This window comes from Panthera tigris, chromosome B1 (assembly GCF_018350195.1).
Source record: "Panthera tigris isolate Pti1 chromosome B1, P.tigris_Pti1_mat1.1, whole genome shotgun sequence".
Taxonomy (NCBI): Eukaryota; Metazoa; Chordata; class Mammalia; order Carnivora; family Felidae; genus Panthera; species Panthera tigris.
The window spans coordinates 120,934,454-121,006,542 of record NC_056663.1 but is presented as its reverse complement, the minus strand read 5'-3'; the positions used below and the strand labels follow the sequence as shown (position 1 = coordinate 121,006,542).

At 39.7% G+C, this 72,089-nt stretch overlaps 1 protein-coding gene and 1 long non-coding RNA gene across 3 annotated transcripts; one reads left to right on the top strand and one right to left on the bottom strand.

The window, feature by feature from the left end:
* Positions 1 to 22,685: 22,685 nt before the first annotated feature.
* DDIT4L (DNA damage inducible transcript 4 like) lies at positions 22,686 to 27,622 on the bottom strand. 2 transcript variants are annotated; one of them, XM_042982699.1, is made up of 3 exons: positions 27,539 to 27,622; positions 26,748 to 26,887; positions 22,686 to 24,911 (listed from the first exon to the last, which is right to left on the bottom strand). In XM_042982699.1, the coding sequence occupies exons 2-3, from the start codon at positions 26,836 to 26,838 to the stop codon at positions 24,421 to 24,423; spliced, it is 582 nt and encodes a 193-aa protein (XP_042838633.1). In that variant the 5' UTR covers positions 26,839 to 26,887; positions 27,539 to 27,622; the 3' UTR covers positions 22,686 to 24,420. The 2 variants fall into 2 exon arrangements, with proteins under 2 accessions (XP_042838633.1, XP_007081019.2); XM_007080957.3 differs by lacking the exon at positions 27,539 to 27,622 and adding an exon at positions 27,193 to 27,401.
* Positions 27,623 to 33,217: 5,595 nt separating this feature from the next.
* LOC122237703 lies at positions 33,218 to 68,213 on the top strand. The gene is made up of 3 exons (XR_006216313.1): positions 33,218 to 33,334; positions 34,367 to 34,483; positions 67,874 to 68,213. It is a non-coding gene; the product is annotated as an uncharacterized LOC122237703 (long non-coding RNA).
* The last annotated feature ends 3,876 nt before the right edge of the window (positions 68,214 to 72,089 follow it).

The following is a 72,089-nucleotide window of genomic DNA, read 5'->3' as shown; positions in this document are numbered from 1 at the left end:
GGGCTTTTGTTCTGAATGGCATTTTGCTTCTGCTAAGGGGAAGGAGAGAATATGCATAACCTAAAAAGCACTGGTCTCAGAATCAGAACACAAGTTCAAAGCCAGTTCTCTTGGCTCTTTGACCACTAGCAAGTTGCTTAACTGCGTTAAACCTCAGTTCCCTTTGAAGGGAGGTAGCAATTTCTACCCCATAAGACTGCTGGGTGATTGAATGAAGCAGCCAAAGGCAAAACCTCCAAAACAGCACTTGCTCCTGTAAGGCACTCTGCTTGCCTTATGTATTTCTTTTCTTTTCTTTCTTTCTTCCTTTCTTTCTTTATTTTCATATATATATATATATATATATATATATATTCTATATAAATTCTCTTATGGTTTGTCTCCCTCTCTGTTTTTTTATATTATTTTTGCTCCCCTTCCCCTATGTTTGTCTGTTTTCTTTCTTTCTTTCTTTTTCTTTCTTTCTTTCTTTCTTTCTTTCTTTCTTTCTTTCTTTCTTTTTATGTTTATTTTTGAGACAGAGAGAAACAAAGCATGAACAGCAAGAGGGGCAGAGAGCGAGGGAGACACAGAATCTGAAGCAGGCTCCAGGCTCTGAGCTGTCAGCAAGGAGCCCATTGTGGGGCTTGAACTCATGGACCGTGACATCATGACCTAAGCTGAAGTCGGACGCTCAACCGACTGAGCCACCCAGGCGCTCCAATCTGTTTTATTTCTTAAATTCCACATATGAGTGAAATCATATGATACTTGTCTTTCTCTGACTGACTTTTTTGCTTAGTATAATACACTCTAGTTCCATCCACGTTGTTGCAAATGGCAAGATTTCATTCTTTTTGATTACTGAGGAATATTCCATTGTATATCTATACCACATCTTCTTTATCCATTCGTCGGCTGATGGACATTTGGGCTCTTTCCCTACTTTGGCTATTGTCAATAGTGATGCTATAAACATTGGGGTGCATGTGCTCCTTCGAATCAGCACTTCTGTATCCTTTGGATAAATACCTAGTAGTGCAATTGCTGGGTTGTAGGGTAGTTCTATTTTTAATTTTTTGAGGAAACTCCATACCGTTTTCCAGAGTGGCTGCACCAGTTTGCATTCCCACCAGCAGTGCAAAAGAGTTCCCCTTTCTCTGCACCCTCGCCAATGTCTGTTGTTGCCTGAATCATTAACATGAGCCATTCTGACAAGTGTGAAGTGGTATCTCATTGTGGTTTTGATTTGTATTTCCCTGATGATGTGTGATGTTGAGCATTTTTTTCATATGTCTGTTAGCCATGTATATGTCTTTTTTGCAAAAGAGTCTGTTCATGTCTATTGCCCATTTCTTCACTGGATTATATGTTGCCTATCTTCTCCTTTAGGATTTTGATGGCTTCCTGTATTATGTTTAGGTCTTTCATCTATTTTGAGTTTATTTTGTATATTGTGTAAGAAAGCTGTCCAGGTTCATTCTTCTGCATGTCGCTGTCCAGTTTTCCCAACACCATTTGCTGAAGAGATGGTCTTTTCTCCATTGGCTACTTTTTCCTGCTTTGTCAAAGATCAGGTGGTCATATGTTTGTGGGTCCATTTCTGGGTCCTCGATTCTGATCCATTGATCTGAGTGTCTGTTTTTGTGCCAGTACCAAACTGTTTTGATGATTACAGCTTTGTAAAATATTTTGAAGTTTGAGACTGTGATGCCTCCAGTTTTGGTTTTCTTTTTTAGGATTGCTTTGGCCATTTGGGATCTTTTCTGGTTCCACACAAATTTTAGGATTATTTTTTCTAACTCTGTGAAGAACACTGGTGCTATTTTGATAGGGATTTCTTAGAGTTTGAGAGGATCTTAAAAGCCAAAGGGAGTCCAGTGCCTGCTACAGGCATTCCATTCACAGCCTCTATGCTAAGCAGTACCCCAGCCTGTCCTCCTAGAGAGAAAAGGCTCATGTGTTTGAAAAGCATTCTAAGGCAGATCCAGTGGCTACATGGTGCTCTGTTGGTCCAAAGGAGATGTCCTTTCATAAAATCTACCATTCTCAGAAAGATCACATAATTGTTCTTATTTTTTGTATGAAAGTCCTTCAAATATTCAAAGATAGTCCTTTCTTCAAATTAAACAACTTTTCTCCTAATCTCTAGGGGTTGCCAATGTTTCCCTCAGAATGCAGAGCACAGAACAGACATGATTACCAAGTATTTTTTCCGGCAAATTTTTGTTAAGTCAGATCAGTCCCCTACTGCCATGATGAATTTTTTTTTTAACCTAAAAGAAGATTTTATTAATACCTGAATCAGGATTTAAACTGAGACCTGTATGGTTTCAAAGATATGCTTTTCCTAGCACCGTATTATTCAGTTATAACCTACATTCTAGGCACAAAAAACTCTGATTTTCTCCAAATACCCAGTGTTCATCATAATTCTCCACAAACTGTCACTTCTGCCTGCAACACGTTTATTCATTTTTGTCCTGGTAAATTTTAACTCAGTTTCTATATGCAAGACTCTACCTTTTGCTCCCTAGGCCCTACCCTGTCACCCAACAGACAGTTCTTACTTCATGAGCCCATATGACAGACCTCACACACATCTATAGAGGAGAAAGTGGAGGCAATGGTCCAGGTTGTTGTCATTTTTAAGTTTGCTCAATTTTCCTTAAAATAGTTAAAAAGAATTTTTTTAATGTTTATTTATTTTTGACAGAGAGAGAGAGAGACAGAGCATGAGCAGGGGAGGGGCAGAGAGAGAGGGAGGCATAGAATCCGAAGCAGGCTCCAGGCTCTGAGCTGTCAGCATAGAGCCTGACGTGGGGCTCAAACTCACAGAGTGTGAGATCATGACCTGAGCCGAAGTCAGACGCTCAACCTACTGAGCCACCCAGGCGCCCCTCAATTTTACTTAAAATAGTTTAAACTCACAGAGGACTAACCATGTCAACAATGCCTTTGAATCAAAGATAGTTGGACCAAATATTTTTGCAGAATTTATTCATTTGAAATGGAGTTGGATGGGGCACATGGGAGGCTCAGACGGTTATAAGCACCTGACTTTGGCTCAGGTAATGATCTTAGAGTCATGGGTTTGAGCCCTGCTTCTGGCTCTGTGCTGACAGCTCAGAGCCTGGAGCCTGCTTTGGATTCTGTGTCTCCCTCTTTCTCTACCCCTCCCCCACTCATGCTCTGTCTCTCTCTTTCTCTCTCTCAAAAGTAAATAAACATTAAAAAAAAAAAAGAAATGGAGTTGGGGGGCACCTGAGTGGCTCAGTCAATTAAATGTCCAACTCTTGATTTCGGCTCAGGGGATGATCTCACAGTTTGTGAGATCAAGCCTTGTGTCAGGCTCTGCACTGACAGTGTGGAGCCAGTTTGGGATTCTCTCTCTTCCTCTCTCTCTGCCCCTCCCCTGCTCATGTGTGCTCTCTGTGTCTCTCTCAAAAATAAATCAATAAACAAAATAAAGAGAAATTTAAAAAAATGGAGTTGGAAATATTTCAGGAACAGGTAGTCAGAGGTCTTTAAGTATTCTTTTTCCTAATCAGGAAATCCTATAAATCTCCCCAAATATTCCATTTTCTAAAGGTTTTCAGTAGTATTCAAGTTTATTTTTTAAATAATAGAAACAAAAATACGTTACCTTTGGTGTTAGATGCTTCTGGACATTTTTAAGCAAGAAAACATTTTAGAAGTTTTTTTCATTTTTAAAAACATTAGGTACTTGCTTTCCATTAAGGCATATTTTATTATATACATTCTTATTGTATATTAATCACAGAAATGAGTATTTTACTTAATGTTACCAGACACACTAACATTTCTGCTGAGAATTTCCCCGAGGATTTTCTCATTTCTGAGTTTTGAGGACGGTAAGACTGCATGATACCTAATGACCAAGAGGATTAATTTATATTATATTTAGAAACATAACTGCCCACATGTTACTACAACCAAGTGCTAGCCAACAGTTTTAGTTTTTGCAAAACCAGCTTTATTTTCTTTACGTAATGTCCAGAACCACTATTAAGATTGCTTTTTTTTTTTTTTTGGTTATTATCATTATTTTTAAAATCAACATTTTATTTTGAGCAGTGCTACCCGGATTCTATTTTTTTCTCATTTATGATAATAGCAGACTGCCTTAACGCATTAACTGAACTCTGTTCTTTTCATGATTTTTATCTTCTCAGGAATATAAATCAATAAAATTTGCAAAGTACAAGGAACATGTCTTGATGTAGTTTGAATGTCAGAAAACTCAATATATTTACTCAGAGCCTGTACTGAAGTAATGTGACACAGGTCACATAAAAATAGACAGTTGTAACAATTTACCCTTCAGCATGCATTTATCAGTCACAGGAGAGCATCCAAAAGTTCTGTGAAGTACTTGAATTTCCTGTCCTTTTTCTTTAGTTGCTTTGAAATTTGAGAAAGAACAGCCTTGCAGCTGCTGGCCAAAGAGCTACCAAGTAAGACGTATGTTTAAAGCAAAGAATGGTGTTAGATTCTTATTGAAAAGGACACACAGGGCCTGTTAACCTCATAAATAGCTAAGAACAACAAAGCATGGAGATTGTTGAGTGACTTTTAGACTCAGGATATCAGAGAATCAGAGAAATGGGACCTCTTTCTGCATTTATTAAGAACATTTAAGGGGCGCCTGGGTGGCTCAGTCGGTTGAGCGTCCGACTTCGCTCGGGTCACGATCTCACGGTCCGAGAGTTCGAGCCCCGCATCAGGCTCTGTGCTGACAGCTCAGAGCCTGGAGCCTGCTTCCGATTCTGTGTCTCCCTCTCTCTCTGGCCCTCCCCCCGTTCATGCTCTGTCTCTCTCTGTCTCAAAAATAAATAAAAATGTTAAAAAAAAATTAAAAAAAAAAAAAAAAGAACATTTAAGATCTTAACTGAAATGCCCTCCAGGCAGGTGATAGGGTCAGGTGGGGACAGTGGCCCACTGTGATGCATATACTCATCTGCAGGAAGAAGCTTCCTTGCAGCAACGGTGTGTTATTATTACTCTAAGGGAATGCAGCCCTTGCGCACGTTGTGGGATTTCTCGGAAAGACGGAAACCTGGATTTTAATGTGAAAGTTTCGGGGCTATTTTGCACAACTTCACAAATTGTGAAAATACAGCATACACAGCAGCACATAGTATGCCTATATGCGAACCAAACAAAAGATTGCACAAGCGTTAAATTTGACCTGTTGGTGGGCAGTTTGCTGTTTCTGGTTTACACTGTTAGAAAGTGTTTTGTTGTTATTGAAACAAGGTCCGTTTTCCAGTAGCTTTAATTCCTTGGATCTTAGGGTCGTGTCAAACAAATGTAATTTTTACGCACACACATATGCACACACGCGAACAGTGTGTCAAATATTTGAAGTCAGTTATCATATTTATTTATTTAAATTTAGGGTCTGGGGAGTCAGTCATGGAAATACATTGTTAATGTGTTACGACTGAACAGTAATGAATGTAGGCTAGTCCTATAGTGCACGCTTTTTCCCCATCTGAATGATAACTGTTACTTTAATAATGCATTCTACAATCTTGCCTTAAATCAAGGTCAAGACAACTGGTCTGTTGCTTGGAGAATCTGCCAATCTGTGGTCTACTCAGTACAGAGCTCTAAAGGTCTGCCACCTGTGGGCTTCTTCCTGCCAAGTCCTTGAACCCTTGAGAGTATGGCTGGCGGGGTACTTGGTGAGTGGGATCCTAAAATAGTCTGTTGTGTTTGCACCTGGTGGTGAGGGAACTTGGAGGGAATTTAGCCCCTTGGTGACTCTATGAACTTTAGACTCTCTCACGAATTCCCTCTGTATGTGTGGCCCATATCAGACTGCAAGGACACGCTTAAAAACAAGTAGTAAAGACTGCTAAATTTGTGCTGTGCACAGTTCCAAGTTCTCTCTCTCTCTCTCTCTTTCTATTTTAAGTCATTAAATCCTCATGATAACTCTATGAGGTGTTAGTGTTACATTTACTGACAAGGAGACTATTCACAAGGCCACACAGTTGATCAGTGATAAAGCGTGGATTTAGACCCAGGTTCCAGGATGTGTACATCTTCCTTCCCATAGTTCTGCCTATGTCCCTGGGTCTTCAATACCAATTCGAATCCTTTCACAGACTGGAAGTGGACTATAAAAAATACCTACTTTGGGAGAACTGGGATCTACTCGCTGCCCTGTGTCTGGCTCTCAGCCAGCCTGACGTCCCATGTGTCCCACACCACCTCTGGACCAGCCCACACACCGTGGCAAACCTCCAGGGTGTCCATGTATGGCCATGGAAGTCTTGTGGCTTGTTGCTGACCTGCCTTGACGCTTCTGTCTTCATCCAATATTGAACTCCAGGCTCTGCAGTCACTGTGTTCCCTGACTGTAGAACCTGGGGTTTGTCCTTGGTCCCCTTTATATTTGAACCTTGGTCTAACTGGACTTTCTAGTGTTTAATGGCTGTTGCTGTCCTGTTCCTGCTGAACCCCAAACTGACACGGGTTTGCATTTGGGTTCTACAACTTAATGGCTGTGAGACCTTGAACAAGTTAAATATCTTTTCAAGGTTTACCCGTTAGCAAAAGGGAGGAATTATTTTTTGGATTGAGAAGTAACAAGTAACATACATAATATGGTCTCGTACAGCATCTAACACAAAATGTTCAAATGATACTTCTTACTATATGATAAGTTTTACTGGAAGGAGGAACGGAGTAACTCCCAACCAGACCTTGAAAATCTCAGCTTTTACCTTAAGCCTGAGATGGCTGCCCAGGAAAAGACAAAAGCACTTGTAATCTTTGAATAGTCAACAACTCCCAGTTTAAAAAACTGGGCCCTAATAAGCCCTTACCCATGAGAACAATTGATTAGATGTGAGTTTATCAGGAATGATCAATCAGAACGATCATTTACAGTATACATGCAATGAAAGAAACATAAAAATTTTGTTATGTATTAATTTATTTAAGCTACCATTTTATAAAGAAATTCTGACAGGATGGATTATGCTTATGTTTACCTGATTCTTCTTTTTTTTTTAAAAGCTGTGTGTTACAATCCATTCTCTGTTGGCAGGTTCAAATGACCTCGAATTTAGAAAACACACACTTACTGGAATATTTGGAAAACGTAGAAAAATATATAAAAAAAAAGAAAAAATTACCTATAATTGCATAAATCAGAGATAAATGCAGATAACATTTTGGTGTGTATCCTTCTAATCTTTTTTCTTTGTAATTGTAAAGTAAATAAGGATATAATAATAGGAAACACAGATAAGAATTTCCCAAATCATTAAATTGTTTATGAAAAATAAATTTTAAATGATGATATAGGGTAATCATCAAGACAGCATGGTATTGGCACAAAAACAGACACACAGACCAATGGAATAGAGTAGAGACTCCAGAATTGGACCCACAAAAGTATGGCCAACTAATCTTTGACAAAGCAGGAAAGAATATCCAATGGAAAAAAGACAGTCTCTTTAACAAATGGTGCTGGGAAGACTGGACAGCAACATGCAGAAGAATGAAACTAGAACACTTTCTTACACCATTCACAAAACGGATGAAGGACCTGAATGTGAGATAGGAAACCATCAAAACCCTAGAGGAGAAAGAGGGAAAAAACCTCTCTGACCTCAGCCACAGCAATTTCTTACTTGACACATCTCCAAAGACAAGGGAATTAAAAGCAAAAATGAACTATTGGGACCTCATGAAGATAAAAAGCTTCTGCACTGCAAAGGAAACAATCAACAAAACTAAAAAGCAACCAACGAAATGGGAAAATATATTTGCAAATGACATATCAGACAAAAGGCTAGTATCCAAAATCTATAAAGAACTCACCAAACTCCACACCCAAAAAACAAATAATCCAGTGAAGAAATGGGCAGAAGACATGAATAGACAGTTCTCTAAAGAAGACATAGATGGCCAACAGGCACATGAAAAGATGCTCAACATCACTCCTCATCAGGGAAATACAAATGAAAGCCACACCAAGATACCACCTCACGCCAGTCAGAGTGGCTAAAGTGAACAAATCAGGAGACTATAGATGCTGGAGAGGATGTGGAGAAATGGGAACCCTCTTGCACTGTTGGTGGGAATGCAAACTGGTGCAGCCAGTCTGGAAAACAGTGTGGAGGTTCCTCAAAAAAATTAAAAATAGATCTAGTCTATGACCCAGCAATAGCACTGCAAGGAATTTACCCAAGGAATACAGGAGTGCTGATGCATAGGGGTACTTGTACTCCAATGTTTATAGGAGCGCTTTCAACAATAGCCAAATTATGGAAAGAGCCTAAATGTCCATCAACTGATGAATGGATAAAGAAATTGTGGTTTATATACACAATGGAATACTAGGCAATGAGAAAGAATGAAATACAGCCTTTTGTAGCAACGTGGATGGAACTGGAGAGAGTTATGCTAAGTGAAATAAGTCGTAGAGAGAAAGACAGATACCATATGTTTTCACTCTTATGTGGATCCTGAGAAACTTAACAGAAGACTGTGGGGGAGGGGAAGGAAAAAAAAAGAGGTTAGAGTGGAAGAGAGCCAAAGCATAAGAGACTCTTAAAAACTGAGAACAAACTGAGGGTTGATGGGGGGGTGGGAGGGAGGGGAAAGTGGGTGATGGGCATTGAGGAGGGCACCTGTTGCGATGAGCACTGGGTGTTGTATGGAAACCAATTTGACAATAAATTTCATATTAAAAAATAAAGTTCTGAAAAAAACAAAAAAAAATGATGTAGGAATCCCATCCTGTGAGTATATGGCCATATCATATTTAATTAACAAGTTACTTGATAGCATTCCAATTTACTTCTATAAAATGAATATCTTTAAAGATATGGCTTTTCTTTTTTCTTCAGCTCTTTAATCCCTTTTCTGTGGCTAAGGCCACCCCCCCCCCCAACGACACACACACACACACACCACAGAAGCCAAAAGATATGCCAGATATTTGATTTCCCGGCCTCCTTTGCAGCTAGCCTGGGGTCTCTTAGACCTTGAATGGAAGGATAGCACACTGAAGAAGCAGGGCTGTGCAAAATTTATGTGCTGAGAAGGGTGGCAGCTCGTTCCCTTCATGGACAGTGGCAGTGCTGTCCTTGGGGATGGCACTGAGTTAGAAAATGTGAATATTTCAAATCTCTTTATCCTTATTTAAATATGCCTTCGGAAAGGCTAATTTAACTTACATTCCCGTAGCCCTGAGCACACCCAATCTAATCCCTTTACTTGTAAAACATGTGTTTCCATAAGACACGGTGCCTCAAAAGCTATTGTTAAATAGGGGGAAGATGTCAGTACAATGTGGAATTTGTTCCGGGCATGAGCAATTTCACCACAGTGGTCAACAAATAACAAAAACTGAGGGCAAGTTAGTTACATGAACACGCTGAGAGGCAGCAAGCCATAGAAGAATACAGTACTATGTATGGGGCCCATTCACCTCCTGGGCTCCTTCTGGCATCAGTTTGGCCACAATCTCTGTCTTAGAAGTGCATATGAATCGATTTTCCCATGTAGTTTTGTGATTTTTGTCCTGTGACCGAACAGTCTAATCCTTCCTCACACACCCTTGCATTAAGCTAGCTTTCACTTTTTTGAAGGTAGAATCATGTATTTACTGTAGTATTTTTGTTTTAGTTCTTTATGTCTTTTATTTTTTTACTTTTGCAGCTTTTTGTTTATTTGTTTAATTAGAATTGTTACTGGCTTCGTGAGTGCTGTGCTTACATCACATGTGTTTTGCATGCCCTCCTCTAATCCTGTTTTTTTCTATGAACTCTTGTTATTTTTGGAGTACAGTTCAGCAGGAAAGATAGTTTCTGGTAAATGCTACACTGGGCTGCAGCAGAAGCATGGGTAGTGTCCTCACTTGCCCAGTCACATCAAATCCCAGAGAGACTTGTTAACCCCAGATTTCAGAACCTACTCAGATCTGATTAGGAATCTCCGGGGATGGTTCTGGCACTCTGTTAACATGCTACCCAGGTGATTCTTATGTTATACCAGATAGGGAAGCTGCCCTACTATGCCAGGGAATAGTAAGAATGGTTTCTTGTTTTTGTTTTTCACATGAACATGGTATTACCCTCAGTTAAAGACCCTCCTGTTAAAAGCAATTAATTACAACTCTACTACCTTTATGATTAAAGTTGTCCAGGTCCACAGGGTCCTCCAGGCTGTCTGATTTTATTTGCAGTCTTCCTTTTAAGGCAAATCTTCTCAGACTTCATTTCATTCACTCGCACCAATGATGAACCCAAGCAGTCTGCATAAGGGACCTCATATCTTCATTGTGTAATATATTAGTTATCAACTATGACACAATAAAAGCTTTCTCTTTAAATGATACACACAGGAGAAGTGAATTTTAAGCTGCTTTATAAATAGTAAGTGCAAATCTTGTGAAGATGGGGTTCTGAGGTGAAGGGTAGGATAAACAAAGGTCCTGGGGGGGGGGAATGTCTTGTCAATAGAAGCTTTAAATGGGATTAAATAGACATCTTATGTTTAGAGGTCATTTCTGCTCATTTGTGTCTTTAATACTTTTTGTTTGCTTGCTCGGCCTAGTTCTGAATTTTTAAAAGAGGGAACTTGATTTTGTTTATTTTCCCTGCTTGAGCTAAAGTATAGAAAAGACACATTGTAAGGCTGTCATAAAAGGTTTATTATAAACTGTGTAATTTGTTGTAACACTCAGTAAACTCAGCATAATAAATATAAACCGACTCATAATGGCAATCTTTGAATTCCAGAAACGCTTTTCTTCCAAAACGACCTTGTTCATTGCTCTTCTATTTACACCTCTGAGGCTGGAAATCCCTAGTTTATATCAACATTCACCTGGATTTACTGTCACTTTCTCTACTTGTTAAAGGGAAACACGACATATACCAGTCTGGGAGCAATGAGAATTAGTTGTTTTAAACTACAACACACTCTAGTCTTTCCAATGATTCAAATGTTGATAGATGGAAGCATTTGCACGCCCAGCAGTTTGGGTTGATCGTCATGAAGAAGTAAAGCAATACTTCTCAGAGCTCTGAATGAAGAGCAGCCTTGAAATTGAGCTCCTATATTTCACACTAGTATTTCTGTTAACTCCAGCGGCAAAGTACTCTTCGCCCCCTTAGGAACTGGAAGAGGCCATCTGGTTTGGTCCTGTACACAATAATATGTTATTTTGGGCCTTGTCTTCAACTGGGCCCTTTCACATTTGGAGAAAGGATTATAAAAAAAGAGTTTTCTCGTGGTCTGGTTGTTTTTCATCATACCTAGGATCACATGTGAAGAAGTCTAGGGCACGCAAAAGTTTAGAGAGCTGCTCCTGCCATTTGGGGAGTTATTCTTATGCCAATTTCAAGTGAGTCAGGTCAGAATTTTCCAGCTGTGCTCTCCACCTACAGCAAATACATGAGACCCTAGCAAAACCCTTCGCTGGTACACACTTCCTTTGCTTAATTACGGATACATGATATATTAGTTAGACTTGTGGCTGTATGAGAGTTATTCCACATGAGCCTGAGAACACTATATTGCAGGTTATCCTTTGAGACTGAGGCAGAGTTGAGGCCAACAGGAATTCTGGTCATTTAGAATTTAAAACATTCTTAGATTTTTCTCTTTTTCAGCATTTCAATAAAACTTATTTCTCAGTTCTGTCTTCCCATATTCACCTTAAAAGTACTGGTTGTTGTAAAGGATACCGTACCTCGGTGCACCATCCAGGTCCGGGGCGCTCATTCCCCAGCTGCTGGCAGTGTTGGTGTCGACAGCTTTCAACCGACCCCTTCTCCAGGCATTGCTTTCACCCAAGCCCATGGTTCTTGGTGGCAGAACTCCAGTAAAAAGTCACATTCCTCCACTCAATTTTCAGAGCTAAGCCAATGTCTAACCCAGAACCCATTTACTGAAGGAGAGATTGAAACCCCCGGAAATAAAACTCCAGCAATCCCATGACAAACACGTACAAGAAGGATACCCCCAGTTCTTTCCCAAAGTGACTTACAACCATTTACTTGGATGGCTGGACCACAGAAAATGAGAGACACATAATTTCAAGATGTGTCAGACACGGGGTCTGAGTGAACACTGATGATCTGGCACCTGAGTGTCATTGCGACCTCCAAATAATAGACGGAGCCCTGGCCCAGGTCCTCCTCAGAGCACAGCCACTGGGCTCACGTTTGCACCTGCTGGTCACTTCCTCAGTCCCCAAAGGTACAATTCCAATGGACATATCTGGTAGTTGGTACAAGATATCGGTGCTTTTTTTTTTTTATTTTTTTTTATTTTTGAGACAGAGAGAGACAGAGCATGAATGGGGGAGGAGCAGAGAGAGAGAGAGACACAGAATCAGAAGCAGGCTCCGGGCTCTGAGCCATCAGCCCAGAGCCCAACGCGGGGCTCGAACTCACGGACCGCGAGATCGTGACCTGAGCCGAAGTCGGATGCTTAACCGACTGAGCCACCCAGGTGCCCCAAGATATCGGTGCTTTGGCCTATGGAGTAGGAACTACTATTGTGGGAACGGCCGGAAGTGGACAAGTGTGGCAACCATGGCCTAGCGATGTGGTGACCAGGTGCTCAGACCTCTCAGCAGTGAGGGTCTGGGTCACTCCACTAGGAAGTCACCTGACGAGGAGAGGTGATCACAGAGAAAGCGGGGAATCTAGAATGGTAGTAAGGAAGGAGTAATGCTCAGGTGTGGCTTTGACACCACCCACACTAGCATGGTTGGAGTTTGTCCCATCAACTTTCCTCTGTCAGCCTCCCCAGGAAAAGAGATCAATCAGAATCCTGTAAGGGCTGGACCCAGAATCTATGACATGACACAGGGGACCCTAGTGGCACACGCAAGGGGCTGGGGTGGATACTGCGATGTGTTCACTCAGATCCCTCTTCATGTCCGAGGCTTGCATCACTCAAGCTGTTGGAAGTGTTGGTGGCTGACTGCTCACAGCTGAGGCAACACCTCAGGAATCACCTTCAGCTGAAGGGTGCAGCCTTGTCCAGAGTCACACAGCCCTGTCCTAGGCATCCCACCTTGAATGCCTGGTCAGTAGGCGAGAGGATAAAGGTCAAACCCTATTCCTTCAGAGAGCACAATTCTGAAGGACATCCAAACTCTGGAGCTTCCTGAGGGACCAGGTAAGGCCTCTGGTCTTTTGAGAATGTACTTTTGAGAAAGTAGTTTTGAGAATGTACTTGAGAATGAACTTTCTGTTCAAGTTTTTCCTTTGCTCAGTTCTATTTCCTTCTCTCTTCCAGAGGTGTTGATCGAAAAACATTAAGTTCCTGCTGGCAAATCTCTACCTCAGAGTCTACTTTAGGGAACCCCACCTCAGGCAGTTATTAAGACAGAAATGATGCCAAATGTAAGATCTGTGGTAATCTTGTTTTATGGAAGCTTCAGTAAGTTCTCTCATTACCCATTCTGGGTAATGTTATTACCTTCTACATTAAACGAGCAGCAGGAAAACTTGAATACCAGAAGTTCATTGGTGTCCTTTTTTTCTTCCTTATATCCAGCCCCCAAAGCCAGTTCATTTTCTCTTGTAATGGCTCTTGAGCTAATTATCATCATCGTCATTATTATATTTAACATAAATGGTTTCTTCTCTAGTTTCGATTTTTCTCCCTTCTCACTTGGGCTATTTCAATTTGTTCTTCACTGACCTCTTGCCTTCTGTCTATTGCTTCTTTATCATTATATTCAACATTGTCTGATTGACTTCCCCCAAATCTGTATTGTAATAGCACCTCACCAATTACAAACATGAAATAGCTCAACTATGTAGAAACTGTATTTCTTGGGATTGCTTCCCAAAGAAGCATTCTGGGCCCATTCTGGGCCATATTGACCTCTAATAAATAGTTGTTGAATAATGACAAAGACAAAAATCTAAGTCTCTGCCTTCAAGTTTCTCAGAATGATTTCAATTTTTTTTTTCTGCTGCCTCATTCTATGTGAAACACTCTCCCTTGAATAAACCTTCTCACGAATATCAATTCTTTTCAAAAAAATATAAAATATTCAAGCACACAGAAAAATAAAGCAAATCAGAAAATACCTATCTGTGTACTGGATTTTAAGTGTGCAAACGTATTTATCTTTAGTTTTTGATTAATAACTCATTAGAGATTCTCATACTGCATTCTCAGATCTCATCCTATGCTCTCTCTAGGGGTAACTATTATACTGAATTAGTTTTTATTTTTTACCTGTATTTTACATCCTGTTACTACATATGTATGGATCCACAAACAATATGTATTATAGTATACTAATTTTTCTTTTTTTTTTAATGTTTATTTTTGAGAGAGAGAGAGAGAGAGAGAGAGAGAGAGAGAGAGAGAATGAGTGGGGGAGGGGCAGAGAGAGAGGGAGACAGAGAATCCGAAGCAGGCTCCAGGCTCTGAGCTGTCAGCACAGATGCCTATGTGAGGCTCAAACTTACAGACTGTGAGATCATGACCTGAGCCAAAGCCAGAGGCTTAACCAACTGTGCCACCCAGCCGCCCCCTCTTTTTTTTTTTTTTTTTCAGTAAACACAATATTGACATGTAGTTATGCTAAAATATGTTCCTTTATTTTTCTTACATCTGTATTTAGGTTCCAATTTACATGCCTATGACTCCTTATAGGTGCTTTCTGTTTTTCGCTTGTTCATTTCCCCTCGTTTGTCAATGTCTTTTCCAAAAAATCAGATTTTGAGTTTTTCAGCATCCTATTTTTTATGTTTCTTAATTCTTTAATTACTGCTTCTGTATTTGTCATCTCCCCCCTTTTAGTTTTTGGGATTTCAAAACTTCATCTTCTAATGTCTTGGAGATTTCACGCATTGATTTTCAAGTTTTTTTCCCCTCATATAAATATTTAAGGCTATACATTTCTTTTTATAGGTTGCCCTTTTTTTTTTTAAGTTTACTTATTTATTTTGAGAGAGAGGGAGAGTGAGTGAGCTGGGGAAGGACAGAGAGAGAGGGAGAGAAGGAGAATCTCAAGCACGCTCTACACTGTCACTGCGGAACCTGATTTGTGGCTCAAACTCATGAATTGTGAGATCATGACCTGAGCTGAAATCAAGAATCAGAGACTGAACCCACTGAGCCATCCAGGTGCCCCATCTTTCTATGGATTGTCTTAACTGCATCCTAGATGTCTTTGATATGTAACAGTTTCATTATCATTAAACCCTAAGGTTTTTCTTATTATTTGACCTATGAATTATGTAGAAGTATGTGTATTTGTGTTTATATCCCAAAATTTATGGCTGTTTTGTGGTTATTTTTATGTTTTTCCTATTTCGCAGAACAATCTGCATTAATTTCAGGTTTTCTTTGTGTTATATGTAAATTGTGGTAAATTTTTGAGAATATATGAAAGTAATGTGTATTTACTAAGTTGGAGGTTTATAGTTCATTGCATGGTTTACTAAACACAATATGTAGTTGTCATTTGAATCTTCCACTTCTTTAATTCTTATTTATTTGTTTATGTATTTAATTAATTACTTTGATTAATTTATTTATTAAGTAGGCTTCATGCCCAGCACGTAGCCCAACACTGGGCTTGAACTCACGGCCCTGAGATCAAAACCTGAACTGAGATCAAGAGTTGATGCTTAACTGACTGAGCCACTGAAGTGCCCATGAATAATTAATTCTCTTTTATGTTCATCTTTCAATTATTGAGAGAAGTGTATTAATAACATTCACTAGGCTTCTGAATTATTCAATTCGAATTTTATGAATTTGCACTTAACATTGCACTTAACATTTTGAGACTGTTTTGTTGGGTACACATGTATTAATCAGGATAGAAAAGTCACTTGTTTACTGTGCTTGCTTTTGCAACAACAAATGGCAGGCTCAGGTCTTAATACTGGCTTCTGGGAAGCAATCCTCTGTAAGTGGTCATGTTTCTGCATGTCTTCCAAGTGAGGCATGTCTGGACTATTTTTTCAAGAAAGTTTATGTAGTGAACAACAGTGGAAGAGAGTGTCTCCCTCTGGAGCAAAGGGCAGGCATGCCCGTTATAAAAGGCTTGGGTTCCCTCGGTTCAGAGTTCCTTTCTTTTAGGTATCTGGGCCCAACATCACTGCTCCTTCGGGACAGGAGGAATGAGGTGACTGATGCAGATATGCTGGTGCCGTGCTGCTTCTGGGGTGTGAGTGATAAAATCCTTTGTCTCTCACCCAAGAGTCTTGAGTCTTATACAGGAACCCATGAAACGGTGGCAGGCTAACACATGACCTCTAAAGCAGGAGAAATCTTAGGTGTAGAATTCTCGACACCAGACTCTCTTCCCTTCCTGTTAAAGCTTGTTTGTGCTGCTGCTAATACTTCCTTTATACTCCACAGTGCCTGTTATAGAAAGTTCTATTTGATTTATGTGGTAGCTACCTGGACAATTCTCTGAAACACAATAACAGTTGACTCAATATCTTTATGCTATTGCTGATAGGACATTGCAAAATGCTCTTTTATACTCGCTCCAAAGGGCTATAGTCTGGAGTTTTGCCTCGAAACACACTTAGAAAACCAACCTCATCTTTCCCAGCAAAATCATACTTGAGGTATAATTTGATTTTTGATTTGAGATTTGACTTGTTTGCCTTTGCATTTTCTTCAGCATGTTCTGAGTATATTGAAGAAGTTTTTTTTTTTCTATATTTGCAAGTTATTAACTAATAGGTTTATGTAAATAACTTGACCTAATTATCAGTTCTGGAAATAAGATCAATTCTTTTTTTTTTTTTTTTAATTTTTTTTAACATTTATTTGTTTTTGAGACAGAGAGAAACAGAGCATGAACGGGGGAGGGTCAGAGAGAGAGACACAGAATCTGAAACAGGCTCCAGGTTCTGAGCTGTCAGCACAGAGCCCGACGCAGGGCTTGAACTCACGGACCGTGAGATCATGACCTGAGCCGAAGTTGGCCGCTTAACCGACTGAGCCACCCAGGTGCCCCAAGATCAATTCTTAATTATCCAGCTAAGTTCCTAGGCAGCCTCTTTCAAATAGTCTGCACTTCTTAGCATGGTCTGTCATAATTTTTCATATATTGTGTGATCAGGCAATAAAAATCATTTTATATTATCTTCTGCAAAGGTAAATGTGTCAAAAGATTAATAATATGTAGCCCATGGCCAAATGGTAATGATTTTTGCATTGCATGTTGTTTTTCATTATTTATTCTGTGGGTTCCTTCCATGGTGAGAATAATTGAAAGCTGGTTATAATTATTGTTGAAGTTTGTTCAAGATATTTATACTAGGAAAAATTAGCGACCCAAATAAATGATTAGATCTTCTGATTTCTTAGAGCTCGTCTAGTGAAAATACACTTTCTGTAAGTACAGAAAATTCTTAGGTAGAGGTATAGTTTGAATTTCATTTAACTTTTTAAATTGCCCATAGTCTTTTAAAACTTTACAATATTGTATTAACTATTGAGAAGGTACAAAAAAAGATTTATAAAATACATGTAAAGCATAAGGAGTCAGGATTCAACAATATATGTGTGCCCACCTCCTGCATACTTTCTTATCCTTTCAGATATCCCCCCACCATCTTACAAATCTGTGCTTCCTAAATCCCTGGATTTTTTAAAATAGATAAACCGCATTTTTGGCATCCCTAAACATTTTAGTTTTTCATGTTTTTAATCATTACGCAAACAGAAAAATAGCCTCTTAATTCTTTTGTGATTTCTCTTGCATTCAATATTATATCTTAAAGTTTCCTCCAGGTCATTCGTGATTTAAATTCCATTCATTTTTATCGTTGTTTAGCATTCCAGTTACGACTATAGCACAATTCACTTATCACAATTCATTAAATTTGTGAGCATTTGTGTTGTTTCCCCGCTGTTCTTCCAGTCTGATGCTGAATTGTCAGTCTCCTGGCATGCAGATGTGAGTAGTCTTAACATTGGGAAATGAGTGCAGGAATACATAAATATTTTCCCTGAGGGATGTGAGGCGTGCATAATTTTTAGGGAACCAATTTCCAAGCCCTTTCCTCTATAAGCGCTCTTCCTTAAAAATTGATCTTCCTGAGAAGTTACTTGAGATGTAGGTCTTGATTGCTCGCTTCCTGTGTAACGGCCCTCTTTCTCCATTTCACAAAAGACGTGCGTCTCTCTGTTGGCCAATCTTAATACAATGCTATATTTTGGGGTGTAATGACCTAGCTTGTAAAGTACCAAACAAAGGGACAGTTTGAAATATTGCCGTAGGATAGTATTGAGAAAGCGAACTATTTGAATGTCTGGTTGTATGGGCTAACTTGTATACCCCTGATATTCGTATGTGGAAGTCCTAACCCCCAGTACCTCAGCATGTGACTGTACCTGCAGGCAGGGTCTTTAAAGAGATGATTAAATTAAACGAGGTCATTAGGGTGATTCCTAATGCAATACGTCCTTATAAGAAGAGGAGATTTGGACGTAAACAGTGCAGAGGGAAGACAATGTGAAGATTGAGAAAGAGGACAGGCACACACTAGCCTGGGAGAGTGCCTTCAGAGAAAACACCTTGATTCTGCCAACACCTTGATCTCACATGTTAGCTTCCAGGATTGCAAGGAAATATATTTCTCTTTAAGCCACCCCTTCTGTGGTATTTGCTCTGGCAGTGTAAGCAAACTAGGTAATCCATCTTGGTAACAAGTCTTTTTGCAAGTCGGGTGTTTTTTAATCCTTTGATTGCAATAATATGGAAAGAAAATCTAATTGAATTATCTGCTTATTGATCATTGAAAATATTTTTTGGTGATTCATATTTGTGTGATTTTGACATCTTATCTTGAAAGTAGCTCAAAGATTGATTACAATTTGATATCGTAATAACTAAATCTCCTCAATTCCCATGTACTTATTGATATAAATATGTTTTTTCAGAGCTTACATCTATAGAAACATAAGAAATGATGCCTAATCCTCTAATTCTAGCAAAAACCAGTTATTTATCTATAAATTAATTCACTACTTTAAAAGAATCATCTGAAGGATGATAGTATTTTTGTGTTTAGTAGTATTCATAAAATTCAAAAACATACTTAATGTTGTTTTGATAATTGTATATGATTATTATTTGTAAAGTTAACTCGATCAAAACATTAACATTTAAAGTCTAATGATTACAGGAAATTTTTTTTTTTTTTTTAACGTTTATTTATTTTTGAGACAGAGAGAGACAGAGCATGAACGGGGGAGGGGCAGAGAGAGAGGGAGACACAGAATCGGAAACAGGCTCCAGGCTCTGAGCCATCTGCCCAGAGCCTGACGCGGGGCTCGAACTCACGGACCGTGAGATCGTGACCTGAGCCGAAGTTGGACGCTTAACCGACTGAGCCACCCAGGCGCCCCAACAGGAAATTTTTAAAAATGTAATTTTAATTTATAATCTTGATTTTATTGTAGAGAAGAAATATTAATAAAAGACTTTCAAGCTTAAAATATATTATATGAAGGTGGAGTGCCTCAGTGGCCCAGCTGGTTAAGTGTCTGACTCTTGATTTCAGCTTAGGTCATGTTCTCACCATATGTGAGTTGGAGCCCTGCGTCGGGCTCTGTACTGACAGTGCAGAGCCTGCTTGGGATCCTCTCTGACTCCCTCTGCCCCTCTCCCTCGCTCTCACTCTCTCTCTCTCTCTTTGAAAAATAAATAAACATTGACAATTATATTATATGAAGGTAAAATTCGATGTAAAAAGTAGACTTTAAGAAAGCACCGAAAAAAAGAAAAAATAACACTGAAAAATTGTACTCTGTTGAAGATCTTACTTTAGTGTTTTCTAAGTAGATGTTACTGTGTATTAAATTATCATACTATTTACAGCCCACTGGAAACATTTCCCAATGTAATCATTTCATTAAAAAAATCGGTATTTATTGCATATTGGAAGATACATCATTTGCAACTTTTTAGACTTAGGATGAAATTTTTGGATGGCAATTTAATAATATGGAAGGGGGCATGTTTTCATAGAAATTTAAAGATGTGCAGCAAGCAAAAGAGTTTGAAGAACACTGGTCTAGTTATGATAACTAAAAAGGGAATTGATGAAACATAAAATATGTTAAACTTCAACTCTACAAACTAATGTCAGAGGGCAGAGATACACGTAGTGATCAGCATGTTGAAGTAAGGTTTTTGTTTTTTTTTTTCCATATCCTCATCAACATTTGGAATTTTCAGATTTTAAACTTTTTACATCTTTTTTTTTTTTAAATAAAATGATGTCTGTACATTGGTGTCTTGTATTTTTAATTTGCATTTATCTTATTACTAGTTAAATTGAGCCTCTTTTCATGTACTTCTCAGCCATATGGGCTTCCTTCTCTGTAGAGTGCCTATTCAAGCTTTTGCCTATATTATTGGGTTGTTTGCGTTATTCTAATTGCTTTGAAAGGATTCTTAATATGTTCTCGTTACTTTTTCAGTTATATGTATAGAAGATACTTTGTTCCAGCACATGACTTGTGTTTTCCTTCTATCTGTAGTGTGATGTGATAAATAGAAGTTTCAGTGATTTCTGTGCATCTTATTGAGATATTTTTCCCTACATCAAAATCATAAAATTCATATTATCTTCTAAAAATTTCCCTTTTACATTGAATTCTTTCATCAATCTGGAATTTATTTTTGTACTTGATGTATATGCATGTAATTCCATTTTTTCACGTAGATAAACGGTTATTATAGCGTCAATTACTGAAAAACACCATCATTTACCCATTGATCTCAAGTGCCAACTATACTGTAAATCAACTTTCCTTACATGTCTAGGGATGGTTCTGGACTCTTTATTGTTTCATAGACTAACTCGTTTCTTCCTGTGTGGCGGAAACAGTTTGTCAAGCCCACTTCTTTCTGGGCACACTGTGCCACTACATTTCCCAGCCCTTCTTGGAATTGATAAGGCCATGTGACTGAGTTCTGTATGTGAGGTTGGCAGAAATTGTGTACGTAACTTCCACACCTGGCCCCCGAATTTCCCATGAAACCTTTCACAGTTTCTTCTCTTGTCTGTGGCAGATGCAGAGGATCTCATGGAGTAGGGGGAGTCTATATTCAATGGCAGGCATCTGGGGTTCTGAATATCTGCTCCTCCTAGCACATCACCATGTACCTTTCCCTCTTCATCTGCTGCCAACCTGCCTTGGACTTTTGTTACTCTCATCACTTATTTAAACCAATGTAGTTAATTGAGAACTGAGTGTAATAGACCGCTAAGATTTTTTACACTTGTACATCCTTCCACTGTGCAAATGGAAAACTGTCAATAGGGCAGCATGAAGCTGACTCCGTAAGGATATAAATTATTATTGGTGAAACAGATTCCGGAGACTGAATCCATTACTATAATACTATCTTCCTATTAATAAGAGGAAAATACGACATCTCATTCTCTCAAGAGGCCATCACACATTGTAGCTAACAGTTTATTCTCTACTGGGAGAGAGAGGGGTCAGATTACACCTTTTTTTGAAGGTACATGAGAAAATAACCAGGCCAATTGTACAAAGACAGGCATGAAGGTGCCAGGACTGAAATGAACGTATTTTAAACATTTGGATTTTTTTTTTTTTTTTTTAAGCATAGCTCAGCTCCAGTGAATGGTGAATACTGACAGTAGTTTCCTCGTTTTTCATACCTGAAAAGAAACCACATTAATAACTCTTCAAATTTAGCGGCAGATGTTTCTGGCATCGTTTTTACAGGCTTTTGGTGATGTGGATAAGGTCTCTGTGCTACCTTGTGCACTTGGTAGCAGCATGGTGAACTTGGCCCGTGAGTCGGCTTGGTTTTATATAGTACTCTAGCTCTCCTGCATAACTTGCTGACTTTGGACAGGTTACTAAACCTGTGTCTGGACAGTTAGCTACAAGATAGAGATTACCGTAATCTCATTTCATAGGGCTCTTGGAGAAGTAAGTGAGATCATCGGTGTGAAGCACCTAGAACAGAGCCCAATATTTAGTTACTGTTATTAAATGTGGGCTGAACGGTTTGAGAAATCTGAGCTAATGACCATAAATAAGGAGACAGAAAAAATACGTGAAAAGATTAAAAAGTCAACTTGATAGTAGTAGAATTAGAAAGATATGGGGCGCCTAGGTGGCTTAGTCGGTTAAGTGACCGACTTCGGCTCAGGTCTTGATCTCAGTTTGTGGGTTTGAGCCCCACACAGGGCTCTGTGCTGTCAGCTCAGAGCCTGGAGCCTGCTTCAGATTCTGTGTGTGTCTCTCTCTCTCTCTGCCCCTCCCCTGCTCACACTCTATCTCTCTCTCAAAAAATAAACATTGAAAAGAAAGATATGTTCAAATGGAATAAACTAGTGAAAATGAAAATATACACTGATCTTACAATTTGATATAGACACAGTTGATACAGTTTAGGCTTGTAAAAAGGTGGTTGCCAAAGGAACTCAAATTATTAGTGTTTTTCTATAAAAATGATTGTAATTGAAAAATCATGAAGCAAATCACTATTGATACATAAGCACATGTGATAAATATAATTGGACTATTACAATGAAGGGTACAAAGAGCCTTTGCCAAAAAGGAGTAATTGTTTGGTCATCCTCCCTTAAACATTGCCAGATATATTTCAAGCGATTATTGTTATCAACTCATTAAAGACAAAGAAGACAACAGAATTAAAAATATATGAAGCTTTATTGTCAAAAATAGACAAACTTTAATTTCCTTGAACAGGAATATTAATTTCAGAATCTCCATAAGCCATCAACCATTTCATGAGCACAAAAGACAAGAGTCAATGACAAATGACAACTGTTAGTGGAAGAAGGACAGCGGTTCTATATCCACACCCGAGAAGCCATGCGCAAGGAATCACAGTGACCTTTGCAGCCCTAAACAATAACAGACATGCAAACAAGGTTGACTTATCTTGGCCCAGTCCTATAAAGATCAGCTTTGCGGTATCTTTCCAAACAGGAATAGTTTGATTTGTTAGACTGCTTGCTGATTTGAATAGTTAAGTTTTAGGTCACTTATGGGATCAGCCGCGCCTGCTTTTGAGTAACGCCAGGATGAAGACATTTGTCCCTACGAGCCTGGCCTCAGTTATGTAAAGCAGTACTAATAATTTGGGCGGGAGACCTGAATAAACTCTTTATAGGTGACTTCGGGCAAAAATGTGAGGGTCTTGCTGAATTGAATACTACAGTGGGGAGGCTACACTCTAAGATTAAACAAGGATGGCTAGTGATCTAGCACTAGCACGTTGGAATAAGAAAAAAAACAGGTCTTTCTTGTTCTCCAGGGATGGGTATCCAAGGCTGAAGAAACCTGGTTAGCTAGACCATGATTTTCATTCTCTAGTCCATACTATAAAGCAGATATCCAAAGACAAAGCGAACTTAATAGGCTCATCCCGATAATGAAAAGTGGTAGCATGTACGTATCTCCTTTGAAGATTCAGGTTAAGGAGACACTTCGGTTCCCAGGAGAAGCCAGGGCCAGATAACACCGACACAGTGAGAGGCTTCGTCTGAAGTTAAGCATACGTAATAATGAAAAGAAGCTACATTATCAAGCAAATGAGAAAGGAAGTGGATCTGGGAACTCACTTCCCGGCCCCATACACATTCACCAGTGGAGGAGTAATCAACTAGATGCCAAAAAAATCGGTTCAACACTTTCCATTTTTCGAGTTGAAAAATAACGGTCAATACTTGAGCACTAGAAAAAGGGAGCCTGTCACGTACCATATCTAAAACAACACCGTGGTGACTGAAATGACAATACACGTTTTCGCTGCCTCTTGGAAACAGAAGCACAGACAGGATGCAAAGAAACGGAAGGAGCTCTGTTCTTGATGTGACACTGCTTATTCATTCCTGCACGGGGTTAACTTTTAATTAAGTTCGCCCACTACATTCTACCCTCCAGTCTAGGCACCCTTCATATTTGAGTCGGGGCAGGAAACTGGTGTGGGCCTCTGGAAGTTTTGACAGGCTAAGCATCATTAAGTTTCTGTGACTGAAAGGATCACTGTGGAAACATATAGAAAAAAAAAGCCATATGAAAATCGAACTAGGCACAGTTGGTTTACAGTCTCTTTAGCAAGACTACCTGGAAAAAGCGAGGTCACACGGAAAACTAAAGTGGATTGCTTCTTTTACTCCATGCCATTTTGTGAAAACATGTGATACAGGCAGAGAATGTACGCTTTCTCGGGTCCTTTCTCAAAGGCCATGAAATCAATCAGCCTTTTAGTTGGGTTGCTGTCAACGTGGAGGCATGGAAGGGAGATGACTCAGTGTGGGGTTTCTCGAGAGCAGGCAGGGTGACTACAAATGACTCTCAGGGGGCAGCTGCGCAGTTTTATTATCCAATTGTAAGAAGGACCTTTAAAATGTTTCCTCCTCAGCACTCCTCAATGACTGTTGTTCCAATCAAGGAGTAAAGCTTTTTCTTAACGAGGCGGAATCCTGAACTCAGGATCAGAGTCCGCCTGAGGCCAGATGAGAAGCGACCTCGGCTGAAGAAAAAGTCCCTGAAGCTAGTCCATGAGCAGTTCTCCTGCTTAAAGACAAGTGTGAGCTCAAAAGTGGGCACCACACTCGAATCACACACAATCTTATCCAGCTTTTTACATACGTTTTCAATTTCCAAGTTCACGTGCATAACACAGCCTCGCAGGCCACAGGGCTCAGTGGAGGAAAGCCGCAGGACATCTTGAGCGATTCTCTGGGTCAGTTTCTCAGGGACAAGGACTCTTGAGCAACCAAGTTTGGTTTGCTTTGATTTGGACAGACAGTTTTCCAGCATTTTAACCAAACTCTGGCAAGTCGTCTCCTCAAATATCACCTCATTGAGGTTGGGTTCAGGAACAACATAATCCCAGTAGTCAAAATCTGCAGAAAACGTAAGTTCAAGGTGAAACAAAGAAACACACCAAGATAACAACGTTGGTGACTTCTATCTATCTACTATGTCTACCTGTTGCTAGTGTTTGTTTGGGAGTCCGGAGACTTCACTTTGCTGTTAGCTAGCTGGGTAACCCAGCAAGTCACTGAACGTCTCTGAGACTGGAAATTCATCCATGGGATAAAGGTTTTGATAAATAGGGCATAACCTTTTTTTTTTTTACACTTACATGCGTATACACACACAAGCTTACAGATTGTCTCAAAAATCCATATATGGTTATCTGAGAACACCAGTGATTTTTTCTTTCTTGCTCCCTCACTTGCTCTGAGGGTTTTCTAATTTTGTTTTACAGAGAACACACATTACCTCTGGAATATAAATGGTTATAATTTTTTTTTTGTTTTGATGGACTGTTACTTTCTAAGATTATATGTGTTTGTTCTTGTAAAACACAGAAGTTTTGCTCCTGTTCCTTAGTGATGAACTTGTGATGAACTTACTGAGTTACATTAAATATTGAATTTGTGTCTTTCTTTCAAAGTCTCTACTGGAATGGTCTGCAGATCCCAATTTTAGCTTCAACCACTCTGATTAAAAACTGCTCAAAGGAAAGACCTTTGAGGTTCACGAGGATATTTATAACTGGCTGGGTAGTTTTCGTAGCCAAGCAAAACAAAACAGTCCTAGGAAAATAAAATTAGATTTGCTCAAAGGAAAAGAGATACTCTGCATTTGGTCACCTACTACCTCCCAAATTAATCCTACCACTTGGCAGGTTGCCACACCACACACACACACACACACACACACACACACACACACAGAGTCAAGTGAGCAGGGCTCCTCTCCCTAGGCATACTTCACCTTCATTGACTCCTGCCTTTTCCTCTCTCCACATCATGCATTCAGTTAGATCATTTTTTTTTTATAACTAAATGAAACAAATACGCTCCTAATTAGAAGGCTCCGTATTTTACCTATATTGAAGACAGAGAATTTTAGAGCTTTGGCCTATAAAATTAGGTCATCAACCACTTTGCCTTCTAAATGAGGAAGACCCAAAGATCTTAGGCAATTTGTCTATGCCACACAGTTCCTTAGTGCCAGAGCAGTATGTTAACCTAGGAACTGCTGCTTAAAACTGCAAATGAAAATGTGTCCTGCACCACCGCTGTTTTAAAATTTCCTTTCGGCATTAAAAACAGAAGACTGGGTGTATGTACAAATAGAATACTACTCGGCAATCAAAAGGAACGCATACTGATCTAAGCCACAACATTAAAGGATCTCCACATCACTAGGCTGCCGGGAAGGAATCAGTTGTAAAAGTGTATATTACAGGATTCCATTTGCATGAAACTGTAGAGGCGAAACTAATTTATGGAGACAAAAAGCAGATCATTGTTTCCCTGGGGACAAGGGAGGGCGAGAGTGGAGAACTGATGGCAAATAGGTACATGAGAATTTGAGGGGAGGGGTGATGGCAGGGTTCTAAGGGTGAACATATTTGTTAAAACACAAAACTGTACACTTAAAATTCGCCGTAACTTCACAACCCCATAAGGAATCTAGATAACTTTTAATCCCAAACAGCCTGTTGGCCGCAAACTAGACCATGCAGCCTTCGGTTATTTTATTTTTTGCTGCTTTTGTTTCTCACTACCATGAACAGAAGGTGCTAGAAAGTTTGGGAAGGAGTCTTTTCAGATGGATTTTGTAGTGCTCCGACATCAAGGAAAGGGGCGCCACCGCCCGCCCATCTCTTCTATCCAGGGGCTTCGACTCTGGAGTAGAGAGAGGCGAGCAGCTGGGAAACTCACCGTTCAGCAGGCTCCCCGGGTGGAAGCCATGGTCCAGCAACTCTGAAATGCTGCCCGGGTTCTTACTGCTCAAACTGCCAGTTGCAACCATGGTCAACGGCTCCGTTTCCCTCGCGGGGCGGAACGGCCTTTCCGGGGCGCTGGAAAAAGAAGGCAACAAGGGCAGATTTGCAAAAGGAGGCAAGACGTGCAGAGGCTTCTAAAATGCCCTGCGTCCCCGAAGCAAACTAGCCGAGCCAGTCATTTTCCAAAGGGGAGGGACCGGCCTCCGCAACTCCAGTTTACAAAGTCCCTGGAGTGGAGAGGCCGGCTACAGCCGCAACCTAAAACGAATTCAAAGTTAGCAAAACTTGGAGCCAACCTGCCCCGCGGGGCTCACTCCTGCGCCCGGAACTGTAGAGCCCTCCGGCCCTGCTCCCTCCCCCAAGGCCTCAGCCTCGCTCACCTGCCTGGGGTTCCCTGGGGCGGGCGCGCTCGCCGGCTGAGCTGCGGGGTAAACGGAGGCAGGCACTCTCCTCCTCTCTCGGAGGCTCAGGGACCTGCAGACCCGAGCAGCGATCGGCCCCAAGCCCACGTAGCACCAGCTCCGACAAGCAGCATAGCCCCTAGGGCCGCGAGCACTTTATAGGCCCAGCCTTCTCACCCAGGCGCGGCCCGCCCACCTGCACCACCCCTCTGCGGCCCTGCGCCCCGCCCTTCCCGGGGTCGGTTCGCAATTCAACCCTGACTCTTGCAGCAGCCCAAAGGGAGCCGCTAGGAAGTTGAGGATAAGCTTGCAGCTGGGTAGACACCTGCTGTTTCCTGGGTGGGCCGCAGGTCACCGAGTCCGCAATTCCTGGTGCACGACTCTCCAAAAACTGACCACTCCCCTTCCACCACTAACTCGGATTCTTTGGCGCGACCCCACCCCCAGCGCGCGCGCACACTCTCGTGCTGCCTGTGCCCTGTTCAGATTCTGTCCCGGTCGGCTGGAGGCTTTCCGCCCTTTCCGTCCATTGCCGTGGCTCGAGGCTTTGCTGTCTTATACTGAACACTTTGCTTATGTCTGCTTGGATGTTCAGCGAGCGTCATTTATGCACTTAGCTGAGGCCTCCAACCAAGTCAACTGTACTCGGTGTAGGTCCCAGGTTTCTACATCCTCCCCTTCGGGCCGCGGTCAGATCTAGTTTGCCTCTTCCGCTTCGGAGGCTCTCCAGCATTTTCGGAAGGGCTTCATCTTCCACTGAGCTCCCGGCACCCTTCCTGCGGTTTCATCCATGACTAATGCGTTTTCTCCGCGAGAAGGGTGAACCTGGGACTCTTCTAATTAGACCTGGCTCCAGAGCGCCGGGAGCTTGAATGAAGGGGAGTTTGCCAACAGAACTAAAAGCAAAACCATTAGTGGGACTTTAGCGGCATCTTCCACCCTCCTGATAGTCAGGAGCGATTGGCATTCCCAGAGGCAGACATATCTGGCGAGCCCTGTTAGGGGGAGAAACCCGGTCGGGCAGCCTTGAAGGGGCTTGGGCGATGGAGATAACGGAGTTTTAGAACCTGCTAGGTAGGAATAATCCGTGTGTGGCTTGCTGCTCATTTCCTGAACCGAGCGCACCGAGAGACACAGGAGTCGCGCAGAGTCAACCTGCTCGCACAACCCATGAGCAGGAGGCTAGACATTATGTTTTCTTTCAAAGTCACTAAGCCACCCTTTCCCTGCTTTGATGTGCAGCAGGAGGTGATCTGTTCCGAGTGGTCACTCCCAAAGAGGGTGGTGGGTCAGGAGAGGCGAGGGAGGGGATGCCTAGAGGCAAGACTTTCTACCAGTAGGAGGTTCTGGTGTTAGCTCCAGGTCTGGGATTATGTGTACGAGGATCTGTAGGTTAGGGCCTTGAAAAGCAGATTCAGCTGTCCAGGCTAAAAACTCTCAGTAAGAAAAACAACAACAGAAGGGGTAAGGAGGGTGTGATAAACAGATCAGTGGGAGGACACTGGGAGGCAGAGCAGCAGAAATTAAAGCCAGCTTGACAGTCCATTTTTAACTCGACTCCGGCAGCTGCACTGCCTGAAGGTCAGGCCAGCCAAGGAAGGAGATGCTGATAGGCTGGTCTTTGAAAGCAGATTTCCACATCTATTTCAATAACAGAAAAGTGGGTAACAAACAAACCCATTTAAGCCCATTAAAAAGCAGTTTCAGTGGCTAGTATGTTCAGGACCAATAGATGGGTTCCTCCGCTCCCATCCCCAGCCCCCCGCAGGTGCCCAGCAATCTGCGGGGTGGAGGAGAGGACAAAAGGCAGAACCTCCTTTCCTTATCTCGGTGGCAATATTAATGAAGCTGCCTCTTACCTGCCTCCAAGGAGAGTTATTCGGATTAATATAATGAGTGGTCTGAACCTACACCAATGAAATAAAGAAATCACCCATTTCATTTCCCTTAGGGTATTTAGGCAAAACTCATAAATTAAGTACTCCCAGAGGCCAGAAAGATTATTGGGCTTTCTAGAACATCACGGTTACTCTCGGCTCACCCCACCAACTGAAATTTTGCAAAGCCCTTCGGGATTTTACTGCAAAAAATAATTTACCTATGTACAAAAGACTGAATGATATTCTTTCTGGCTGAATGGGCCTAGCTTTTGGGAATTACAGGGCATAAGGAATGACTGATGTGGAATACATACTTGGGAGAATTAGTGGAGATTGTCCCTTATCATTGACTTAAAGGGTAAAACATTAATTCTGTCACCAGTTTGCATCTTTGTAGGGTTATATAAAAGACTTGATTTTTAAAAATGAATCATAGAACGGAATTTGGAAAAACTAAGGGCCATTATAGTCTTGTCAAGAGATGACACACTTAGTCTATTAATTTTTAAGTTTTGTGGATATAGTTAATGCTAACTGAAGGTTCATCACATGGGTGTACCTCAGGTGGATGAGGTAGTGATGAAGTACATTTCATTGCTATTTTGTTATAGCCTCTCTAAACTGTAAAAATAGTTTGTGAGGGTGCTTATTGGAAATAATAGTTGAATATGAAGAGAAGATCTAATTGGTTAAATAATTTGATTGCCTTTCGTAAACCAGTGTAATATAACAAACTACCAAAATCATAAGTAAGGCTTTCAAAAAATTTTTTTTAATTTTTTTTTTTTTTTAACATTTATTTATTTTTGAGACAGAGAGAGACAGAGCATGAACGGGGGAGGGTCAGAGAGAGGGAGACACAGAATCTGAAGCAGGCTCCAGGCTCTGAGCTGTCAGCACAGAGCCCGACACGGGGCTCGAACTCACTGACCGCGAGATCATGACCTGAGCCGAAATCGGCCGCTTAACCGACTGAGCCACCCAGGCGCCCCTCAAAAAATTTTTTTTAAGTTTGCTTATTTATTTGTTGCTGAGAGAGAGCACAAGCTGGGGAGAGGCAGAGAGAGAGAGAGAGAGAGAATCTGAAGCAGGCTCCAGTACAGAGCTGGATGTACAGCTGAGCTGTCAGTACAGAGCCCGATGTGGGGCCTGAACCCAGACCATGAGATAATGACCTGAGCTGAAGTCAGGTGCTTAACCGACTGAGCCACCCAGGTGCCCCCCCCCCCCATAAGTAAGGCCTTTAACTTAAGCATGTTTTTTTATTACTATGATCTACTCATCTACCTTCTTACAAAAAACAAAAATAGTGGTCACATGTGGCAACAGTATATTCATCTGATGTATGTACAAATATTGAAGTTCCATGCCCCTCTCCTGTCTAAATATAGTATTCATAATATTATTGCTTACATCACGTATAAATTCAGATTATCAGGGATACTGCAAAAGAAAAACAAATATGGTGCTTTAATATAGTATTCTAGGGAATACTGGTGGCTTGTGCATTCATGATGTGGAGTGTTGAATATTTATTACATGTTTTACCGGCCATTTTTTTCTCTTTATCCAGTATGAGCCATTTTTCTTGAGCTCTTATTAATATATTTACATCCAATACACTGCTTATATCATTTCATAAACTATGGCATCAGAGGAAAAATGACTGGGTTTCTTAAACTCTACGATGGATTCAGGGAGGATTTATAGGACATAGAAGTCCCTTAGCAAGCTCTTAAGACTTTGTTGTGAGATTAAAAGAGAAACCCTTATCATCAATGCTAAATATTATCTCATTTTTATGAAGAAATCTGAGATCTTTAAGTGCACACTATCTCTGGCTTTCCTTGGTTATGCCAAAATTGTGAATCTAGTACTCATAAGAAGTTTTAGAACAGGGTCTGGTACATAGCAAGTGCTTAATGAGTGATAGCTATTATTATTGCAATTATTGTTCTGAAATTGTAGTTCTCTGTTTAATGCAGCAAGCACTGGTGGGGCTAAATGGGAATCGAGAAGTATTGTTAAAACAGAACAAAATTTATTGTCTTTCCTGTTTGCAGGAAATATGGAAAATACTTGCCACTGATTGGGAAAGACTTTAAAAAAATATTTTTATTCATTTTTGAGAGACACAGAGAGACAGCATGAGCTGGGGAGGGACAGAGAGAGTGGACGACACAGAATCCGAAGCAGGCTGCAGGCTCTGAGCTGTCAGTACAGAGCCTGAAGCCGGGCTCAAACTCACAAACTATGAGATCATGACCTGAGCTGAAGTCAGATGCTTAACCGACTGAGCCACCCAGGAAGCCCGGGAAAGACTTTTTTAAAATTATGGTACATGCATAACTATATGGGGGAGCAGGAAGGAGATCTCTCAATGATATATAAGAAAATAATACAGGTACAAAGTTGTCTTGGTGCAAAATACAGGGTTATTATGTACTAACTTTCTTATCTAGGAAATGGTTTTCTGGAAAAAAAAATAGGGATTTGAAATCATTGATTTTCAAATTTTCAAGATATGTATGATCCTCTGTTAACATTGTGGATGAGATATTTCATTGTCTTTGAGGGTGCTCCAGCCAATAAAATTTCAGTTTCATGATGAAATATACAATGAGATAGTCTATAGAATAACAAGAGATTTTCCATTAAGTAAGGTAATGTGAAGACTTATTTAGTATAAGACAAAAAAAGGCCCAATAGGAAATAATACATAATATCTGCTGCTAAAAGCCGAGAGAATCTTCCAGTAGCAGAAGGCATTGCCTTTCTAAATTCAAGCAGAGAAATGGTTACCATAGTGACTTATCTCTTAAAATAGTTGTATGATTTTTTTCCTTTTCATAAACAATGTTATGTATTATCTCTCTTTAAATAAAACAAGCTGATAGGTTTAAATACACGCAGTCCCTGCTTTTCCTTAATCACACAAAGATTTGTAATTCGGGAGCCCATGTAAGAGAATGTCAGGTAGGAACATGGAGAAGATCCTTGACACTTTTCTAGGAATACCCCTTAAAACCTTTTCAAGTTCCAGGTCTGGGAATACCACCATGGCATACCATTCCTCTGGAATTCTTATGTGCACAACGATAAGAAAGGAAAATAAAGCTATGTTTTTGTGTAGATGCTGGTCCTTCATTGGTCCCCCTCCGCGACCAGCCAAGTGTCTTAGTCTGGTGGCCAAGCTTTGCACAGCTTTTGTCATTCACATTTGTGTCCCAGAAAAATTACACATTGCTTCATGACATAAACCTGTGGGGTTGCACAAGAATTAAATCCAAGAATGCCCACATGTGTACTAGATAGATAAATATGCAGAGTAGTCTTTAGAATGGGTCTGACCGCCATTCTGCAGATATAAAGAACATTGGTGTTAAAAAGCTTGACAGGCAGAGATTCTGTTTTTTTTATCTTCATGGTGTAGTGGTTAGACATATGGACCATGGGGCCTGACTGCCTACCTTCATATCCCAACAATGACACTAATTAGTGTATAAACTTTGATAAGGTACTTAACATTTCTGTGTCTCCATTTCTACCTTTAAAATGGGAATGATAGGGGTGCCTGGGTGGCTCAGTCGGTTGAGCATCCGACTTCAGCTCAGGTCACGATCTCACGGTTCGTGAGTTTGAGCCCCGTGTCGGGCTCTGGGCTGATGGCTCAGAGCCTGGAGCCTGCTTCCAATTCTGTGTCTCCCTCTCTCTCTGCCCCTCCCCCATTCATGCTCTGTCTCTCTCTGTCTCAAAAATAAATAAACATTAAAAAAAAAAATAAAATGGGAATGATAATAACTGTACTATATGCAGGGTCGTCAGGGGAGATTAAATTAGTATATGTGTTCAAGGGTGTTTTTAAAAGTGTATCTTTTGTACATATTCATTCATTGGCCAGTTCACTTTCAGTAGGTTTTTATTGAGTGTTAATTTTCTGTTAGGCACTGAGAATACAACAGAGTCCCTGTTCCCCAGAGAGATTATAGTTTAGAAAGGAATGTAGGCAAATCAATATGAGGTCACAATTATTGTGATGACTTAGGGGGCGCTACAGGCAGCTATGGTGGCATAATGGTATAAGCACTATCATATTTTGAAGAAAGGTTTATGGCCTTGCTTCTCAGTGTGTTTCATGGACCAGGAGCACGAACATCTTTCAGGAGCTTGTAAGAAATGCAGAACATCAGTCAGTGCTTAACCCAACTGAAACAGAATCGGTGTTTTGAAAAGATCCCTAGGTGATTCATATTGTATGCAATTAAAATTTGAGAAGCATGCATTAAAAAAGGGAGAGAACCAGTAAGAGCATCTAAGCATTTGTAAAAGTTATTCTAGGCCAATTAATTTAAAAAAATGTATTGAGTTCCTACTTTATGCAAAGCATGGCCTTGACGAAAGGTGGATTTCTAGCTGGGCAAGTGTTTGCTGATTGTCCATAGCTGCAGTCAGACATAGTGGCCCTAAGGAATCTAGTCAGTCCTGTGTGGTTTTTAGCCCTTGGGCCTGGCTCAAAAAATCATGCACAGCTATGTGAAAACAGTCCGATTTTCCAAGTAGACGGTATTACCTAAAAATAAAATCCTGTTTAATAAACTTGAGACACTATCAAACTGTAAATTGTTTCAACCTTGTTGAAATGGAAGCCAATTATGTAACATATGGAATGGGCTTACTTTGTGAAATGTATTTAAAATAATCACTCTGTGGAATGTTGTGTTTGGAAACAACAAATTTGGAAGGAAGGGCATAATACAGAAAGATACATGTCTTATTACTTCCGAATTTACTGGAGAGGGTAAATATAGTTATGCAAGTATTCATCTCTTCTGCTATGATTATATCATAAAATATACTTTAAAACATTGACTTGGCTTTTTGAAGTATCGTGCGGGCAATTGAGAACTATTTTTATGGATGATATATATATTATGGTGGAGGCTGTAAATCATAAATTGCTGAAGCAGTCTTTCGGGAGATGTCAGTAGGGCTGTAAGCACGCTGAAGTGCATTCAGTTGTGTGATATTATTGATGCATCATATCTAAGCTGAGCAATAAGTGGTACTTAAAAATTAATGTATAGTGATGCATAATTACCTTTGCAGTGGGTCTAGATGTGCATATACTAAACACAAAAAGAAGTACCCGCCTCTGTGTGCGTAGCAGAGCAGGAACCTTAATGATTCGACTTTAGGCTCCTACGCAACCAGATTCAGATTCTGGCTTTGACAAGTAGACATTGTGCAATTCACTTAAATCCTTTGAATTTCAGCTTCCTCACTTAGAATATGGAAGGTTCAATGGAACAGTGAATGTGAAGCGTCTGGCAACATGAGTCCTCCACGTGAAGAGCTCAGTTGAACGTGGCCGTCCTAAAAACACACAGCTTGTGAGTTTGCTCATGTGAATGCACATTCTACTGCATATTATAAGCATTCATCAAGTTCCATGTTGGGTTCTTTAGGGTGGTAGTAGGTGTTCTATTGCTCACAATGAATAATAAAGGTGGTACTAGCTAGAGAATTAGGAGGCTTGGCTCCACATATAGCTTTTATACTGGCTTGATCTCCGGCTTCAGACTGGAGTTATCTACTATGGATTTAAGAGCAGTAGAGCGTAGGCCCTAACTTTTTGTCAGTGTCTGGGAGATAGCAAGACACTAGAGAGGAAGTGCACAGGGTTCCCACACTTGAGAACGATTTCTGCTGTGCCCTGAGGATCATGTAGAGCAGAAGGAAACAACCCAGATCTGATGCTAATACCGAGGGCATGAGTGATGAACATCTTGGTTTTAACCTGTGGGTGACCAAGGACTAGAGGGTGACCAATGACTAGAGATGACTGTCTCATCTCTACCCCTACTCCCAGAGTCTCAACCTTGCATAGGATTTCAAATCCTTGACATGAGCATTGGGTCTATGGAGTAGGAGTAGTAGTAGCTATTTCTTGGTGGAATAAAGGAGAAATATTAGATATTAAGTGAAACTAGCAAACAGCAAAGTAGTAGTTTTGCTTTATTGCACAACCAGTATGTTAACTTACACTGATATTGTTTCTATCTATCTGGCAACAATGGCTATAGTTCTAATTCTAAAAAATATACCTATTTTTTTCTTTTTGTTCAATTTACACATCTTGAAGCAGTTTTCTTGGAAGCCCTACTTTTAGCATTTATATCCAACTTAAGAGTCCCATATCTAGTGCATTTTTTAGCTTCACTATTATTGAAATATTGCTGCCTACCAAGCAATCTATATATGAAGTACTTCTAAAAAAAGTATTTTTAATGTGTTCTGTTTTTAAACAGCTACTATGAAAGCTCTATATATCAGGACTATTTTTGTATTTTCTAAATCAGGGAGCTGTTTATAGATTGCCATAATAAAGGTGTAGCCCTGTTAGGCAATTACGTAAGCGGAATCCAACAAATTTAACTATAAAAATTAGTTTTAGGGCTGCCTGGGTGGCTCAGTCAGTTAAGCATCTGACTTCAGCTCAGGTCATGATCTCAGGGTTTGAGTTCGAGCCCCGTGTCGAGCAGGCTCAGAGCCTAGAGCCTGCTTTGGATTCTGTGTCTCCCTCTCTCTCTGCCCCTCCCCTATCCACTCTCTCTCACTCTCTCTCTCTTTCTCAAAAATAAATAAACATTAAAAAAACTGAAAAAAATTAGTTTTAAAATAGTGATCCTTACACCTTTATCTTACTCTTAAGTAATCTAAAGGGAAATGTTACTGAAGCAAGTCCAGAAAACTTAAAATGAAATAAAATGATAAAGTTAATAAAGTAGAATTGACTTTGAGTTTACAAATAGCCAATTTAAAAAATTACAAAGTAAGGGGCGCCTGGGTGGCTCAGTCGGTTAAGCACCAGACTTCTGCTCAGGTCATGATCTCATGGTTTGTGAATTTGAGCCCCGCATACGGCTCTGTGCTGACAGCTCAGAGCCTGTAGCCTATTTCAGATTCTGTCTCCCTCTCTCTCTGCCCCTCCCTGCTCATGCTCTCTCTCTTTCTCTCTCTCAAAAATGAATAAACATCAAAAAAATTACAAAGTGAAAAATCAAATTCCTACTGTTGACTCTCACTCATTCCATTCTTTGCCCCCCACCCACAAGAAGTAACCACTTTATTAGTTTTTAAGTATTTTTCTAGAATTTCTTTATGAAGCTGAAAGCACATACTAACATATACCTCCATTTTCTTTCTCTTTTTTTTACCCTAAAGGGAAATATTATATTTATGTTCTGCACATTGCCTTTTGCACTGACAACATGGCTTAGAGATTTTTCCATATGAATACATTTCTCTCTCTGTCTCTCTCTTTGCTGTTATGTAGTGTTCTGCTTTCATTTAACCAGTACCTCACAGAGGGACGTTTTGATTATTTACAAATTTTTGCAATTACATGCAGTGCTGTAATTGGTCAAGGTGTGGTCAAGTTTACCTATAAGATAAATTGTCAGAAGAGGGACTCATGAAACAAAGGATAAATGTGCAAAATATAGTTTGAAAGATCTTCATAAAATATCCCCATAGAGATTGTACAGTTTGGGGCACCCATCAGTAAAGTATAAGAACTCCTGTTTTCTCCTAGTCTCTCCAACATGTATTCGCTTATTCATCAATACTTAAACATATACTATGCCTTTTTATATGGTTTTAACCTACTCTAGAATCCCATTGTTTAGGAGTTATAATTTCTCTTACTCTAGGCAAGAAAGATATTATTATCCTAATTTTAAAAAGGAAGAAGCCATAAATGGAAAGTACTAATGATAATTCTTAGGAAAAACTAGAGATATATGCTTCCTGATTGCTGATTTTTGAGGGATAGCACTGGGGCTGTAGCTACAATGACCATTATGACTTCACTGAAGGGCCATCTCAGGAAAAAATATATATATATACATATATTAAAATATATACATACATATATTTTAATTTCATCACTATTTATACTACATTGTCAATCAGATTTGTTTTGTTATATGGGGCCATTGCTATGTTTATTGAAGCCAAAAACCCTTATGTTTCTTGGGTATTAAAGAGAGAATATCCATCAGAGCAGAGAACAATATCCTTCAATATAAAACTTACAAGTTGCCTATAACTTGATTTCAATGTTCAGATAGTTAAATAGCATTTCTCTCTTTTCACTGCAAAATCATGACTCTGTTATAGCTCTCAGCAGAATATTCAGTTAGATGCCAGGCAAATACATCATACTATTGAGTACAGATGAGAGCATGGATTCAAATGCAATTTTAGGGAAGTTCTTGGTCTGCTCTGTTCAATTCCAGAGCCCCTACACATGTGTGACGAGTGTTAAAATGTGACTAGTCCAAAGTGAGATTGTATAAAATACACACCAGATTTCAAAGATTGAATTGACTTTAAAGACTATAAAATGTCTCATTAGTAACTACTATATTAGTTACATGTTGAAATGGTAAGATTTTTATACATTGGGTTAAATAATACATATTAGTAAAATTAATTATATCTGCTTCTTTTTATGATTTTTTTTTTAACATGGCTCCTAGAAAATTTAAAAGGTTCTACGTGGCTTGCAGTATGGCTCACCTTAAGAAATATAGGACAACACGATTCCTTTTTAAAAACTTTTTAAAATTTATTTATTTATTTATTTTTTTACATCCAAGTTAGCATACAGTGATGCTAATCAACAATGCTAATCAAGGCTAATCAATAATGATTTCAGGAATAGAATCCAGTGATTCATCCCCTACGTATAACACCCAGTGCTCATCCCAACAAGTGTCCTCCTTAATGCCCCTTACCCATTTAGCCCCTCCCTCCACCCACAACCCCTGCAGCAACCCTCGGTTTGTTCTCTGTATTTAAGAGTCTCTTATGTTTTGTCCCCCTCCCTGTTTCTATATTATTTTTGCTTCCCTTCCCTTATGTTCATCTGTTTTGTATCTTAAATTCAACATATGAGTGAAGTCATATGATACTTGTCTTTCTCTGACTGGCTTCGCTCAGCATAATACACTCTAGTTCCAACCACGTTGCTGCAAATGGCAAAATTTCATTCTTTTTGATTGCCGAGGAATACTCCATTGTATATATATAGCACACCTTTATCCATTCATCCGTCAATAGACATTTGGGCTCTTTCCATACTTCGGCTATTGTTGAGAGTGCAGGACAACATGATTCTTGATCTCTGTCACTTCATCTTAAAAAAGGAAAAATAATAGATCTTTTGCGTATGTATGAGGATTTGAAAGTTCTTAAAAGTGTACACAGTAAGTAGCAACTATCAATTTTGGGATCAGATTTATTGAAGTATACTCTAAATATATTAATATCTAGTCTTTTCAGTGTAGAGGTCTACAAATTTTGAATAATTTCTACAGTCATGTAACTACCACCACCACAATCTATATATACAGCAGTTCAACCACCACAAAATATTACATTGTGTGTATTTGTAATCAACCTCTTGCCTCAGCCCCAGCTCATGGCAATCAATGATCTCTTCCAGAGTGTTATACAAATTGGATCACACTATATAGACTTTTGAGTCTCATTTCTTTTACTTAGCAAAATGCATTTGAGATTTATCTCAAGTTGTTGGGGGCATTCTTTCCTTTTTACTTCTGAGTACTATTCCATTGTACAGATGTAAGATTTGTTTATTCACTTGCTAGTTGAAGGATATTTGGATTGTGTCCAGTTTTTGATGATTATTAATAAACCTAGTATACATATTTGCTCACATATTTGTGTATGAACCTATATTATCATTTCTTTTAGATAGATGCCTAACAGTGGACTTGGTGAATCATATGATAAGTGTATGTTTAATTTTACAGGAAACGGCCAAACTGTTTCCTCCCCAAATGGTTTCATTCTGCATTCCCACTATCAATATATGAGTGTTTCAGATGTGCCATATCCTTGTTAGAACTTGCTACTGTCATCCTCATCCACTTTTTTTTTAATTTTGCCCTTCTAATAGGAATGTAATGATATCCCATTGTGGTTTCGATTTTTATTTCCCCAATGACCCATGATGTTCAACATCTTTCTGTGAGCTTCTTTACTACTTGTATCTCTTCTTTGGTGAAATGTATATAGAAACCTTTGCCTATGTATTTTTATTGGATTATTTGAGGCTTGAGTGTTCTTTATAAGTTCTGGATACAAGTTATGTATCACATATGTGTTTTGCCAATATTTTTTCCCCTGCTGTGATTTTGTTCTTATTCTTTTAACAGTGTCTTTTGAAGAAAAAAATTTATTTATGATATTGTCCAATTTATCAATATTTTTATGGGCCACATTTTTGGTGTCATACCTAAGAAATTTCTGCCTAAACCAAGATGACAAAGGCTTTTCTCATGTTTTTTTCTAGAAGTTTTATAGTTTTATGTGCTCATAGATGATCTATTTTGAGCTCCTTTTTGTATATGGTATAAGGTGTGGGTTGAAGCTTTTTTTTTCATACAGATTGGAAAATCATACTTTCTCCATTGAAATGCCTTTGTATCTTTATGGAAAATCAATTGGCCATACACAAACCACTCTACTTCTGGTATTTATTGTATCCTATGAATCTATATATGTATCTTTTCATCAGTTTCACAAGCCTTAAAATCAGGTTGTGTGAGTCTTCTAAATTTGTTCTCTTGCTAAATTATTTTGGGTTTCTAGTTCCTTTGCATTTTCATATGGATTTGCAATCTGCTTATTTATTTTGAAAGAAAATGTCTTGAGATTTTATTGGAAATGCATCAAATTTGGAGAAATTTGTATCACAACTTTCTTGAGTTTTCCAACAATAAACATGACTCTTTCATTCAGGTCTTCTTTGATTTCTTTCAATAGGGGTTTATAGTTTTCAACACCCAGAAACTGGGTACATTTTTTTTTTTTACTGTTTATTCATTTTTTGATAGAGACAGAGAGTGAGTTGGGGAGGGGCAGAGAGAGGGAGACAGAGTCCGAAGCAAGCTCCAGGCTCTGAACTAATAGCACAGAGCCCAATGTGGGCTCGATCTCACGGACCACGGGATCATGACCTGAGCTGAAGTCAGACGCTTAACCGACTGAGCCATCCAGGAGCCCCAGAAATTGCATAAATTTTGTTAGATTTATAGCTAAGTATTTCACTCTTTCAATGCTATTTCAAAACTTCAGTTTCCAAGTGTTCATTGCTAACATACAGAAATGCAACAGAACTACAGAAATACTATATAGAAATACAGAAATATAATTTATCAAAAAATATATTGACCAGTTCCCTTCACTCTTGCTAAACTCACTTATTAGTGTGACTAGATTTTAATAAATTCTTTGAGATTTTCTCCACAGTCTGTAAATATAAGGGCAGGTTTATTTCATTCATTCCAATCTGTGTGTCTTTTTTTTTTTCCCAATCTGTATGTCGTTATATTATTATTATTTTTTCCTTTATTGCACTGACAAGATTCTCAAGTGATGCTGAATGTGAGTGTGCCTTGGCAGGATGGGAAAGCATTCAGCCTGTCAGGGAGAAAGCATTCAGCCTTTCATCATTAACTGTGAGGTTAGCTGTAGGTATTTTAGAGATGCTCTCTATCACACCGAACAAATTCTTTACTGTTCCCTGTTTGCTAAAAGGATGTTAAATTTGGTCAAATATTTATTTCAACATCTTTTGAGATGGTTACACAGTTTTCTGCTTTATTCTGTTGATGTGGTGAATTACATCTTTTATTATAGAATGTTGAACGAGGCTTACCTTTTCTTATGATGTATTACTGTTTTTATATCGTTGGATTGAGTTTGCTAATATTTTGCTGAGGGCTTTTGCTTCTGTTTTATGAGGGACACTCTCTGGTGTTTTCTTTCCTTCTTGTAATAGTTTTGTCTGATTTGGGTATCAGGGTAACGGCCTTGTTAAATGATTAATGTAGTGCTTGTATTTTCTGGAAGAGTTTGTGTACAATTGATGTTAAATCTATTTTACTTTCATTTTAGATATTACATTCTTGGAGGATACTTTCCTAACACCCTAATCTAAATTAGATTCCTTCTGTTATTAACACTCTTAGTGTCTTTATTGTCTTTATAGATTTTATCAAATTTATCATTATGCATTTCTTTGAGGTTTATTTCCTTAACGTCTGCATTGTGTTCCAAGAGGCATTCCCATTCCCAGTCTGCACTGTTTACCATTATATGTCCACGCTTAGCCCAGTGTCTACCACCTAATAGGTATTTAATAAATAATTGGCTGAATAGACAGATGAATCCTTAGGACTTGATGAATGTCCTTATTCATCATTCATCATTCTAATTATGAGCATTAGACCTATAATTGCTTGCTCTGTATTCATGTAAACTTCCTACAATGAACAGGAAAACACTTCAGACACAATCTTAATGGGTATTTAAAAACATAATATTGTAACAGAAGTAGATAATTGCCAACATAATGATTTATAACATGGAGTTAGAATTTCCATAAATTAACTTGATCATGCTAAAAATGCTTTTGTGTTTTCTAACGTGAACTGACAACCAAAATTTTGTGAACTGTTAGAACTCGTAGTTAGTCTCAGCATAAGAAAAAGAGAATTTAGTAGAATTTATATTTCAGTTATTTAGCTTTTAAAGATTAAGTATATAATACATTTAGGTAAAGAACTCAAAGTCATATATGTTTTATAATACTTTAGATACTGGCTAATTTTCTTTTCTTTCCTTTTTTTTTTTTTTTTAAGTAAGACCAACTGAATATATTTTGGTGAAACAAACAGCAAGGTGGTCAGATCAGGAGGCCACAGGGCACACAGTCCACTTTCTGGGGCACAGAAGCAGCCTTACCTGTTGAGGCTTACAAAGAGAAATATTTGGAGAGGCATTTGCAATTCTAGTGGCTTCCATTTTACTTTTTATGTTTTAACAATGCTTATTTTATTTATTTTTATTTTTATTTTTTTTAACGTTTATTTATTTTTGAGACAGAGAGAGACAGAGCACTAACGGGGGAGGGTCAGAGAGAGAGGGAGACACAGAATCCGAAACAGGCTCCAGGCTCTGAGCGGTCAGCACAGAGCCCGATGGGGGGCTCGAACTCACGGACCGTGAGATCATGACCTGACCCAAAGTCGGACGTTCAACCGACTGAGCCACCCAGGCGCCCCTGTTCATTTTTATTTTGAGAGAGAGAGAGAGAGAGACAGAGGGAGTGTGAATGGGGGAGGGGCAGAGAGAGAGGGAGAGAGAGAATCCCAAATAAGCTCTGTGCTGTCAGCACAGAACCCAGTGTGGGGCTCGATCCCATGAACCATGAGATCATGACCCGAGCCGAAATCAAGAGTTGAAGGTTTAACTGTGCCACCCAGGCGCCCCTCCAGTGGCCTCCATTTTAAATACACTTTCACCTTGTTCCCAGTGAAACAACGGCTCTAATTCTCTCTCTGCCGGCAGCAGCAGTGGTTTAGGAGTATAGAAGAGTAGTGAAGCGTATGGTTAGCTAATTAGACATGTTATAAAAGAATCCACAAACGTGTTCAAAAATGAAATCTGAATTCAAGCAGAAGTGATTTTTCCCTGGCTAGTCAACTTTCATTTAGTAATTCTTTCTTTCCACAGATCTATTTTGAGCGTCTAATATGTACCAAGTGTGTGGTAGGGTTGGCAATAAAGTGGAGAACGGCATGAGGTAGAAGTTGTCTTCATGGAGCTTATGGTTCAGTGGGAGAACACAGGCAGTATACAGGAAACAACAGGAGGTAATGTTAAGTCCTTTAACGAGAGATGCTAGTACAAATGAGAGGAGTATTGACCTCGTCAGGGAAGGGGGTATGCTAGGAAGATATCTTGTTTACATTGACATTTGAAAGATACCTAGGGACTGGGTATATGAAACAAGGTGAGGAGTAGAATGAGCATTTTAGGCAGCGGAATTAGTACTGTTAATAACAACCAATACTTACTGGGCACTTCCTAAGTTGTTCCATAGGAACAGTTTCACCTGGTTTTTACAAAACCTTATGAATTGGGTATTGTCGTTTCCAATTTAGGAAGAAGGATGAGGATTCTGGGATATGGACAGTTTAGGAACTTGCCTCAGGTAACACAGGTAGTAAGTGGGAGAGCCAGGATTGGAAGAGATTTACTCTGTGTATGACTATTTGCAGAAAAGAAGTTCAGAGTAACTGGAGTGTGTAATGCCAACAGAGGGAGGTTGTTGGTGGGGGAAGTGAGAGAAGGAGCCGTGCCAAGAAATGACAGAGGAAAAGGTAAAGGTAAGGATGAGGTTCTGAGGGGTTTTGCAAACCATGTAAAGGAACAAACCGAATGTCACGTAAATGTAGACATTTTCTCCCACAATTTAAATTCCTACCTCGAAGTATTTTTTGAGCTCTTTTATCTTACTTGGTATAGTGGAGAATATTGTCCTGACTCAGCTGATATGGCTTCAATATGATAAAGACTACATATTGGTGGAGGCTTGTTTTGCTTGAGGAGAGTTTTTCTACCCCAGAGTAAAATAATGAAAGAAAGCTTTCTTACGTGAATTTACAGCTTCCTGACAAACTGTGTTCATTGTCCATGGTTTTGGCTCCTGAAATAGATTTATTTTACTTTTGTCTTTGGGTCAGAATAATTCATGAAAGATTGTTCATGTATATGCTGCCAGACACAATGGAGTGTCCTATTCTATTGTAAGGGTACATCACAAACAATTTGTTACCAAATACGGATCGTCACATTTTGTGAATGTTTTAATTTTTTTTTTAACGTTTTTTTAATTTATTTTTGAGACAGAGAGAGACAGAGCATGAATGGGGGAGGGGCAGAGAGAGGGAGACACAGAATCGGAAGCAGGCTCCAGGCTCTGAGCCGTCAACCCAGAGCCCGACGCGGGGCTCGAACCCACGGACCGCGAGATCGTGACCTGAGCCGAAGTCGGACGCCCAACCGACTGAGCCACCCAGGCGCCCCTTGAATGTTTTAATTTTTTAAAAAAATAAATTAACTCAGATGAAAACATTTTTTAGTGCATAGCTGCGGCATTCTAGTTCTTTATGAGTGGGAGAGGAAGAAGAGTTGTTTTTAGCACTTGTGCTCTTGTGTGTTTACGTTTTGGGCATGTAAGTGACACTGTTGAATATGTCAAGGTGGGTCATCAATTGGCATGAAGTGTGGTGGTCTTAGGAAGCCTTCATCTAACTCAGGCATGAGTAGGTTGCTACAGCTGGTTATGTTCTTAACCCTAGCTAGTCATCTTACATCAAAAGAAGCCCAGGAAATAGAATTGCTCACTGCCAATACATGACCACTCTATTTTCTCCTATAGAAAATAGAATAAACACATGTCTCTTCAATGGTGGATCAGTTGGGTCCTCTTTGGAAACACCGAAAGGACACGTAGACAAAGAATTACAACTCTTTTTTTTAGGAAGATCTTGTTCTGAATTGATTTCTACATTCACATGTTTTCCCATGCGAATGAGACCCCATAACATTGCGTCCATAGCTGAACATTTTTGTGAGTGAAATTGGGGATGCCTAATGGCCAGGGGAATGATATAAATTCTATTTTTGTTTGTTGTTTTGTTTTTTTTTGGCAGCAGTGGGTCAGAGATTTTACATATCTCCATGACTTATGTGATTATTAGAGTTGTATGAATCTATTTCCTCTCATTAATAACATTTTAGATTACACATTGCTTATAAAATACACATCTTAGAAAATGAACTAGCCTTTGTATATCTGCCTTGAAAAATAAACATGCTCAGGTGGAGATTTTTCACGGGACAAATCTTCTTTGCATTACTTCAAAGAATTATCACAGTAGGCCTCTCTCTGGAAGGAAGTGGAATTCTTGTCTTTGTGTTGGCTTGAGTCCCTGCTCAGGAGACTTGACCTTTGTACTAGAAATGCAACAAATTCTAATTTTTGGCTTGCTGATTTAGGCTTAAGGAAAATCTCCTTCAGTACTCTCTTATTGTCAACCCCCTTAAATCTGGAAAAAAGGAGAGACTGTACTTTATGGAATTCTATAAAGTGAATTCAGTAGACAAAGAGAAAAAGAAGGGAACTTCCTTTTATGCGTTAGGCTTTCATTTAGTTCCAGAATTTGTGAAGGGGCCGTTAGAATCTAGACTGCATGATACTAATTGAGCTGACACATTCATTTTCTTATATACAAGAGTTGCCATTTAAAAACATTAGAAGTGAAAAGAAAAAAAAATCAATGATTGACAGTTTAACAGGACTAGCTGACTCAGCGACTAAGTCACCAATTGCCTCATTTCTGGAAGAAATCCAGTATTTGATAATTAGAGTTTTTCTAGAAGTTGATGTGGTAAAAGTAGGTCGGCCCCGTTGGACTTTGTCTCTTTTTTGAACAGGGTAGCTTTGGTTTGACACAGCACAACTGGCCTCCTCATGCGTACCTTCAGTTTCATGAGATATGGAAGAGTTTGCCAACACTGTGGGTTGGTGTGTGTTCATTTTGGGATAAAAAGAACTGGCTAGTCAGTCTCTTTGCCAATGGCCATGTTCTTAAACAAATATTTTGCATCTGAACAGGGAAAGCCCTTGGTAAACCAAAGTAGGTGAATTTTATTTTCAGTGAGTACTACCCTTCCTCTCTATGCAACCTGAACACCTTTTACTTGTTCCCACTGTGGGTAAGGCAGCTTCTTCTGGAATTTTAAGATACTTATCCTGAAAGTCCTGGCTTCCTCACTGGGGACAAGTTTACTCTCCTAGCAGTGCCTCATATTCTAGGCTTTTCCCATTTATGTCAATACTCCTTCAAAGACCACCTGGCTTAGTTCCAGTTTCTAAGTGCTCTTATTTCTAGGCATTAATGAGTGGTACTACATATCAGATATTCTGTACTTCCTGTTAATACATTAGATTGCTTATGTGTGTGTGTGTGTGTGTGTGTGTGTATAAAATTTTTTTTAATGTTTATTCATTTTTAAGAGACAGAGAGAGACAGAGTGTGAGCAGGGGAGGGACAGAGACAGAGAGGGAGACACAGAATCCGAAGCAGGCTCTAGGCTCCGAGCTGTCAGCAGAGAGCCTGATGCAGGGCTCAAACTCACAAATTGGGAGATCATGACCTGATCTGAAGTCAGAAGCTTAACTGGTTGAGCCACTCAGGCACCCCAGATTGCTTATATCTTTTATCTCTCTTGGATAACATAATGTTTTAGTCTGGTTAAAAAGGTAGAAAATTAAAACATTTCAACAAACAAATGGGGAGGGAGGGTCTTTATAAGCCATTTATTTCACATTCTTTTAATAACTGCCTACTCCACAAACATCTAGAACTCATTTTGCGGATATGTTTATATTTCTTTTCTTCTTTGAGACATTTTAATGTTTATTTATTTTTGAGAGAGAGAGAGAGAGAGAGAGAAAGAGAGAGAGACAGAGCACGAGCAGGGGAGGAGCAGAGAGAGAGGGAGACACAGAATCCGAAGCAGGCTCCAAGCTCTGAGCTGTCAGCACAGAGCCCGACGCAGGGCTTGAACCCATGAACCGTGAGGTCATGACCTGAGCCGAAGTTGGACACTCCACCAATTGAGCCAACCAAGCACTCCTCTTCTTTGAGACATTTTAAAGAAACTGTACTTTAAGCAATCTGAGTGTTTTCAAAATAAAGAATAAAAGAAAAAAATATTGCCTTCACATGTATCCCAGATAAGTCATTAAGGTGGAAAGAGCCCCAGAGACTAGAGAGATTTTTTCTATTCATTTTAGTAGACTTCAAGATTTAATCGATTCCCATTTTCTTACTTAAAAAGCCGACAAAGAGATACAGGGAAGGGAAGTATTTATAAGGTCAGAGAGAATGCTTACTGGCAGAATGGGAATCAGAACAGTTTTAATGTAATTGATACATTTTATTTCAATAAAGATTGATAGTTTTAAATAATTATTATAAACATGGGGACTTTATATGTCATGCTATAAAAATAATTCTTTTACTACCACTCTGTCCCATTCCTCCTCCTAAGCTGTATCTCTCATTTCCTTAAAAAAATTTTTTTTATGTTTGTTTTTGAGACAGAGAAAGAGTATGAGTGGGGGAAGAACAGAAGGAGAGAGACAGAGACAGAGAGAGACAGAGAGGGAGACACAGAATCTGAAGCAGGCTCCAGGCTCAGAGCTGTCAGCACAGAGCCCAAAGTGGGGCTGGAACCCACCAACTGTGAGATCATGACCTGAGCTGAAGTCTGATGCTCAGCCAACTGAGCCACCCATACACCCCTCTAATTTCCTTTGAAACCTAACTCAAATTCACCTTCCTGTAAGAAAATGTGTGTGTGACTACATTGCTACAAAGTTACCCACTTGACCTCACATCTGCCTTTTAGAAAATATTTTCAGCCTGTTTATATTTAGCATGCATTCATTTATTTAAAAGGAAAGTTACTATGTCTAGTTTGTTTGTCTTATTTTCCCCATAAATTAAGCATTGTTCTTCTTACCCCCCCAGCATCCAATGGGTGCTCTGAAATGCTGATGCTGAAGTACTTCTGATCTTTCTTTCCCATTCTGTTTCCTCTACATTCTTCCTACCCCGGCCACCTTAGTCTGAGACCAGAAGTTATAATGGGAATTAAGCCAAGCATTCTCAGGGCCCGATTGCAATGAAAAGCAACTTCATCTGGTCTTCTGGAGGGTGTGGCCCAAAGGAGTATCCTTTTACTTATAGTATGTTCAAAGCCAAAAAAAAAAAAAAAAAGAAAAAAAATCCATAAGTAAGTAGGTAGTCTGGGGGTATGGAAAGCTGGTTGTAAGGGGAAAAAAAGAAGTGCAAGATTTTTAAAAGTGTGAGGGAAATGGCATCCAATTTAAGTCAACCTCCTGTCTCTGTTTTTTATATCCTTGCTGTGAATTCAGGAAAATGAGCTCCCAATTTAATTGTGCCGTGGGTGTGTGTCTATGTGGCTGAGTGCTCAGAGATCTAAGTGTTTCCACGTTAAATGATCCCTATAATGCCCTGAAAGAATTAGGGCTTCCTGGAAAATCTCAAACATGCTCCTTGGGAGTTTATTTCTCCCTAGTGCAATCTGATTCACCATGATATTTATAGTGGATGTTTTGATTCCATGCTGGTGCCTTGGGCTCACAGTGTATTTTTCTAGATGGTGTTGTCATGTAATGTGACTTGCAAAACTATTTAAAGGCTAAAGCAGCCTTAAAAAAAATTCTTTTAGGCAAGAATCAAGATTGAACACTGTACTATTTCTTAATACCTTTTTCTACCCGTCCTTGCCTCTGCTAGACCCTGACAAGGATTTCAATGCTAAAGAATCAATAGAGAAACATTAGAACAAGTAAGATAGAGCATCTCATTCCCTTATCAATAGCTGAGGGTATAGATTTTAGTCTTTTAAAGATATCAGAGGTGAAAATCTGTCTGATTTAAATCTATTATTGAAAGGATTGTGTAGTTTTTGGGTGCTTATCATTGAGGAACCCTGGTTCCCCACTTCTGAGGTAAACAGGATGTAAGAGACATTCTGTAGCAAAGGAAGTTCTCTGTTCCTTTTTCTTCTGTCATTCTTCTCCTTGCAGGTGCAGGTATAAAGACACACACTTTGTCTAACAGTGCTCGCAAATTACTCTATATTAGCAAGATGAACTTGTGTTCCTTTCTTTCCTCCTTTCTTTCCTTCTTTTCTTTCTTTCTTTCTTTCTTTCTTTCTTTCTTTCTTTCTTTTACTTTCTTTTTTTTTCTGGTAGGTCCTTTGTTATGAAGAATCTGATTGACCTAAACTTACTTTTGCAGTGGCCAGGAAAGATCATGTACCAGGTTTTCAGGCAAAGCTGGGAATGGCGGCCGTTGTGACCTTGAGAAAAACCTCCAGGATGGAGCTGGGACATTGTGGGGGAGGGCAGAGAAGTGCAAATACAGACATGAAATATGGAGGGAGGAGAGAAGAGGAAGGGAGGCCAGAGAGGTTAGGACTGCAACACACTCATGCCAGACAGGCTCTAAACCAGTGCTTTTCAACAGGGGGAGATTTTGCCTCCCCTTCATTTGGCAGTGGGTGACATCGGGCCATTCCCGGAGTCATAGTTGGTTGCTACAACTCGACGTTAGTGCTGATGTGTTGCGAGTAAAGCCAGGAATGCTGCTGACTGTGCCCTGATGTACAGGACAACCCCCACCACAGAGGTTCACCAAACTCAAAATGGGCGCAATGCCGCGACTGAGAACCTGCTGTAAACCAAGCTGGAAAGTACTAGATGGAAAAGTAACGTCAGGCAGCGAGCGCTTTGCACACGTGTGCATGGTCAACGAGTCATAGGTTGTTATTTTTCTGGTAATGCACTGCACTGCCAGCCCTCTCCGGCACCGTGGGCAAAGCTGAGGTTTTGCGTCGGGTCTTCCCCCACCATTCCTGACCTGAGGCTCTTCTGTGTAAACAGAAGTATGTATAATTTTTTTCTTGGCATGTTAACTCTCTCTAATCTTCCTATGTTACATCTTCACTGGGTGTACTTTTGGCCCTTTCCTATCACATTAAGCAGAGAAATACTTGTTAAGAGAGCACTCCCTAAGGGGGGCCTGGGTGGCTCGCTTGGTTGAGCGTCGGACTTCGGCTCAGGTCATGATCTCACGGTCTGTGAGTTGGAGCCTGGCGTCAGGCTCTATGGTGACAGCTCAGAGCCTGGAGCCTGCTTCGGATTCTGTGTCTCCCTCTCTCTCTGCCCCTCCCCCGCTCATGCTCTGTCTCTCTCTGTCAAAAATAAACATTTAAAAAAGAAGAGAGAGAGCACTCCTTAAATCACGAATTTATTCATTCCTTCAACAAATATATTGAGGGCCTATTGTGTACAAGGCATTTTATAGAGCCTTCAGACACATCAGTACGTCAGTGAATGAAACAAAGACTTCTAGCTCACCTACTAGCAAGGAAAGCAGACGAGAAACAATGAACATCATAGATGAATAAGGGATATAAGATGTTGGGCCATTTTAAGCACTTTGTTTAAAAAGAGAAGAAAACGAAGGTAAGGCAGTGAAAGCGGAGCAGGCGGTGTGCCCTGTTAGCTGGTGCAGGGAGGGAAGATCTCCCTGGGAAAGTGACCCTGTGCCGAGGTGAAGCGGGGAGGCAGTGGTCACATGCATTCTTGTTTTCCTCCTAAATGCTAACCTTTGGTAAAGAGAGCTCCAAATGCAGTGATAAATCCAGTAATCCTGAGTGCACCCAGCAAATTTTCTTCTAAGGCAGCTTGCCTCCAGGAGCAGGTTTTTAGAACGGTTTTGCCCATCAGGTTGGTGAATTGGTTCAGTAGTCTTAAGTGAAAAATGTGGGTCGTCTAGAAGCTCAGGAGTTGGGTTGTGGTTCAATAATTTTTCGAGGCCTCTGCGGTGTTACTGAAAGTGAATGAACGAGGTTTTCCCGAAAAGATGGCTATTTGGCCTGCACGGTATCTGCTTTCGCTCTCGCTATGTATGCAAGCATAAATCGCGCACATCATAACTTTAAGCCACGCAGACTTCATTTATTCACTCGCTTCCGAGAGATTTTTGAATATCTATAAAAGGCGGTGCGCTATGTACACAGATATGGCAGAGTCCTGAAACCTAAAAAGCTCAGGCCTAGAAGAGGTGGACACGTTTTGAATTTCTTCCTAGTGCACTTAGGTGTAATCGAGAGAGAAATCCAATGTCATAAAAATACCCGGGACCAAGAAAAAGAAGTCACAACTGAAGGCCCTGAGGACGCTCCAGGGAGAAGATGGCATCTGTCTGAGTCTTAGCGGATGAAGATGGCAGAAAGGGGAGGTGAGGGAAGCTTCCCAGGATTAGAAAGAGTAAGGGCAGAGCAGTAGAGATGGGAGACCGCAAAAAAGTGTTTTGGAAGCCGTAGGTTAAGTGTACATTCTGTGATTGCCAGCACATTGTTGGAAAGGAATTGCTTAAAGCTGTTAAGAGCCAGATGTTTTCAGGCTGTAGAACCTGGGACAACAAGGTTTCCTCACACTCTTCTCAGTTCTAAACTGTGAGGCGGTCTATCAGCAAGCTCATGGCACTATTTTGGAAGGGCTAGATTTTCTTTATATTTCTAATCTATACTTAAGTGTTTCATTTGAAGATCCTTATCCAATAGAAAGGCGTCACCAGACTGAACCTCCCCGTTCGAATGTGCTCATGCTTATCTGACTCTTACCAAAATCATGGTCGGTAAAGCTGCATTTTCAGTGAATCTTCCCCTTTGGGAAACATTCCCTTCAAATTCGTCTCTCTTATTCTTCCTGGATGTCGTGCATTACCGGTAACATTACTGTTCTGTCCTGCAGCTGTGGGTCTATCTTTTCATTGTTAAGCTTTACAATAACCATTTAAAGAGGAAATTATGTATTAACTTAAAAGGCCAATTAACTATGGTGCAGTAGACAATTACTTGAAATTTGGCACATTTAAAAGCCAATTTTGGCAATGTAGCGTTCAAAACACTAAATACCAATTGAAATAATGTGCTCATAAATCCAATGGAGTCCATTATGGAATTCATAACTATAAATAAGCCTTTAGCCTTTTGGGAGGTCAGGCACATTATAATAGGTACAATCTTTAGGAATTGAGTTAATCAGAGTGAATAGTTATTGAACATTTATTAAAGGTTCCAGGCACTCTACTTGTTGTTTTTTTTTTTTTTTTTTTTCAGCATTGCCACCTTACTTAATTCTAGCAGCAACTATGTGGGGTAAGGATTATTATCGTGGCCATTTTACAGATAGAAAACTGAAGTTCAGAGAGGTTAGGTAATCTACCGATGGTCCAGCGAAGGAAAGGACGAAAGCTCTTTGAAGACCTGCATCTTGGAAAAGAAGCTTCGGAAAAACGGGACCCTATGAGATGCTGAAACAATGGTAGCAAAGAAATCACGTTCTGGAATTTCTGTTTAAAAAGTAGTCTGGGCTCACCTGCAGATGGGTAGCTTCCTTCTTTGAATGAAAAGATACACTTCTCGTGTTGTTTGATGTTCTTCAGTGTATCCAGGAGAACATTTAAGCCTACCTTGGGGTGTGACGGATGAGAGAAGAGTTTTAAAGATTTTGATTTAAGGAGGAGGGGGAGCGGGGAAGAAGCAGAATTAGATTTCCTGGTATCGAGACCTTCCCAGTACTTTTTCCACTTTTTTTTTTTTTTAAATAACACTTGCTGTAATGTATTTTAGTTTTTCAGCTTACCTGTGCCTATCCCTCCCCTTACTTTCGGGTGGAGAGTTTCAGGGAGAAGGAATGTGTCTTACTCAAACAAGGGTCCAAACAATATCTGAGAACTGATAAGTGTTCAATAAACACCTCAAAAAATGATGGCTGACTCGATCGGCTGTGTGTTGTCTTTTATTTATTTATTTTTTTAAAATTTTTATTTATTTATTTATTTTTTAATTTTTTTTAATGTTTATTTTTGAGACAGAGAGACAGAACATGAACAGGGGAGGGTCAGAGAGAGAGGGAGACACAGAATCTGAAACAGGCTCCGGGCTGCAAGCTGTCAGCACAGAGCCCGATGTGGGGCACGAACCCACGGACCGCGAGATCATGACCTGGGCTGAAGTCGGACGCTCAACCGACTGAGCCACCCAGGCGCCCCTGTATGTTGTCTTTTAAAGGAACAGATCTCCCAGGCCCAAATTTGTGATTTTTTTTTGGGGGGGGCAGTATAATTATTAAAGGACTCTGCATTTTATGGTACTATCCTTACTTAAAGTCACAGAAAAAGATTTACTCCTCTTCTAGATCTGTCACCCTATGCTATGTTTAGGCCAGCATGTGTCCCTAATGATGACCGCACCTATGAAATAAGTTTGTTTTCCTGTTGTCCTAAAGGCAGGTAGAGATGTAAAGGTTTCTTTTCTTCTTTTTTGTTGATGTTGTTATTGCTGTTTGTACCATGACTTAAAAACATTCATTTTCCTTATCTGTACTTACAGTGACTGTGCAGTAAGTTTGCATTTGACCAAGATAAGATGGACATTTTCTCTTGGTGCCAGTTTACTGAAGTTGGAGAAGCTTCTACCTCGTCTTTTCTCCTTAAAGTCTTTTTCCTCCCTGTTTCTAGTCAAGCACTTACTAAATCATTAAGAGAAAAATGTAGGTCATCGTTTTAATGTGCATTGACCTCGTGATTTTTTCTTTCTAAACAACCGTCTAAACTACATTTATTGTGGCGCCTGGGTGGCTCAGTCGGTTAAGCATCCGACTTTGGCTCAGGTCATGATCTCACGGTTTTGTGAGTTTGGGCCCTGAGTTGGGCTTTCTCTCTGTTAGCGCAGAGCCCATTTTGGATCCTCTGTCCCCCTCTCTTTCTGCCCGTCCCCAGCTTGCACATGTGTACTCTCTCGCTCTCTCTCTCTCAAAAATATATAAACATTAACAAGATGAAAACAAATCCACTGCATTTATTGAGGAAAGTGGGTGGTTCAGTCTCACCATATAGCCACATAGCACAGAACAATCAGGAAAATTTGCAGAGTTTAGTCATGTTATGCTGCCCCTTTCTCCCTTTTGGTCTCTTTGATTCTGCACTTTGTCTTTGGACACTGAGGTCTTATTGGGGCAGGGCTATAGGTGCCCGACAACTGTCTCATGGGAGTTGTCCTTTCAGAGGCATAAACTAAGATCGTGGTATTGCGGGCAGTCTTGATAGACAAAAACTATCTATACTTTTTTTTTCCCCCCTGAAGGTTTTCTTTTGCTTTCACATTAACCACAGTCTTATTTCTAAATGTAATTAACCACACCCTTGTTTCAAAATTTTTTGGAATAATTTTTTCCGAAGTCTAATTGGTCACAGAATATCTTTGTTCTCTAGTTTCGATGGGATATAAGCAAATAGCTTCTTATTCTAGCTTACAGTCTTCCTGCAAAATCACAGCTGAAATATACAGAGATCTTAGAAAAATTTGACTTTGCTAACAGTCTTGCATTGTTTTAGTTTTTATCCAGCCAGTTTGAATTTTGGGGAAAATTCAGCGGAATCAAACATTTCATGTAAGTTTTGTCTGATCTTGATTACATTTTTACTTCTAATGAGGCACAGATTCTTTTTTTTTTAAATTTTTTATTTAACATTTATTCTTTTTTTTGAGAGACCGAGTGAGCAGGGGAGGGGCAGACACACACACGCACACACAGAATCTGAAGCAGGCTCCAGGCTCTGAGCTGTCAGCACAGAGCCCGACGGGGGGCCCGAACCCAGGAACTGTGAAATCATGACCTGAACTGAAGTCTGCTGCTTAACCAGCTGAGCCACCCAGGCGTCCCAAGGAACAGATTCTTTAATCAGCCAGCTCAACCTAAAAAAGCAGAAAAGCAGTGCCCCCTGACACAGTCAGTTTTTCCTGTTCTGGGGGATTATGTTCTTAAATAGCCTACTATGTTGTTTGTTGAGCAAACCTATCCTCCATAGTTGTGCTGTTTTTGAAAATGGTTCTGACATTTTCAAAAGGTGACAGCACCTTGGGAGTCCCAAGCAGGGCTGAGTCTTCTGTGACCAACAATCTCCTTCCCTTCCTCCTCTTCTCTAGCACTCTCTCTTCCTTCGCTGTGTCGCCACACTTCCCACTGCTCTCCTGTTCCTACTTCTGATGTTTTGGTAACTTCTGTGCTGTGAACAGATTTAGTGTCTTCTCTGTATATATTTTTATTTCACTCTCCACCTGTAAAAGTCACAATCCTCATGTCTACTTTGGGAAATTATACCCGTCCTTCAGGGCTAAACTTCAAAGCCATCTTCCATGCGAATCCTTTCTCAAACACCTCGCTGGGAGCCTCTTTGTTCCTCTGAACTTCTCTGGCATTATTGTTGGTACTGTTCCTCTTCCTTATTACTAGGATAATTTCTGCACATCCTATCTCCCCTACTAGCCTGGGAACCCTTGGAAGGTGAAAACTCTAGAGTACACAGGCCAGTACCTTGTACAAAATAAGAGGTCAATTTTTTTTTTTTGAGCACATGGAAATAGTATCTTTGGGAACATGCACTCATGGGGGCAAATTGCATCCTTTCTGTCTGTGTCTCTTTCTTTCACCTCGGATCCCGCAGGAGCAGACACTGCAGGGGAGTGGAAGGTCTGGGCTCTTTCTCTCCTGCGTCTAGGTCCAGCCAGCAGAGGCTTGCCGTTATGGGCCCTGATTAAAGGAAGTCCCATCCAGGTCATGAGACAAGAAAACACAGATGAGTTTGATCTCTATAATGAATTGTTTATTGGTTTCAGTGTCCATCTCGTGGAAATGAAATATTTATTTTCTTCATTTAATTCTTGGTATTACAGAAATATGCTTATATAAGAACAGAAAAGACAGTGCTCCTTTTTTTTAAATGAAATTTTGACTGCATTTGAGAGATATTATCACTTGATTTCACAGAAGAATACAAATCTTAATTATTAGACTGTGAAATGTCTCCAAGCAAAATTTTCCCATGATCTCATGAAGTATAACTTTGTAAAGTTCTAAACTCTAATTTAACTAACCAAAGGCAATGCACTCATGCAACTATAAAAGTTTAGGAGAGGAAGAGTAATGAGAAATAGTAAATAACTGAGCAACTCACCCAAAGCAGCAAGTAATAAATGCAAAAACTACTACTGTCAAAAATGTAATTGTAAGCATAAATCCAGGGGAAAATGTGTAGGGAATGTTTAAGATACATTTCAGTGGAAGGTATGTTAGCAGAGACCGTGACAAAGGGCCCTGATAAAAGAAAGCAACACTTAGGACATGAAGCAAGAAAACTTGGTACATGCAGAGGAGACGCCCAGGCAACAGGAGGACGAAGCAAGACTCGACCAGAATGGTGACGAGGCCAAGAGCCCAAACTCAGTGTTTTCCCTGCTTCTTTGGAGGAGAGAATGAAGTGTGGCAGTCTAAAGTTGCATCTTTGCGGACGTTCATATAGGTTCATACCTATGTGAACTCTGTGGTTCCTTTTGCAGGGTATGGATTCACTCTTTTTCAGCAGTTCTTAGGATGCATCCAGAAAATCTCAGTATGAAGATCCACTGTCGGGTTGGCACCTGCTGACAGTTTGAATCAGAATTTTTGGGAGTGGGCAGAACCAGGAGTAGCAGATTTGTAAGTGTTACACATCTTACAATTAGAACATACAACAAAAACGCCATTTCTTTATTGCATCCCTAACTGATTGAACTTCCTCCAAAATCTCTATTTACTAGTTAGCAAATAAAAATCTAAAGGGTCCCTGTGGTTTAAGGCTTAATCAGATATAGTAATTTAAGCAGTCCATTTGGAAAATAGTTTGTCTTCCTGGGATAAGGATGTCCAGTTGTCCAGTAGCCTCTCTCTCTCCTTGCTTTGTTTCTTAAGGTGCTTGGAGCAGGGGTGTGATTTATGTGGCCTTGTGGGGGTGGGGGAGATTCAGGGTCTAGATGTATCTTGTTGACCTGATGCTCCTTCCCTGCCGTCATAGGCAGCTGATGTTTGTGGCCAGTGTAAGTTTCACTTGGGTTGGGCTCCTGCACAGCCTTCTAGCCTTTCAAGGTAAAAGCACATTTCTTTGAAAAAACCCTGTGACCTAACATCCTCCGCTAAATAAATAAACAAATAAATAAATAAACAAGCAAACACACCAAAACAAACAAAATGGCAAAAAACTCTGCAGTGTGTATATACATATACAGAGACAGATATATACCATATATTTAATTTTTTAATTACTTATTTAAAAGTTGACTTTTTTTTGGTGATTTTTACTTGATTGATGAGAAAAGAATGTAGATGCCATATTACAACTACAGGTCTGAGAATTGAGTAAGAAATAATCGATTTAAAAGCAATTTTGTGATGCACAAATATAACAGAGTAAATTATAGAGTAAGAGTTAGAGAGTAAGTTATTACTCTGTTAAAACATTGAATCGTTTCCCCTTGATATTAATTAAATGATCTTGATACTTATCCTGGTATTGTTCAGAAATTAATGCTTGCTCATCATTGAATGCTAAGGAAACTGTAGGGCAGTGATCATGGCACATTGACCAATATGGAAAATCGTTGTTTTTTTTTTTTTTTTTGAGTGAAGAAGAAGTTTGGTTAATCCTTTGGAATGTAACTCAGAACATGATCTGAATTTTCTTTACTCTGAAACAAATGTTGTGAAATGAAGTCAATGATACCTGTTTAAGCAATCTGTCATTGTAGATACTTAAAAGACAAAAATGACTGCTGTTGAAATGCTCAAGGTTATACTCCTTAATATTGGCTTTCTGATACAAGGTATTATTTTCAGTTGTAGGTTGCAATGTAATTCTTTGCCTACATTTGTCATATTATGGGTACACATATCCATACTTCTAATTTGGAAATAAAGGAAAACTATTTAAAATGGAGTTGGAAGCCCTGAAGGGGGCGCTCTCAGGCACATACCACTCGCTGCAGCCTGCGAAACGAGCAGAAAGAAAGAAGGTGGGAATTATTTTGGTAAGGAAGAACATTTATCACATACGAGTTTTATCTCCTGCTTTTAAGAAAACGAAGGAAGATCCCTGCCTGCCCCAGCAACAAAGCACTAACCACAGCTGGCAGCCAATGAGGAACTGCCACAACCTCAAACTTGTTCTCCAATCAACTTTTGCTCAGAACAGCCCTCCCCAATTTCCCCCTGAAACCTAATAAAAGCTGCCCTGCCCTTTGTCTCTTCAGACGTGTCTATGGTTTGCCATAGCTTGCTTGTTCCAAATTGCAATCCCTCTGCTCTTCCTGAATAACATTGTTTTTCTACTTAAATAAAATTGCTCTTTGCACTGTTTAAAGTTAACACTAATATAATGTTTTCCATCTTTTGATGTCAAATACACCATTCTGTGAAAAGTTGCCTCTTAGTTACAAAACTTCCAGGAAGTTTTTTTTGGATTTGAAATCACACGTCTGGTGGTATTTACCCCAAACGCCAGCAATCTGCTGAAAAGTGAAACATCCTTAGAATCCCTCCTGTTTGAGTTGGAGAGAATGTGAATGATCATTTATGCTTTCTAATATAAAGACCGCACTCTCTTTTCTTGGGGAAGATGAGTGCCAAAGAAAGACTTCTATCTTTATTTAAACATCTGTTAACACCACCTTTTACAATCAGGGATATTTTACCTTTCCAATTCTACTTGGTTTAAATCTCACTTAAAAGGTATCTTTTATTACATTTACCTCTTTTGACTCTGAAAGTTTAGCTTTTCTGGCATTGCTTTAGTTCTATTACATTTTAATTGTATTTTTCATTGAGTGTACATCTTTGCTTTCATCGTGTAAAAAACTTGTTTACCAGGAAGCTTCCTTTGCAACAAACTGGTTTCATTGGACACATCCCTTTTTTCTTTCTCCAGAACCCACACACTACTCAGTAATTAGAATTTTATTCTCGGGTTGACATTACGATGCTTCTGTGTAAACGCAAAGAACGGGCTAAAATGGTTTGCCTGATTTCTATAAAGCATACTTACTATAGTTGTGTCTGGAAACACCTAGAAAAAAATGTCTTTTTCTCCTCTTCTCCCCCGCCCCCCTCCTCCTTTTTTTCTGGATGATTGGCATGATGCAGTTATTAGGAGAAATTAAATAGAAAGATATAAGAATGCATGTTTAGTGTTCTGGCTCCCAGATTCCAGAGATAACGTTCTACTATTTCTGAACTTTGTCAGTGATGGTTGGAAATAGGCTAGCCTTATGAAACACAATTTTTCAAAATACCCCTTTTGAAAATGTTGTAAAAAATGCCTTATGTACTCAGAATTTTTTAAATAGTGATTATCTCTGGTGGTAGAATTATGGGAGATTTTCATGTTCCTTCTGCCTCTCTGTTTTCTAATTTTTCTCCCCCATCCCCTCAAAACAAACAAAAACTATTATATTTAAAATTCAGTAGTCTCCATTCTATGTTAAAAAAACACAATGCATTCATTTCACATAATTTATGCAATTTTAATATGTCTTAATCAAATAGTCATGCTTTCAGCCTTGCTGTCTTTTACTGTGGTTTCTTATTCCACCAACTCAGATACCTTGTGAATTTCTCTCCCGGAGACGTTACACCCAAAGAATGCAAAAAAGAACCTGTGGACACGTTCGTTCATTTGGTTGTTGGTCACCTGCTATTACGGACACTTTTTAAAAAAATTAAACTGAATTCAATTCAAATTGGTTATTTTTCCAAAGATTGGCAGGAGTTCTTCCTTTAACGGATTTCTTCTGAGATCTGAATACTGACATCAAATGAATGTAGAGTCCAGTTTTTGTCCACATTGCTGTGTAATCGGTAAGTCCTCCATCTTGGAAATCCAAATTCTTATTTTCAGGGTTGTTTTGGCATTTAATGTGTTCTAAATTGCTGGAAATGGACCAGAAAAGAGAGTCTGACAGTTTTCATTATTCCTTTTTCCTTCTACTTTTATGACAGGGAGACTGTCATCTTCTCTTTTGGGCTATAAAGAGAGACCCTTTGGAATTAAAAGTGAATTTCAGTGTTTCCTTTATTTGTATTTTTGCCCAGTGTCAGAGCAGGATAGTTGCAGAGGATGATGTGGTTCCATTGTCTTAGTAGAAATTAATATCTTCTGTAAGATGGAGGGGTCAGTAAATAAGTGACAGAAACATGCCAATCATGAAAGCTCTGCCCAGTGGTCTAAGATTATGATACTGCTCAGCGGTGGTCACATCGTGCTCAGAATAGTATCTTGAGACTGGAGCACATCTTTTACAGGGAATAGACAAAGCACCACACATTCATGCTGGACTACCACAGCATCAATGTAGCATTTTCTTTAAAAAAATGTTTTTTTCTTTTAATGTTATTTATTTGAGAGAGAGAGAGACAGAGAGAGAGACACACACACACAGAATCCGAAGCAGACTCCAGGCTCCAAGCTGGCGACACGGAGCCCGATGTGAGGCTCAAACTCATGAACCATGAGACCGTGACCTGAGCTGAAGTTGGACGCTTAACTGACTGAGCCACCCAGGCGCCTCTAGCATTTTCTTCACCATCAGTAGTCTTTACCCATATTATATCATTAAGAGATAAGTATTGTTATTGCCATTTTTTATAGATTAGGAGACAAGCTCAGAGACTTTGCTTGATGAAAGTCATACATCAAGGTTGGAGATAAGAGTAAAACCCTGGTTTTTATGACTTTGATACTCTTGCTCAAAGGGGCATTACCCCTCACTGCATCCTGCCCAACGAGAGGAATCAGGACATAGGAGAAAACGCTGAAAAACTGTTAAGGGGCATGTCAGGGAAGAGTGGAGAGAAAAGGAAACTCGTGGAGGGAATAGAAGCTGTCATCAAGCATTTAAAGGGCTGTAATGTGGAAGAGAGGTTAGATTTTTTTTTTTTTAATGACTCCACAGGAAATAAAAGGATTCTTGTCACTGAGACATAGATCAAAGAAAGATTTTGCTAACTCTCAGATGTGTACAGAATAGGGTTCCTTTTGGAAAAATGAGATTCCTGTCTCTAGATGTGTTGCCTAATTGGCAGAGAGAGAGTCGGAAATGTACATTAGATGTGTGGTGGGGTATCTTTAAAAATGCCTTTCAACAGTGAAATATGTGTCTAAACACACTTTGTGGGCTAGAGAACATTGATCTGAAAACTCATGCATTTTAATAGGACTTGTACTTAGAGTTGTTTTCCTGGTAATAATGAGAGTAAACTATATGCACTGTCTAGTTCAGTTTCCTGAGTGTTCTTAGTGAACTTAGGGGATGTTTGCCACCGTGGTTGTTGTCTGTGGTTGGAGAAAGCTGAATGATTCCTTCTAAAAGAAAGTCTGTTACTCTGGTTTCATTGATTACACGCCCAAGTCTCGTAATTTTGTAGCTGCTAGATGGACAGAGTGGACAAAAACTGTGTTTCCTCTAAGAGACCCACTCTGAATGCTTGCTCTTCATTATCCTTTCTGAGGTGGAAATAACCCATCACATTGGCAAAGGTGAAAAGAATACATTCAAGCCTTGAGTATTTCCTAATTTGTATGCCATTTTGCTTTTAGTTTAGAACGCATAAATTCAGAAGTTGTTCAAACTGCTTACCAGGCAACATAGCAGTGTAATGAATGATGGCTTTTGAAAGCACTGACCATGTTGAACCTGAGAAGACAAAAGCTGGGCTTCCCACAACTGATCTTTACTCAAGAGTATTTACTCAAAACAATTACTTGAAACACAACGACGGTATCGTTTCCCCAAAAACTTCCATTGTTATGCCCAGAATTCGTGATCCCCAAAGACCACTAGGGAGCCGAGTCCGATGCAAAAGCAAAAGAACCTTTATTCGAGCTAGCTCGAGCTCAATCCCCTACGTGCACCGACGCAGCGGTGAGATACCAGGGAGAGAGAGCGAGTTTCAAAAGCACAAAGATTTTATAGGGGTCTAGGGGCAGTTGGTGAGGTAATGGCTGTGGCCTCAGCCGATTGGCTGGGGAAGGGTCGTGGCCTCGGCCGATTGGCTGGGGAAGGGTCGGAGTCCTGTTACGCAGGTCGCTGGGCGTGTTTTGATCGGGAAGTTTGAACGGGTGAGCGGGAGGTTACTCAAGGGGAGGAGGCCCGGTCTGAGGTTTCTGTGATTTTCCCGGTAAAGGGGTCATGTCAGGGACATAGTCACTCAAGGTGGAGAACACAGAACAACATGGAGTCGGCGGCGTAGGCCCGCCCTTTCACCATGTTACTTCTTTTTCCTTTTTTTTTTTTTTTTCCTCCCATGCTACTTCTTAATCATAGCTCAAGACAAATAATCAGAGACCCTGAAGCACTTTTAGTTCCAAAACTGTCTGGAATGTTCCATGGGGTCGTTCGTGAAAAGGGTTATGCAATGATGATCTCTGGTACAGGTGGAATGTCCTCAGAATCTGAAGGGAGGAGCAGAGGCAGCGTAACTCCTCCCAGAGTGGGGTGGATATGACTTGTCTATTTCATAGTCTCCTTTATTATTCTGTCAATGTTTACTTTTTATTTTCATCAAAGTATTTATTGTACACAACTTTAAAAGTCAAATGATATTACAAGGTTTGCTTTATCTTCTCACCATCTCATTTCCCACTCCCAAGATGTGATCATTTTCAACTCTTTCAGCTCTTCCTTCCAGCAATTACCTGTAATTTCTAATAGCGTGTTTCTGCTACTAATCTACTACTTTATCCGATTTTATGTTTTAGATGCTACTTGTTGACTGTAGAAGATAAAGATTTTGCTTTCTTATACCCTTCATACACAGACATATTTGTTCTTTCTGAAAACTTGTAAAATAGCATTATGGTAAAGTCCATTATCGGGGTTTTCATTATTTTGTCCTTGTAAATATTCACTGCTAAGGGTACTTCTGGTGCAAACTTTAATATTTGTTGTGAATTTATTGGCTCTTTTTTTTTTTTTTTTTTGTCTTTTGCTCATCTTTCTTCAAGTTTCTGGTTAAGGTTTCCTATATCCTCTAACAGCTCTGTAAAATAACTTTCAGTCCATTTCTACACACCTTTCCTTCCTCCTAAGCTACAGTCCTGGGACTCTGCTGTCATTCAAAGAGATGTACTCTAGTGTTACAGCTAGATTGCATTTCATGTCTTGATCTTTTGGATTTAATTCTTTGTTTTGATGGAACACAAACTCTAACAATCTCCTTAAAAAAAAAAAAAAAAGAGGTTCAGGGAAGCAACCTCTTTGGAGAGTTGGATGTCTGAAAATGTGTTTATTCCAGTCTAATGTTTGATTGATCTTGATTTGTATTTGAAAAAGTTGTATTCTCCATCTATAGCAGAGAACTCAAATGGTAAGAATCTCTGGCCCCTGACAATACTATCCAATCTAGTTTGCATTTAGAAAGAGAGTGGCCTAAGGGCAAATTCAGGGCCTACTGACAATAGCTTCTCTGGGTCGTACCAGGACAAAGTGAATTCATTTTTATTACTTAGAGATATTGGCTTTACTTGAAAAGATGATGGTGTGTTGTTATCTCACTGGGTAGTAGTGTTGCATACCCACTGGCAGGTCACTTTCCATATGCTATTAGAAGGAAATGGGCCTTACCAGACCATGCTTTTGTGTGTGACCAAAATAGAGTATGTACTCACACTTTTAGAAAAGTGAAGCACAGACAGAAATATTATATGCTCTAATTCTGGGACTCTTCACCTGAAGTCTTCTATAGATCATCTGTGTGGGTCCTTGAACTCCCTGAACGGGCATGCAAATTTTATTTTGTGTTACTTACATAGGCTAAGCTTCAGTGACATAATAATAAGGTGGAGACAATGTTAATAGTTCCTCGTATGGTGGCTGTGATTTTTCATATTTAAAGACAACTATGACACGCAAAAAAGTTGAGAACAATTGAATTCTAATCCCCTCTTTCCTCCATTTAGTAGATGGAGAAGCAGATTCCATAAAAGTTAGATGTCAAGTTGATGTAACATGCGTTTCCACCATAGCTGGGTCCAGAGCATTGGTTTTCTGACTCCTTACCTGGGAGTCTTCCCACATAAGCTTCAGCCAAGGTAATATTTGAGACTTACTATCAATTTTCCCCATCTGTTTTCTGAGGGAAGGTTGAGGTGAAGTTTCTTTTCCTGAGATTCATTGCTCACGATGAAATGTGGCTGAAAGAGGCTTCTGAAACCAGAAATTGTCAAGGGAGCAACATTTATTTTTCTCATTATTCATTCTTCTAGCTAGGCCATGAGAAACATGTGAATATGGATAAATCAATGTAGATGCAAAGTCTTGACAGTATTACTTGGCTCAAGTGTATGCTGGAGTTTCAAGACAATTACAACCATGCTGCAAGAATAAACATTCTGCTCAAGCACTTTGACCAAGGAAACCAGGGTCTTTGTTTAATTGACCTCTTTTGGAAAATAAGTTCATGTAACTCTATGGGAGTAAGCTCATTAGTTGACATTCTGTGATCACAAAATATCAAGTTTTGAACACTAATTACACTTAATCTCTTACCTGTGTATATTGTTTCATTATTTACAAAGTGCTTTCACATATTATTTTATTTAAAAACAATCTGGCATGGAACGTTATCCTTCCCCACATTTACAGATGAGAAACTGAGGACAAGGATTTGAAGAGATTTGCCTGAAGTCATGTCGCTAATAAGGGTTAGAACTGGAACAAGAACACTTGCCTTCTGATTCCAAGTCCTGTTCTTTTTCCATCAAGCCATGTGGCCTCTTAATCACCATCAGTCATGCTACCTTTCGTACTCCCATGAGAGATACATTTTAGAGGTAAGGGTGAAATCGCAATGGGCATGCTGTCCTTGAGGGTTTGCAGCAATGCCCTGCGTGAAGGAAACATACTCGATTAGCCTGCCAGATATGAACAGGCTCAGGGCATGTGGCCTCGGGGAGTGGCCAGATACAAGATCCTAGGGAATTTGGACCAACGCAATCATTCACCCAGAGATCAACTTTACTCCTTCTATTTCAGGCAGGTGTTAATAGTAGATGAGGGTATAAAATTCTATACAAAGAACATGAGGCAAGGGCTCCCACAAAGATTTATTAAGTTACTATACTCCTCGAAGGACCTAGCATAATGTAATTCACGTCCAATTTTTTGTCAGCTACAGGGATCAAGGACGGTTTTCTTTAAATTTTTTTTTTAACGTTTTATTTATTTTTGAGACAGGGAGAGACAGAGCATGAATAGGAGAGGGTCAGAGAGAGGGAGACACAGAATCTGAAACAGGCTCCAGGCTCCAAGCTGTCAGCACAGAGCCCGATGCGGGGCTCGAACTCACGGACCGCGAGATCACTACCTGAGCCGAAGTCGGCCGCTTAACTCACTGAGCCACCCAGGTGCCCCAAGGACGGTTTTCTTTAAAAATGATGGAGAGTCAAGATTTTCATCCCTTGGTTTTACCTGCCAAGTAAATAAAATAAAATGGTAGCTTATATAAACAATTGCTTTTCATTAAACTCATCTTCTTTTAACTTAAATTTTAATGAAAAGAATATTTAAAAACTCCCAGTTTTTTACTTTGTGAATAAATCTGCCATATGCCAGGACGTGAGCTGATATTCCTAATGAAGTCAGCATTTCTGGCTTGCTTGAGTTGGAGAGAAAAGTTTTAAATCTTTCTCCTGTTCTTGATCCCACAGGTGGGATCTCATATGGCCATGTTCAAGATCAGTGACGTTTTTAGAAAAGAGTAAGAATTGATGCAACTGCAGTGGGAAGCCTGGAGCAAAGCCTGAGGGTCAAGTTTGACAGAGCTCAGGACTGCTCTGGGTGCATGACAGACCTTGGCTTCACCAGACCCCAAGCATGACCTCATTTTCTCATAAATAGAGAAATGCCTCTTTAGCAAGGAGCTTACAATCTTCTATGTAAAATAAAAATTGTCCCTCTTGGATATATTCCTGCTGGAGTCCTGAAAAGCTGGAATTCGTTTTGAACACCATATATATCTAAGTTGTTTGAAGATATTGTTTCAAAGAGATGCCTCAGGAACCACTTAAGAAGAATACTCAGCTTCAGGTCCAGCACGCTTGGCTTTAAATGCTTGACAACCTCGTTTTGCCCTGCCCCAAATTCCTCACTCCATTCTCACCATTTTCTAGAATACTAACCTCTCCAACTTTCCTCTTTTATGCCTTCCCATCAGCATAGTTTTATTTACTATTGCTTGCATTTTCCTACATGTCTTTAGTAATTTGACGAAGGCCTTTTGGGAATGCCTCCAGCTCCATGGTCCTTGTGCTTTATGGAGCCTCTGCTCACCACCCAACCTTTCTGGCCTCTTGGGCAGAGCCCAGACATAACGTGGGGGTCCCTGAAGAGGCTATGTATGAACGATAAAAAATGACTAACCCCAATTAACTAGACAACTTAAAATTAACTTTCATTTGACCTCTACTTCATCTGTATCGGTGTCTTTCAGTTGTCTGTATCTATAAAGTCCAGGTACATTTCTTAAGTATTCCACTGGCTGGAAAGACGGAGGGAGGGCAGGCAGTGTATGTAAACAGCTCAGCAGCTGCTGGAAAATCTTGATGGGCATGCTGTCAGTCTCCTTTGCTATTTCCCCCTAGCTCTGATTGTGGCTCTGAATTCTTTAAGGACTAAAGAGAGATTCTTGTGTTTGACAACTAAACTAACAGCTCGACGGGAAAAAGACTGCTGAAATCTGTCAATGAATGTTGCTAACATATGTTGCATTTATGGACAGGGAGAACACTAGACCTAGCAAGTCTTTGGAAAGATGTGTGAGCTGGCTGACAGCTGTGACATCTCAGCACAACAAGTTAAAGTAACACTGAGCAGTGGGTTGTGTCCAGTGAGACTTGGTTGGCCACAGATGACAATTCTTCTCCCTGAGCTATTTCTCTAGTGTCGATGATTAATATCAAATGTCGGGTAAGGCTCACTTCCAACAATAAGGTTGAAGCTACACTCAGTTAACAGAGCATAGGATTTTAGTTTTCCATAGCTCACTCAAGCCATCCAGGCCCTTCCTAGGGGGTTATCCCCAGGATGAGTTAGATAAAAGGAGAGCTGTAAGGCTCTTCTTCCAGAAGCAAAGCTTCAAGCAGTGCACGACGGAAGCAGATACTTATCACTTGCATGAGGAAAGGTGGAACAGGCATTTTTTGGCCAAACGTGTTGGATAGACTAAGATTGAAGATTGCGGGATAAACTCAGGTGGATCCTGGAGGACACACAATCATAGAACAAATAGTTTCACTGAAAACCAAGTTTAGATACATATCTTTAGGGTAAAGAGGAGGTTCTTTAACTTTAGGTGTTGATGCATATATTCTGCAATATAATTGACCATAAATGTAGGCGTGTGTGTGTGTGCATGTGTGTGTGTTTATATATTTTTCTTGTTTTTGATGCCTATCGTAGACAGGGTGTGTAAGCATAAGAAAAATAAAGTGTATATATTTTTTTTGCTAAGGATATTTTTATAAGAGATGTTTAAAATCAGAAGTGTTAATTTTACATAGTGTGTATGGAAAACATAGATGGTTTTCTATCTTTTGTCTCCAGATACGGGTTATTTGGGAGCCTTAAAGCATGAGTGCATTTCTGCTTCAGCTGATCACACTTTTGGTGGGCAGCTGGGGGGCACAAAAGTGTGGAGGGGCATCTGGGTGGCTCAGTTGGTTAAGCATCTGACTTAGGCTCAGGTCATGATCTCGCAGTTCGTGGGTTCCAGTCCCGTATGGGGCTCTGTGCTGACAGCTTGGAGCCTGGAGCCTGCTTTGGATTCTGTGTCTCCTTCTCTCTCTGCCTTCCCCCACTTGTGCTCTCTCTCTCTTTCTCTCTCTCTCCCTCTCCCTCTCTCTCTCAAAAATAAATAAACATTAAAAAAAATTAAAAAAAACCCACAAAAGTGTGGATAATAAAAAACAATATAGAAATACAAAGTCAATATTAAGCAAATCCCTATTATAAATAAAGGGACTGTGGTTTCTAGTGAAAGGTTTAACATGCATCACAGAACGGGAATTTGAATCTGAGAGCACCTGGATCTGTGCTTGCAGTGCTTTAATCAGACAAGATCTCTGTGTAACATCAAATGCCAATGGGATCTTTGATGGTTGTAGGACACGTCAATGCATTTTGTATGCCCAGAAGTGGCAGTGAGGGTTCGATTGGTTTTGAAACTAAGTTTACGTGACACCAAAATTAGCAATTAAAAATTAAAAAAAAATTCAGTCTCTTTTCCTTCTATTATTTTCAACAATTTTAAACAAGTTAGCTGTTAATGACTTTAATGGGATGTTTTTGTTTTTACGTAGATCCGTTCTGTAACGTTGGCACACACCAAGGAAAAGCACAGTCCAGAAGCTATGCGTTTCTTTTTTCTGGACCACTCATCTTTTTGGTATGCTGGCACAATTGTTTGCAAGCTCTCATCATCATGGGGAAGTCATCTATTAAGAACCATCTGCTGAAGAGAATTCCAGTCCCTAATATTACATCACTGCTGGAGCTGTCCATGTTCTTCCCCACTGCCCACCACTACCTTTCTCACATTGCTTCTTTGTGTCTGTGCATGGAGAACAGACAAGTGTACGGGATTTGTTTTACTTAAGACTTAGCGTGGTAGAGCTAAAAGTATAGTTCACTGCCTCTCAAATGTCAACGTGCAGAGGAGTCACCTGAGACTCTTATTAAAATGCAGATTTGGGGCGCCTGGGTGGCTCAGTTGGTTAAGCCTCTGACTTCAGCTCAGGTCATGATCTCATGGTTTTTGGATTCCAGCCTTGAGTCGGGCTCTGTGCTGACAGCTCAGAGCCTGGAGCCTGCTTCGGATTCCATCTCCTTCTCTCTCTGCCCCTTCCCCTGTTTGTGCTCTATCTCTCTGGTTTTTCAACTTCCACTCTGTTGACATTTTGGGCTGAATAATTCTTCCTTGTGAAGGAATGTTTTATGCATGACACGACGTTTAGCAATATCCATCCTTGGCTTCTACTGACTTCTACTGTAGTGTTCTCTCCCTCTAGTCGTGACAGTGAGAATTATCTTCCAACATCGCCAAATATCCTTTGGGGATAAAATCACCCCAAGTTGAGAACCACTAGGGTAGGGGTTATCATGAAGGATTCTGGATTAGAATGCTTGGATTCAAATTCTGGCTTACTTACTGTATGAGTGGCCATAGGCAATTTATATAATTTTTCTGAGCCTTAGTTTTCTCCTCTATAAAATGGGGATAATAATAGTATCTACCTTAGATATTCATAGTGTCAGGATGACAACATAGGAGGTTTCTGAATTTTCCTCCTCCCACTGACGCACCAAATATACAGCTACACATGAAGCAACTTCTTTTGAGAGAAATCCAAAAACCAGCTGAGTCACTCCTACACATCTGACAACTGGGGAAAGACCCACATTGAAATAGGAAAGGCTGAGACATGCCATAAACCTCACCCCAAGCACAACACCATACAGTTGGGAGGGAACCCCCAACTCCTATCTTCTCCTTGAGGTATAAAAGGCTTGGACTATACATTTAGTGCCCCAACTTTTAAGGCTGCTGCCTAAGGGACAGGCCCTCATATTAGGTCCCCTAACTCTGAAAGCCAGTGGAGTTTGTGTTCACAAGTCCCACGGGACTACAGCAAACAAGGAAAGCCCTAAAAATCAGTTGCATTTCTATACACTAATAACAAATTACTAGAAAGAGAAATTAAGAAAATAATCCCATTTTCTATGCCATCAAAAAGAATAAAATACAAAGGGAAAAATGTAATCACGAGGGTGAAACATCTCTACATGGAAAACTATAAAACATCGTTGAAATAAATCGAAGAAGCCAAAAATAAATGGAAAGGTATTCTGTGTTCATGGACTGGAAGAATTAACATTGTTAAAATGTTCATACATTTAAAGATTCAATGCAACCCCTATTAAAACTCAAAATGGCTTTTTCACCAAAATAGAAAAAAACAATCTGAAATTCATACACAACCACAAAAGACCCCAAATTGCCAAAATAAGAAAGAACAAAGCTGAAGGCATCATACTTCTTGATTTCAAACTGTATTACAAAACTATAGCAATCAAAACAGTGTAGTGTTGTCATAAAAACAGACACACGGATCAGTGGAACAGAATAGAGAGCACAGAAATAAACCCCCGTGTATATGGTTAATTTATTTATGACAAAGGAGTCAAGACTATGCAATAGGGAAAGGATAGTCGTCAATTAACAGTGTTGCAAAAATTGGTTATTCACATGAAAAAGAATGAAACTGTCCCCTGCCTTACACCATACACAAAAAATCTAATTAAAATGTATTAAATACATGAACATAAGATCTGAAAAGGTAAATGTCCTAGAAGAAAACATAGAAGGTAAGCTGCTTGACATTGGTATTGGCAATGATTTTTTTGGAAAACAAGTGGGACTAAATCAAATTAAAAAGCTTCTGCACAGCAAAGAAAACCATTAACAAAACAAAAATTCAACCTGTGAAATGGGAGAAAATATTTGCAAATCACATATCTGATATGGTATTAGCATCCAAAATACATGAAATCTCATACAGCTCAATAGCAAATTCCCTCACAAATAACCCAATTTAAAAAAGGGCAAAGGACCTGAATAAACATTTTCCCATAGAAGACATACAAATAGCCAAGAGGTACAGGGAAAGGTGTTTGACATTGCTAAGTATCAGGTAAATGCAAATCAAAACCACGATGAGGGGTGTTTAGGTGGCTCAGTCAGTCTTGATTTCAGCTCAGGTCATGATCTCATGGTTGGTGGGTTCTAGCCCTGAGTTGGGCTCTGCGCTGATAGTGTGGAGCCTGCTTGAGAGTTTCTCCTTCCCTCTCTCTCTGTCTCTCTCTGTACCCCTCCCCTGATTCACATGAGCTCTCTCTCCAAATAAATAAGTAAACATCAAAAAAAAAAAAAAAACGAAAACAACAACAAAAAACAAAAACACAATGAGATGCCACCTCACATCAGTTAGGATATCTATTATCAAAAAGCCAGGGCATAACAAAAGCTGGTGAGGATGTGGAGAAAAGGGAACCCTGTATACTGTTAGTGGGAATGTAAACTGGTACACCATTACAGAAAACAATATGGGGTTTCCTCAAGCAGTTAAAAATAGAACTACATATGATACAGGAATCTTACTTCTGAGTATGAATCCAAAAGAAATAAAATCAGCATTTTGATAGATATATGTAGTCCCATGTTTATTGAAGCATTATTTATAATAATGAAGTTATGGAAACAACCTGCACTTGATCTTAGCCAAAAGGCCGAGAAGCGATGGGAACATCAAGTATCAGTTGATGGATGAATGGATAAAGAAAATAGGGCATATGTATACAATGGACTATAACTCAGCCCTTAAAAAGAAGGAAATCTTGTCATTTGCAACAACATGGAAGAAACTGGAGAGTATTATGCTGAGTGAAATAAGCCAGACAGAGAAGGACCAACACCACATGGTATCATTTATATGTGGAATCCAAAAAAGTTTGAAAAGTTGAACTCATAGAAACAGAATAGAAGGATGAGTGCCAGAGATTGGGGTGGGTGGGAAAAATGGAGAGAGGTTGGTAAAGAGGTACAAACTTTCAGTTGTAAGATGCATAAGATCTGAGGATCCCATTATAACTTGGTGACTCTAGTTGATAATATTGTATTGTATACTTGAAATTTGTTGAGAGTAGGAACTAAGTATTCTCTCTCTCTCTCTCTCACACACACACACACACACACACACACACATACACACACAAAAGAAAAAACGAAAAAAAGTAAATATGGGAGGTGATAGATGTGGATTAACTCAATGGAGAGAATCCTTTCACAATGCATCATGTTGCATACACCTTTATTTGTCAATTAGACATCAATAAAGTTGAAAAAAAGAAAAAGTATTTGTAGAATTTCTATGAGGTTTAAATATTAAATATCCATGAAGTGCTCAGAACTATATGCACGCAAGCATCTAGAAATCAATAAATGTTAACAAATATTTCTATCAGAAAGAAGGAAGGAAGGAAGGAAGGAAGAAAGGAAGAAAGAAAGGAAGGAAAGAAAGAAAGGTAAAAAAAAAAGAGAAAGAGAGAGAGAGAGAGAAAGAGAAACAAAGAAAAGAAAGAACCATGCCTTATGGGTAGTTTTTCCAATGATGGAGCTGAAAAAGGGTGCAAAATGGATTCTGATGCTAAGAACTCAAATTCATGGCTAGCTATTTAACTCTCCTCTCCTATTTATGCCTCTGTGGGGACTAGTGGGTGGTTCCTCAAGAACAGGCTAGCAACCAGAGATTGTCCATCTCTACTTGCTTGACTTTGCCTTACAATGAACAGAAGATTTTACCTGTTCTTCCCATTAAAGGTATGAATTTGGATTATAGTTTCTTTGTCAGTCAAATAGGGATTAAAGCCATATAACTATGGTGAAGCTATAACCTTTCCTAGTTTATTTATTTATTACCACTGTATCCTTAAAGTCATGTTTATTGCATCCAGGAGCCT

Excerpts from the sequence above, each read along its gene's own strand:
- DDIT4L (XM_042982699.1), bottom strand. The coding sequence starts at position 26,838 with ATGGTTGCAACTGGCAGTTTGAGCAGTAAGAACCCGGGCAGCATTTCA. Across the intron at positions 24,912-26,747 it reads CCCGGGGAGCCTGCTGAACG|ATTTTGACTACTGGGATTAT; the intron begins GTGAGTTTCCCA and ends CGTTTTCTGCAG.